Source organism: Callospermophilus lateralis, chromosome 17, assembly GCF_048772815.1.
Source record: "Callospermophilus lateralis isolate mCalLat2 chromosome 17, mCalLat2.hap1, whole genome shotgun sequence".
NCBI classification, from domain to species: Eukaryota; Metazoa; Chordata; class Mammalia; order Rodentia; family Sciuridae; genus Callospermophilus; species Callospermophilus lateralis.
This window is the reverse complement of record NC_135321.1, coordinates 77549984-77622072: the sequence shown is the minus strand read 5'-3', so window position 1 is coordinate 77622072 and position 72089 is coordinate 77549984. Positions and strand designations below refer to the sequence as shown.

At 44.3% G+C, this 72089-nt stretch overlaps 1 long non-coding RNA gene and 1 pseudogene across 1 annotated transcript; one reads left to right on the top strand and one right to left on the bottom strand.

The window, feature by feature from the left end:
• Window positions 1-24594: 24594 nt before the first annotated feature.
• LOC143382799 (uncharacterized) lies at window positions 24595-38462 on the bottom strand. The gene is made up of 4 exons (XR_013089040.1): window positions 38403-38462; window positions 38203-38290; window positions 37575-37707; window positions 24595-24634 (listed from the first exon to the last, which is right to left on the bottom strand). It is a non-coding gene; the product is annotated as an uncharacterized LOC143382799 (long non-coding RNA).
• A 5685-nt stretch (window positions 38463-44147) lies between these two features.
• On the top strand, window positions 44148-44835 carry LOC143382727 (uncharacterized; annotated as a pseudogene).
• The last annotated feature ends 27254 nt before the right edge of the window (window positions 44836-72089 follow it).

The following is a 72089-nucleotide window of genomic DNA, read 5'->3' as shown; positions in this document are numbered from 1 at the left end:
GGGAGTCGTTGCTGAGGTCCTTTTGATCGTTGTTGGAGCCCCTGAACCAGTTCTCTTATATTGATTGCTGTCAAGGAACAGTACAGAAACAGCCCCTTGGTTGAGAGCCTGTCTGGATGGACGTTCCAAGCTGATGATAGCCAGGAGCATGGTGGTCTCTAAGACCCAGCGGAAAGCAGCTAAACAGGGAACCTGACTAGGAAAGACAGGAAGGGAACAGTTTTCCCCATGAGCCAGAAGAGGACCCAGCAGACTCTCCCCTAGCCCCCTTGTCCTCAGAGGCAACAAATGATGGCCCCCAATACTGGCCATTCCTTCCTCTTGATGTTCTCAGAGCCAAAGGCTTCCTAGGACCAAAGACTCCTTCACCCCCCAAGATGAAGGTGGGAGATTTGTCCCCAGACCAGAGCCACAACCCAGAGGAGAGCTCTCCAGATGGACCTGCCCATGCTGACCAGAGGGAGACAGGCGGCTCTGTGTGCCAGCCTTTCACCACCACTGAGCTCATAAGCTGGAAAGTCATACTCCCTCCTACACGGAGGAACCCTGGGCCATGACTGGTCAGATGCAGCCCATTATCCAGACCTAGGATGGGGCCCCAACAAAGAAGGCCCAAAGATAGAGAGATGTCAAGCAGCCCTCAGAGAAAGCCTAAAAAGGAAAGAAAAGAGAGAGAGAGAGAGAGAGAGAGAGAGAATAAAACACACTGTCTGTGCCCAAGAGTTAGAAGGAATCAGAGCCAGCCCTGAGCCCTAGCCTAAGCCGAGCACATCTGCAGACAAACAGAGCCGAGATCAGCCTCGGCTGCTCCAGCATCTCCCTCGCACACCCTCCATAGCCCTGAACATTTCTCTGGGCCCCACATCTGTCTAAGGCCCCTCTGCTGTATGAAACTGGCAGCAATAATCAAAAGAGAGGTGTCCAACTGACTCAGAGTTAAATGTCCAGGCCACCGCCGCTGCCGCCCCTCTCCCCGCCCCGAGGTGCAAATATTGCAGCCGCAATGCAAGCTTGTCAGTGAAGAAATGCACAGGCGCAAGCAACAGGTGATCAATACAGCCTTTGTGGGACAGGCTCAGAGAGCCATTTACCAAAAATTACAATCCTAGAGGGCTTTACTAAGAAGTGTGCCAGTGAGCTGATTGAGGTGGCCACCACAGTTTTCATCAGTCAACACCCAAAGACTCAAAGACAGGCAGACCAGAAAGATGAAGAGGAGGATGGATCTCCTTATAACCCAGCGTTCACTCAAAGAGGGGTCTCACCTGTACAAAGACCATGGTCCAAATGTTTATGAGGAAAAAAGCGTGGCCAGATAAAACAGCCCCTCCTTTCCGTTTCTTCTCACTTGCTCGGAAGTTGATGATTCACGAATATGGCAGGGTCCCATAGACACACACAACCGCATCTGTTGCACGGGACCCAGCACCTCAGAGGGCTCAGCTGCTGCAAGCCTCCAAATGAACCAGGAATATGTTCATGTTAACAGCTGATAGTGGGCCACAGGGTGCTCACTCCAAAAGGTCATGCCACCTGGCTCCAAGCCACACGCTGTGAGCCGACAGCAGGAAGGGCCACAGAGCCCCATGCATCCAGGCATACTGAACAAAACAGAAGCGAGGCAGCCACTCTATACAATTAGAACAGGCTCCCACCTGGCAGGAGGAGAAAGCCACACAGTCAAGGAGCAACACCTAGGAGGGCACCATGTGGCTGCCACACTAGGACCCGCATGGAACCGCACCACTGCCCTCCCACCTTGGCAGACGGCCCTCGGTGAGATTGACACAGGTGCCTTTTACACAAAAGATGTCCCAGGTCATCAGTCGCTGCTAAGACTTACATTAGATTTAAGAGTTGTAGAATCCTAGCAGCCAAGATCCTGCACGGGATATAACAAAAAAATTCCTGTATCTTAAAGCGCCAGAGGCTCTATGTACGCCTCCCTTCCCTAAATGACAGTTCCTCCCAGCTTGAGTACACCATCCCTGGGACAGCACTGGACTCTGACTTAGAAGTCCACATCTATCAACAGAAAGTCAAATACCTTGGTTACCATCTGACTCAGCAACAGAACAGAACAACCACTGGGCCTCAAAGAAACAGGAGATCTGCTCAATTCCAGTCCCTTCAACCTGCCATCAGACTAGAGGATTCTTGGGGGCTACTGGGTTCAGCCATATATGGATTCCTAACTTTTCAGTCATGGCAAAACCCCTCTATGAAGCCACAAAGGGGGGAAACGAGATCCTCTGAGGTGGGGGCCAACTAAGCAAAGGCCTTTGAGGACATTAAACCAGCACTCACCAGTGCACCTGGATTAGGGCTCCTTGACCTCACGAAGCCTTTCTTTCTCTATGTCCATGATCAGTCTGGAGCGGCTGTGGGAGTTTTGACTCAGATGCTGGGGACATGGCACCATCCAGTGGTCTATTTGTCCAAACAGCTGGACTCTGTAGCCCAGGGCTGGCCACCTTTTTTGGGGGCCCTTGCAGCCACAATTCTCCTGGTGTTGGAAGCTGATAAACTGGCCATGGGACAAGAACTGGTTGTCAGAGTTCCTCATTCAATTTTGACATTGTTAAAATATAAAGGACAGAATGGTCAAACATCAGGGCATGTTATGTGAAAACCCACGTCTCCGCGTCGAGGTCGTCAGAACTCTAACCCAGCAACTGTGCTGCCCATGGACCTGGAAAACCTGACCACAATGTGTTGAGGTCATGGGTGAAGGGTTCTCCAGCAGACCAGACCTGGCAGACCAGTCTCTCGAGGACGCTGACGCAGAGAACGTCACAGATGGAAGCAGTTTTATAAAAGACGGGGTATGTTTTGCTGGATATGCAGTGGTCACTCTGGATTCCACTGTCAGGGCAGAACCTCTGCCTCAGGGAACTTCAGCACAAAAAGTAAAACCTATTGTTCTGACTCAAGCACCTCAATTGACATTGTGTGGATATTTACAGACTCAAAATATGCGTTCACTACCCTTCATGTTCATAGGGCCTTATGTAGGCTAATTAACTCAGGAGGAAAAAAGGGGGGGGCATGATGTATGGGCAAGAAATTCTTAAACTTTTGGATGCACTGTGGGCTCCCAGGAAGGTTGTGATTATTTCAATGCCAAGGTCATTGAAAGGGAAACCCTGTGGTTTCTCAGGGCAACCGGAGAGCTGACAGAGAGGCCAGGTTAGCTGTCTGCAAAAAATGGAAAGAAAATCCAGTCCCAGGTTTAAATGCTGCCCTTCTGCCTGGCCGACTAGCTAACAGAATGGGAGCCAACATACTCCCAACATGAAAGTAAGTGATTTAAGACTGAAAAAAAATTTTTTTCTCCCAGGTGCTTGGTGGAGATTTTCTGATGGCAGGCATAGCCATCTTGGAGAATCTAGCCCCAGCCTTTATCAAACAGTTTCGCAGGAAAATATGTTGGACATAAAGCACTTGAGACAGTTCTGAGTTGACATTCTATGTCCCCCAGCTCACAAGCAACACCTGGATGATCTGCAACAACAATCCTAGTCAGGGGCCAGAGCTCCCAGCAGGAATCCAGACCACAGGAGGAGAACCTTTTGAAGACTTGGAAGTGAACTCCACTGACCTACCATGCTCGTGGGGCTTGAATGACTTTTGGTTTTTATGTGTTCATACTCGGACTGGGTGGAAGCCTTTCCCACCCACACTGAAAAGGCTAGGGAAATACTAGGATGCTTCTCTGGGAAATTATTTCCAGATTCGGTGTCCCAATAATTACTGGATCAGCCAATGGGCAAACTTTTGGGCAGAGGTGATATGATTACTGATCAAGAACATAAATATCAGATGAAAGTTACATACTGTCTATAGGCTGCAGAGTTCTGGTGAAGTTAAAAGGATGAACAGGACTTTAAGGCTCAATTAGGTAAGCTGGGTCAGGAGACTCACTACATTGTGATGAACTTCTCCCTATTACACTGCTGAGGATTAGATCCACTCCCACTAGGAGGAATGGATTCTTTTCTTTTGAGATAATATATGGGACTCCCCCACCCTTTATTAGGGGACTACAGGGAGACTTAAGAGAGGTAGGAAAATTAACCCTGAGTCGACAGCTTCAGGTCTTAGGGAAAACTTTACAGGTTCTCAACCAATGGATTACAGAAAGACTGTCAGTAAATCACCCAGGTGCACACTCCTTCAAGCCTGGAGATTGAGTCTGGGTCAAAGAATGAAATATTTAACCTCTGAACTTCTTTGGAAGGGTCCTTTCACTGTTATTTTATCCACCCCAACTGAACAGTCGAGTTTGCAGAGATAGGTCCCTGGATTAACTACACCAGACTCAATGCCGCAGTCCGGCTGCAGCAAACTAGCCGGGGGGAGACGAACAACTTGTGTACATTGATACAGCAGGAGTGGGAGCCGTTTATTGTAGGGCAGGAGCAGTATTTATACATTCCACACAGCTTATCTAATTAACATAAACTAGATACAGCAGTCAACCAATCAGGAATCTCCACACTTAATGGCTGGCTGGCCTTACTTCACAAACCACTCCCTCTGGCAATTTGCCAGGCGCCATCCAGACTTGTTTACAGACTCTAACAACTCAAGCCTGCAGCTGCAGACTGGGAGTGCTCTCCAGATGCTGCTTCGCCCTTAAGAAGAAAAAGGAGCACGGGAGAAGCTTGAGGGTCAGAAGGACAGCAGCCCTGCTCCACTCACACCGGAAGCTGACTGGTCTACGCACGGCCGAAGCTCGAGGAGACTACGGCCCTGTTTCAGCCACACAGGAGGGACTGGCTGATCAATGCCCGGTGAAAGATAAACTTCCCACCAGGACTAATGCACTCTTTCAACCTCTGAGATGGTTCCTGTGCTGTAAGGCATTGCCATTCCTTGCTTCTAGATATATACACAGTTCTCTGACTGGCTTTTGCTACTGGTTTGATAACAGTAACTCTTACTGACTGGACTCTGGGTAACAAAATTTCACTTATAGTTTTTTATCTTGCAAGGATTTGTTTGGTGTTATTAGTTTGGCTTTGTTAATTTATGATGTTTAACTTATGCTAACCAACATGTGAGTCTATTATTTAGTTTGGTCTCCTTTGATAACCATAAGGGATTCTGCCCTTCTCCTATTCCAACCTTGGAGATCATGTGAACCATATGTCAAGACAATCCACTATAACTAAGAGGTGGTAAGACATATAGGACCTGTCCCACCAGAGGAATGCTATGGATGGATGACTGTTTAAAAAGAAAAAAGAGGTCCATTGGAAATCAACTTGGTTTAGGAAGTGACCAATCTTGGGGTAAAGGTAACTGGTACCCCAAAGGATTATTGCCACTTATGGTCCCGCTACCTGGGCACAAAATGGCAGTTGGAGCTATAGAACTCCTATTTACATGTTAAATAAAATTATTCACCTACAAGCTGTACTAGAAATCATTTTTAATCATACTGCCACAGCCTTTGACCTCCTAGCCACACAACAGACCAGATGCAAGTGGCTAATATCAAAACCGCTTGGCATTAAATTACCTACTGGCTGAGGAAAAGAAATATGTGGAGAGTTCAACAGCTCAGATTGTCACATCCAAATGGATGACAACAGACAAACAGTTAAAAATACAGCCATCAACACAAGAGAACTAGCACATGTGTTAGTCCATACCTAAAAGGACATTAAAGTCTGGGTACCAACATGCTTTTGAAAGGTGGTTTTCAACTCTTGGTAGATTTAAAAGCTTAACTGGTGTAGTGGGTATTCTGCTGTTAACTTGTTTATTACTCCCATGTTTGGCTCCACTGTACATTAAAACTATTGGGTCCACTGTAGAAGCTGCTGTTGAAAAGATAACAACAATTATAAGGCTTTAAGCCAAGATAATGGTAATGATGCTCTTAAATTTTAAGAATTAAGTTATGGGAAGCATCATTAAAGGGGGAAATTGAAGTGGGCACCCCTTTTCTCCACAGAAAAGCCCTCTTCACCATGGCTGATTTTGGGACTGTCAGCAAAAGAGTCTCTGCAAAAGAGTCCAATGTAGATAAACTTCCTATTTTTGTGTCACCTTGTTTACTTGGCCATTGGCTGGGAAGACACCAGCACTCCAGGTGCTGGACACTCCCTTACTAGTTTTCACAAACACATATCCTGTATAGTAGTTTGAAGAACTGTGCAAACAAGGCCTCTGGCCTTGAGCTGGGCTTCACAGAGATGTCTACATTTTTAAGATAAGTTACAACTGGGCTCCAGGGTAACAGCTGGCAGGGGAGGAAAGAGAGGGGAGAAGAAGCTCTCCCCTTCTCAGGTGTGGTCCTTGAAGAGTTAACTTGCCCAGAACAGTGAGAGAAAAAGCTGCTTTATGTGAACTTCTGCAGACTGGGAACTTCTGAGCCCCTCCCCTGACACACTGGGTATAAAACTCTGAAACTTCATGAACTCAGGGTTCAGGGGATTGATTGATTACAGCAAAGGCTGTGTCCTCTGAGCCTGGCTGCAGTCAAATAAAACTGTTTCCTGCTGTCTCCAGTGCCTTGCCTCATTTGTCCCTACTACACAACCTCCTAAAGTCTCCACCACCTCCCAACAGTGCCACCAACATGGGACCTAGCAATCAACATTTGAGTCTTTGGGAAGCAATTCAGAACCAAACTATAATATTTTCCTAAAAGGAAATACTAAAAGTAAGAGGCAGCTCTCATATTTTAAAAATTTAAGAGTCCTTTAAAATTTCATGTCAAATTCACATCTTAAAATCTGGCTCCGATTTAGCAAACTGCATGTTCCCAAGTTTCAAAGTAAACCCCATTGTACAATATCAAGCAATGCATCAACATTAACTTTGCATAATTGTACAAATATATTTAAAATCTTTAACTCTTCGCACTTTTTCTTCTGACTATACTTAGATTGGTTTTTTAAAAAGTCACCAGACACAGTGGCACTCACCTTTAAAATCCCAGCAGCTCAGGAGGCTAAGAGACGAGACTTGCAAGTTCAAAGCCAGCCTCAGCAACTTAGTGAGGTCCTAAGCAGTTTAGCGAGAACCTTTCTTAAAATAAAAATAAAGAATAAACAGACAGATAAAAAGGGATGGGGCTCAGTGGTTAAGTACCCTTCGTTCAATCTTTAAAAAATAAAAAATAAAAGAAGTTATTTGCCAATGGGTACTCAAATAGATAACGTAATTAGTTTGAGTACTCTACAGGAGAGGGAAGGGACTATAGTTCAAAATAGCCTACATATATTTTACAAATCAATAGAAGAAAGGAGCTTCAAGGCTCCAAACAGGAAGCAATGATAAAGGATGGAAGTATTAATTACCTTGATTGGGTCAGTAAGCTTTGTATGCATGTTTTGCAATATCACACTTGTTGGGAGTCTCCCTGAGAACTCCCCAGGGCCTTTCAGACATGGCTTCTGAAAGGGCAAATTGCCAGTGGGCAGCCAGAACTCCCTGAGCCTTTCAGATAAGGAGCCCCTAATGCAACATGGTGGTGGGCAAGTTGCCAGTGGGCAGATAACAAGTTATTTTGAAAATTTTCTAATTGGCCCTCCCGTCTTCCGCACTCATGAAGTGTTTGTGATCCCCATGAATCTTATGCAGGGCGGACATTCGTGCACCGTAGGTGATGACCTGACCTTTACTATGATTGGCCCTGGGAGCTTCCTGGTTCAAGATAACTGACTCTCACTTTCTATATAAACTAGCACCAGCTTGCAGTAAAGTGTTTCATCTTTGTCACTGCTATCTATGTGTGTGCACTTTAATCTCCGACGACGAACCTTGGCCTTTCAACACTGAACACTGTAAAATGATGCAGGCTAATTTTAAACCATTTAAATTAACTTTTATTGGCACATTATAATTACATGTACTAGTGGGACTCACCACAACATATTTGTACATGCACATAATTTGGTCAATTTTTTTCCTTGCACCTCCCCTTTCTGCCCTTCCTCTCCCTGGTTCCCTTCCCATGTCCTCTACTAGTTTCCATTTTTTTTTTAACTGAGGCTCAAACACAGGAGTGCTTTACCACAGAGCTACATCCCCAGCCCTTTTTCAAATTTTTCATTTTGATATAAGGTCTTCTTAAGTCACTTAAAGCCTCATAAATTACTGAGGTTGATCTTGAACTTGTAAGCTTTCTGACTCGCTGGAATTGGTGTGTGCCCCTGTGTCTGACCTGTTCTTCCAAGAGGCAGCTGCTACATGTGAGAAACAGCTTGTGTGTACAGAGATGAGCTGAATTACTAAAACATATAAATTTATTAAATAGTCCAGGACCCTCAAAGCTTTCCATCTGGAAGAAAACTCAGACATTTACAAAGACAACCAGGCATGTTGAGAGCCACAGCCGAAGGGGCCCCAGCAAACTTTCAGACTGCCAGCTGATGATTGGCTCACAGCGGCCCCAGCAACATCTAGCTGATTGGCTCCTCTGCGGTGATGCTCATTGGGCTGTTTCCCTGCCCTTTCAGGCCACGGAGCTGCTCATTGGGGGTCTTTTTTGGCTCCGCCCACGCGACCCAGCCAATCGGCCTCAAGAGCAGGAGGATTGTGGGAGGTGGAGAGGCTGTTGGTTGGGGGAGTGGCTTGTGGGAAGCCGGTGGTGGCAGATGGGCTCTGAGGGTTTTTCCTGAGGAGCTGTTTTGTTTGGCGTGTGTGGTTCTAAAAATAAAGTTAGTATCTTTTGACAAGTGGCTCCTGAATTGTGCCCAGCCAGACAGTTAATGCTATAGTATCCCTTGAAGATGCTGGTAGGATTTCCCCTTCCTCTACTGTTTTCTTTTTGCTTTCCACTATACAAAGTCTAATCTGGGACAGAAAAGATCCATTCTTTATAGGACATATCAGGGCACATACAGGATTGCCTGGAGCCCTTAGTTTAGGCAATCATTTAGCAGATAAAACTACACATGACATACATATTTTCTCTACACTAGAAGAAGCTATAAATTTTCATAAAAAGTTCCATGTCAATGCTAATACTTTACAAAAGCGTTTTAAAATAACTAAGGAACAAGCTAGACAAATAATAAAACAATGTCAAAATAGTGTGACCTTTTTACCACAAGTTAATCTTGGAGTCAATCCTAGAGGACTGATACCTAACCATATTTGGCAGATGGACGTCACACACTTGCCAGAATTTGGAAAATTGAAATATTTGCATGTTACAGTTGATACTTCTTCCAGAATTTTGATGGCCTCCCTTCATGCCGGAGAAAAAACTAAAGATGTTATAGCTCATTGCTTACAAAATTTTGCCACTGTGGGTGTTCCAAAACAGTTAAAAACAGATAATGCCCCTGGTTATACTTCTACCTCTTTTAAACAATTTTGCTCATCATTTGGCATTACTCATATAACAGGAATCCCATACAATCCACAGGGACAAGGCATAGTTGAAAGAGCTCATCAAACTATTAAAATGTACTTATTAAAGCAAAAAGAAGGAATTGGGAAGGGGTATATATTCCCCAAAGATAAACTTAAAATAACCCTTTTACTCTAAACTTTTTAAATTTGAATTCATCAGGGCTTAGTGCTGTGGAAAGGCATGTGTGTCCAAAAAATGTACATAAGCCCAAGGTACTTTGGAAGGATATTCTAACAGGACAATGGAAAGGTCCTGACCCAGTAATTGTCTGGAGTCGGGGGTCTGTTTGTGTGTTTCCACAGGGAGAACAGCAGCCGATTTGGATTCCAGAGATTAACTAAAGCGATTTCTACAGACCAAAAAGAAGATGATTTGGCTCAAATCCATAACAGCTGATATCCAGAACTCCAGTTTGGTTATTCGTACTACTGCGACAGAACCAGAATGCTTTTTTCAATATCTATTTTATTATTGCCCTTTCCCATATCATGAAGTTCTATTTTGTTTTTTGAGCTCATACAGACCTAGGTTAATGTTTTGTTGATCAGTTCTATTTTTTTGACTAAAAGAGTTTTTAAACATTGCAATGGATATTTCACCTGTAAAAAGTTATAAGGCCTTTACTATTATGTTATGTGTTGTATGTATTATGTGTGCACACTTGTATTTTGTGTTATATGTTTGAATGTACGTATGTCCATATATCATATATGATGAGCACTCATGAAAAAATGGATCCAAATAATTTTTTTATTCACGTGATTTAAATGGTTTAATTTAAATTAGGTAAACAACTGTTGAAGATTGTTTTAATATGTGAACAAAAAGGAGGTTAACAGATCTGTTTGTTTACTTTCACCTTTCCTTTTCATTATATTTAATAATTCTCTTCAAGATAATGTAAATTGTTAAGAAAATTGTTTTCTTTTAGTGCCTTCTGGAATGTTACATAATTTTTTCTTTAGCCATTATTGCCAGAATTCCTATCTTCATCCCAGTGCCGGTGAAGACAAAGAAAAAACCAATCTACAGCTTCTGCAACAGCCATCACTGAACTGCTTGCAGAACTTGCCTGGACTATGTATCACTTGTATGCATTGTGAACTCACTTGTATGCATTGTGAAATCACTTGTATGCCGTCAATTGGCTTGGTGTATCTTCCTCCCTTCTGCTTGTCATGATTGTTCAGCTAAAATTTGGGGGCCAACAGAGGTGAGGCAAAGAACCTCACCCCACCCCCACTGGTACAAAGACCTCTACACAGGTGTGGCTGTATACTGGACCGGTAGTCAGTGACGGGTAAGATCCAATTGCAATGGTACCAACCTAAGATAATGGGTAAGGACCATATGTAGTATTGGACAACCTAAGGCAGGCACGGTCCCTAAGCCACATGCTTGTTGTTTAAACAGAGAGGGGGAGATGTTGAGAGCCACAGCCAAAGGGGCCCCAGCAAACTTTCAGACTGCCAGCTGATGATTGGCTCACAGCGGCCCCAGCAACATCTAGCTGATTGGCTCCTCTGTGGTTATGCTCATTGGAGATGCTCATTGAGCTGTTTCCCCGCCCTTTCAGACTACCAGCTGATGATTGGCTCACAGCGGCCCCGGCAACATCTAGCTGATTGGCTCCTCTGTGGTGATGCTCATTGGGCTTTCAGGCCATGGAGCTGCTCATTGGGGGACTCTTTTGGCTCCGCCCACGCGACCCAGCCAATCGGCCTCAAGAGCAGGAGGATTGTGGGAGGTGGAGAGGCTTGTGGTGGGGGGAGTGGCTTGTGGGAAGCCGGTGGTGGCAGTTGGGCTCTGAGGGTTTTTCCTGAGGAGCTGTTTTGTTTGGCGTGTGTGGTTCTAAAAATAAAGTTAGTTTCTTTTGACAAGTGGCTCCTGAATTGTGCCCAGCCAGACTGCGGCACAGGCAAATGATCCTGAGTGACTTAAAAGAAGTGCAGGAGGTCGTGGAACTAGAAATAGGAGAGACTGCTTTTCGGGGCTCCCAGAAAGCGTCTTAAAACACTACTTCCTATGGAATTTGCACCATGATTGAGACACTAAACAGATGATTAGATAAGTGAACAAGGCACAGGAATGACTGGACACATGATGGTGTCAAATAAGTGGCTCTTTTACAGACACGGGAACCACAGATAATGTATTGGTGGAAGTTATAAAACAGGAACTGAGCGTAAAATGGCAACCTAGAGACGCCAAGATGGCGGAGTGGAGGAGAACCTATTATTGGTGACTCCGAGTGAGTGGTCAGACGTTTTTCCTCACAGGGGCTCTCATTCAGGAATTTAAGCTTCATGGAGCGTGTGACAGGATTTTAAACAGTGGTTTGTTGCAAGCCCAGCCCAGGACATGGGGAAACCGGAGTCACTCTTTGCTGTGGAAGCCAGCCAGCATTGCGAAGCTGGGACCCGCCGCAGACCCGCAGAGTTCTGGCAGCTTGGAGACGCAGGGTTACTGATCCTTCAGGGCTGGAGTGGGTCAGACTGTGACCCGCGCCACCACAGGGCACCGGACTGAGGCCCAAATTCTGGACGTAGCTAGGAACAGAACAGCCCAGCTCCCTCCACCTCACTGGACACCCTGGCATGGAAATGGGCGGTCGCCATCTTGGAAAATCTACCTCATCAACTTTTGGCAGGTGTAGCAGACAATGCAATGGGCATCTGAACAGGTGTGTGAGTCCCAGCCCCCCCTCTACCCAACTGTGATAACTCAAAACCTTTCTCACCAGCTCTCGGTGGGTGTGGCTATCAGAGGGAATACAGCAGAACAGGTTGCCAGTTTCCAACTCCCCCTCTCCACACTGTGGTGACTTGGTGACTACCCAACACAGAGGTAGTGCTCAGCTGATCAGGAGCACGGGGCAGCCAGGGCTCCCCAAGCCCAGAGTGAACCCAGGGCTGCGGACAAGAGATCCATCAATTGGGGCCTGGTGGGCAGGAGAGGGGAGGGGGATAGAGACCAGGAGCAACCCAAAGAGACTGGGATTGGAGAGGGAGAGCCACCCCACACCAATTGATTCCCCCACCCTGAGGGCAGAGACTCAACCTGGAATGTGCAGTGCCACCTACTGGAAGAGAAGAAAACACAATTCTAAGGGTACTTTTTTTTTCTTTTTCCTTCTTTCCTTTTTTCTTTTTATTTTTCTCTTCTCTCTTTTTTCATTTTGTTCTATCTCCTTTCACCCCTTTTTTCTTCTTCTTTTCTTTCTACTTTTATTCCTCCTTCTCTTCCTCTCTCAACCTCCCAAGTGTTACTATTTCTACTACGTGTAATTTACTAAATGCAAATAGGCATTTGTTTCTATGCTTCTTATTGTCCTCCCACACACTTAACTATCCTAAAGTACCTCCTGTCTATTCTCCTGTTAATAACCCCCTTCATTAGAGTTCTCCTGCAAAGTAGCTCAGATATATTAACCCCATACCCTCACATCTTTCCCCCTAAACATAAAGTCCTATGACAGACCCTCAGTTCTCTATATGCCACCAGAAACTGTATGCCTTTTATGAAGCTAATGAATACATTTTAAATTATAATTGAATCCAACATCTGTAGACATAGAGACTTACTATAAATATATTAATAACGAAAACTGGCTCATAAAGTGTATAGTTGTTATTGGGAACTGTTAACATTGTCTCCCATCACAAAGGAGAGATCTCAAACTATACAAGAGCAATACAAATCTGTAGGAGACAAACAATAACACTACAGTCACACAGAGCTGGAAGGAAACGTGAAAAACATGAAAAGACAGGGAAAGAGAGGACCACAAACAATGCGGGATAATTCAACATTAGAGGAGGTAACAACTACAGCAGAAAAAATGTCAGATAAAGATTTCAGGGTATACATGGTTCAGATGATCTGGAATCTCAAGGAAGACTTTAGATAGCAAATGCAGACAATGAAAGATAACTTTGACAATGAATTACATAAACAAATCCAAGAAGCAAAAATATCAACTCTACAGGGAGATAGAGGTCATACAAAAAAAAAAATCCTGGAAATGAAGGAAATAATAAACCAAATTAAAACTCAATTGAGAATATCACCAGCAGAACAGAACACAAAGTAAATCATCTCGAAAAAAGTGTAGACAGCACAGAGAGACTGATAAGAAACCCCGAGCAGAACATCCAAGAAATTTGGGATAGCAAAAAAAGACCAAATTTAAGAGTTATTGGGATAGAAGAAGGCATAGATGTTCAAACCAAAGGAATGAGCAATGTGTTCAATGAAATAATTTTAGAAAACTTTCCAGACATGAAGAATGAAACGGAAATCCAAATCCTAGAAGCCTACAGGACGCCGAATGTACAAAACTACAAGAGATACACACCAAGACACATTATAATGAAAATGCCCAACATACAGAATAAGGAGAGAATTTTAAAAGCAACAAGAGAAAGGAAGCAGATTACATTTAGGGGAAACCAATTAGGTTAATGACTGATCTTTCAACCCAGACTCTGAAAGCTAAAAGATCCTGGAACAACACATTTCAAACACTGAAAGATAATGGGTTCCAACCAAGAATCTTGTATCCAGCAAAATTAAGCTTCAGGTTTGAAGATGAAATAAAATCCTTCCACTTTAAACAAAAGTTAAAAGAATTTGCAGCTAGAAACCGGTGCTTCAAAATGTCCTTGGCAAAACATTACATGAAGAGGAAATGAAAAATAACAATGAAAACCAACAGTGGGAGGTAGTACAGAAAAGGAAAAACTAATCAAAGAGGAAGAACAAATCAACTTAAGTAACAAAAATAAACAAATATGGCTAGAAATACAAACCATATCTCGATAGTAACCCTAAATGTTAATGGCTTAAACTCATGAATCAAAAGACATAGGCTAGTAGGCTGGATTAAAAAAAAAAAATCCAGCAATATGCTGCCTCCAGGAGACTCATCTGATAGGAAAAGACATACACAGACTGAATGTGAAAGGTTGGGAAAAATCATACCACTCACATGGACCTCAGAAACAAGAAGGGGTGTCCATTCTCATATCAAATAAAATAGACTTCAAGCCAAAGTTAATCAAAAGGGATAAAGAAGGACACTACATACTGCTCAAGGGAACCATACACCAACAAGACATAACAATTATTAATATATATGCCCCAAACAACGGTGCAGCTATGTTCATCAAACAAACTCCTCTCAAGTTCAAGAGTCAAATAGACCACAAAACAATAATCATGGGTGATTTTAACACACCTCTTTCACCACTGGACAGGTCTTCCAAACAAAAGTTGAATAAAGAAACTATATAACACAATTAATAACTTAGACTTAATTGACATATATAGAATATACCACCCAACATCAAGCAGATACACTTTTTTTTTCAGCAACACATGAATCCTTCTCAAAAATAGACCATATATTATGTCACAGGGTAACTCTTAGCAAATATAAAGAAGTAGAGATATTACCATTCATTTTATCTGATCATAATGGAATGAAATTGGAAATCAACAAAAAAGAAAGGAAGAAAAATTCCTACATCACATGGAAAATTAACAATATGCTACTGAATGAACAATAGGTTACAGAAGACATCAAGGAGGAAATTAAAAAATTCTTAGAGGTAAATGAAAACACAGACACAATATATCGAAATCTCTGGGACACTATGAAAGCAGTACTAAGAGGAAAATTCATTGCATGGAGTTCATTCCTTAAAAGAAGAAAAAGCCAACAAATAAATGACCTCACACTACATCTCAAAGCTCTAGAAAAAGAAGAACAAATCAGCAGCAAATGCAGTAGAAAGCAAGAAATAATTAAAATCAGAGCTGAAATCAATGAAATTAAAACAGAAGAAACAATTGAAAAAATTGACAAAACTAAAAGTTGGTTCTTTGAAAATTAAATAAGATCGACAGACCCTTAGCCATGCTAACGAAGAAGAGAGAGAACCCAAATTACTAGCATGCAGGATGAAAAATTCAATATCACAACAGACACTACAGAAATACAGAAGATAATTAGAAATTATTTTGAAACCTTATACTCTAATAAAGTAGAAGATAGTGAAGGTATCGATAAATTCCTTAAGTCATATTATCTGCCACGACCAATATCAAGTAAGGAAATAGAAGAAGCCATCAAGATTACCAACCAAGAAAATCCCAGGACTGGACGAATATACAGCAGAGTTTTACAAGACCTTTAAAGAAGAACTAATACCAATACTCTGCAATCTATTTCAGGAAATAGAAAAAGAGGGAGAACTTCCAAATTCATTCTACAAGGCCAATATCACCCTGATTCCAAAATCAGACAAATACACCTCAAAGAAAGAAAACTTCAGACCAATATCTCTAATGAATAGATGCAAAAATCCTCAATAAAATTCTGGCAAATCGGATACAAAAACATATCAAAAAGATCGTGCACCATGATCAAGTGGGATTCATCCCCGGGATGCAAGGTTGGTTCAACATATGGAAATCAATAAATGTAATTCACCACATCAATAGACTTAAAGATAAGAACCATATTATCATCTTGATAGATGCAGAAAAAGCATTTGACAAAATACAGCATCCCTTTATGTTCAAAACACTAGAAAAACTAGGGATAACAGGAACTTACCTCAATATTGTAAAAGCTATATATGCTAAGCTTCAGGCCAGCATCATTCTAAATGGAGAAAAACTAAAGGCATCCCCTCTAAAATCTGGAACAAGACAGGGATGCCCTATCTCACTACTTCTATTCAACATAGTTCTTGAAACATTGGCCAAAGCAATTAGATGAAAGAAATCAGAGGAATAACTATAGGAAAAGAACTTAAACTAGCACTATTTGTTGATGATATGATTCTATACCTAGAAGACCCAAAAAACTCTACCAAGAAACTTCTAGATCTAGTAAATGAATTCAGCAAAGTGGCAGGATATAAAATCAACACCCATAAATCAAAGGCATTCCTGTATATCAGTGACAAATTCTCTGAAAAGGAAATGAGGAAAACTATCCCGTTCACAATATCCTCAAAAAAAATAAATAAATAAAATACTTGGGAATCCACTTAACAAAAGGGGTGAAAGATCTATACAATGAAAACTGTAGAACCCTAAAGAGAGAAATAGAAGAAGACCTTAGAAGATGGAAAGATCTACCTTGCTCATGGATAGGCAGAATTAATACTATTAAAATGACCATATTACCAAAAGCACTATTCAGATTTACTGCAATTCCAATCAAAGGCATTCCTCATAGAAATAGAGAAAACAATCATGAAATTCATCTGGAAAAATAAGAGACCCAGAATAGCTAAAGCAATTCTAAGCAGGAAGAGTCAAACATGTGGTATGGCTATACCATATCTTAAACTATACTACAGAGCAATAGTAACAAAAACAGCATTGTACTGGCACCAAAACAGGCTGGTATACCAATGGTACAGAATAGAGGACATAGAGACTAACCTACAAAATTATAAGTATCTTATATTAGACAAAGATGCCAAAAGCATGCACTGGAGAATGGATAGCCTCTTCAACAAATGGTGCTGGGAAAAATGGAAATCCATATGCAACAAAATGAAATTGAATCCCTATCTCTCACCATGCACAAAAGTTAATTCAAAATGGATCAAGGATCTAGGGATTAAACCAGAGACTCTGCGCATAATAGAAGAAAAAGTAGGCCCTAATCTCCATCACATGGGCTAGGCCCCAACATCCTTAATAAGACACCTATAGCACAAGAATTAAAACCAAGAATCAACAAATGGGATGGATTCAAACTAAAAAGCTTTTTCTCAGCAAGAGAAATAATCTGTGAGGTGAATAGGGAGCCTACATCCTGGGAACAAAATTTTAACCCTCACACATCAGATAGAGCTCTAATCTCTAGGGTATATAAAGAGCTCAACAAGATAAGCACCAAAAAACCAAATAATCCAATCAATAAATGGGCCAAGGACCTGAACAGACACTTCACAGAAGAGGATATACAATCAATAAATAGATACACGAAAAAATGTTCATCATCTCTAGCAATCAGAGAAATGCAAATTAAAACCACTCTAAGATAACATCTCACTAAAGTAAGAATGGCAGCCATTATGAAGACAAACAACAACAAGTGCTGGCGACGATGCAGGGAAAAAGGCACACTCATACTCTGCTGGTGGAACTGCAAATTGGTGCAGCCAATATGGAAAGCAGTATAGAGACTCCTTGGAAAGCTGGGCATGGAACCACCATTTGACCCAGCTATTCCTCTTCTTGGACTATACCCAAAGGACTTAAAAACAGCATACTACAGGGACAGAGCCACATCAATGTTTAGAGCAGCACAATTCACAATAGCTAAACTGTGGAGCCAACCTAGATGTCCTTCAGTGGCTGAATGGATAAAAAAAAAATGTGGCATTTATACACAATGGAATATTACTCAGCACTAAAAATAACAAGATCATGGCATTTCAGGGAAATGGATGGCACTAGAGCAGATTATGCTAAGTGAAGTTGGCCAATCCCTAAAAAAAATGCCAAATGTCTTCTCTGATATAAGGGGGGTGACTAAAAATGGGGTAAGGAGGAAGAGCACTGGAAGCTCTCCTCTAGATAGGGAAGAGGGGTGGGAGGGAAAGGGAGGGAGAAAGGAAATTGCATAGATGGTGGAAGGAGACCCTCATCATTGTACAAAATACAGCATGAAGATGTGAGTTTGGTGTCCACATACCTTGTATACAGAGATATGATAGACTGTGGTATAAAGGTGTATTAATAATTGTAATGCAAAATAATAATAATAATAATAAAGCTCATGTAAAAAAATAAATAAATAAAAATTTAAAAAAAAATAAAACAGGAACCCACTAGTGAGAACTCCCCCATAAGAATGCATGGTTTCCACAGCTCTAGCAGTGAAAGCAGGAGAGTTGGAGAAACAGAAACAAAGATAAAGTGAGAAAGAGACAGACAGGTGTGCATGTGCACACACACACACACACACACACACACACACAGGACGGAACATCTCAAAGCACCCAGAATACAGCTACCCCCAACTCAAAACAGGACAGTGAAGAGCCTCGTGCTCTGGGGAAAAGGCACCACAGAACACGGACATCTGAGGGTAGACAGTGTGGAGGTGATTGAGAAGCATCTATTTGACTTTTTAAATTCAACATATTAAGTCATAAAACTCTACAAATTACACATCATGCACATTCACATGCTCACAGTCTATAGGATTGTTTCCTACAACCACTCACTCTCCACTAGACTTAGCTTCCATAGATGACAGCTGTTTTCTATAGGAACAAGCCCAGTGTGAAGTTCAACACTAGTCTCTGTTACATTACAAATAATCATGCAGCACATAGGATTTCCTATGTATGTACTAATTTCTAATTACCTTTGATCACCTTTCCCCTACTAAAACATGAAGGCAGCACTTGATATCTTAGCAGCTAGATCTAACTACCCATCAGTGCAGCAGAAGTGGGGCTTCTCCTCCTCCTGTGGTGGCCCTCATGTGCCCAAGAGGCACCTTCCTTCACTCTCTATACTGTGTCCCTCATTATTCCACAATAGGGTAAAACCATGAAAGACATTTTAAAAAGAGACACTAACTAAACCAAAATGTTAATTTAAGATTAAAAACAATCTTCCTAATATACAATAAAATCTAAAATTTAGAAATAACAGACAATGCAAATAATGTAAAGAATTTTTTTATCTTAGCACAAGCCTTTAAGTAGGGTAAAATCTAACATGAGATTATCTGAGCCATTGTGAAGTATTTTAATACTAAAGTTGACTTTATTTTAAATTCTATTCAAATTATCAAATGTTGAAAAGCCATACAGAACCCAGCATCATAGTTCAGTCAGCCATTGCTTCATAATAAACCATCTCAGAACAGTGATTTCAAACACTGTAATTTTAGTCCTCATGATTATATAGTTTGGTTGTAGTTTTTCAGCTAGTTTTGCCTAGAACATTTATGAAGTTACAGTCATTTTTTAGTTGGCTGAACCTACATGGTATAAAATAACTTCACCTTCATATCTGCTGGGGTCTTGGAAAGGTGGCTGAAATGCTGAGACCTCTGTTTCCTACAACCACTCACTCTCCACTAGACTCAGCTTCCACAGATGCCAGCTGTTTTCTATAGGAACAAGCCCAGTGTGAAGGTTCAACACTAGTCTCTGTTACATCACATTTGACCAAAAAGCATTTGCCAAAGCAAATCATACGGTCAAGTCTAAAGTCAGGGCTTGCAGGGAATGAACCCTTGGAGGGGTGATTCGTTCGGGATCACCAGTGCAGCAGTCCACAATCCCCTCATCTGTCCAGATACTCAAAGAGGGTCAAGGTCATTCCCGGTCCAGCCTCTGGGCTATCTGCAAGGCTGCTCAGGACCTGCTCTGTCCTTACCCCCGACTGATATCAGGTCCCAGTACACTGATGATACCCTGTGACTAGAGAAAATCATACTCTGTTCTACCTATAAGCACATGATCATTATCTGTCAATTAAGAATAAAATAAACCAATATAATCATGAGCCTCTAGGTGGGCAAACAAAGGGAAAAAAGAAGACACAAATCACCAATACCAGAAATTAAAGAGGTAGCATCAATACAGATCACATGGACATCCAAAGGACAAATAAAGGAATACCATGAACAAATCTATGCCCACAAACTCAATAAGCTACATAAAATGGAATGATTTCTTGAAAGGCAAATATGACAAATCTATCACCAAAAAAATGAACAAATTGAATAGGACTGCATCTAAGATGCCAAATAAATAATGAATAATAAACAACCTTTCCAAATAGAAAGCACCAGACCTAGAGTAGTTCCAAATTAATCCTAACATACATTTGAGGAAGAAAGTATGTCAGCTGCAAGATTCAAGATGGCAGACTAGAGGAAGCTGGCCTTCCTCGTTGCTCTGTGACCTGGGACTCAAGCAGCAGGAGTACTGCTTCTTTGTGAGGTGGGTGAAAGAGGGATTTCATTAAAACTCCATATTGGTTGGCCAAGGTGTCTTAGAGACTCAGAAATTTGGGTCTATTAAACTAAGAAGAAAGACTACATTGGAGCCAAGCCAGTTACCAATTTAGTATGGAACATCCTGAGATCAGAAAAGGAGCCTGCCCTCAGCTGATCCAGAGGCTACACTGTGCACTGGTACATGAAAAGTGCCCACGTTTCCCAAATGCCACAGAGAGCTGAAGAAGGAGCCATCCTGAGGTTGCCACAAACATGGCTACAAGGTCCGAGCAAGTGCCTGCCATTTGACCTAGGCGATGCCTAGAACAACAAGAGCAAAACAGGTGGAGAGCAAACTTTACCAAGGGGAATTCTAGTCAGAAAAGTGAAGGGGAGCCCAATTCACTTCCCCCTTTGAATCTGGTAGATCATATGACCAGCTAGGCACATCAGGAATCTGAAGAGACAGGTGTGACTAAGCCCAGGGACTAAGCCCAGGAAGCCTGGACAGGCAGGTTCATGGGCAGCAGAAGGACTGAATAATTGGCTCCCCGACCCAACAAGTGAAATCCTAGGGAGACTCCCAAGTGCCACAGCACGGCTGGCTGGGCAAAATAGCCGAGGGGTGACGAGCAACTTGTGTAGATTGATACAGCAGGAGTGGGAGCCGTTTATCAGGACAGTGGGATATGGAGAAAGAACAGAAAACAGTCAGTGGAACAGAATGGACAGCCCAGAAACCGACCCTCATCAGTACAGCCCACCTGCAGCAGAGGGCACACAGCAGCGCGGAGCAGAGATCCTTCCAGCAGTGGTGCTGCCTGACCTGGACGTCCCCATCACCACGGCTACACCACATGTGGAAGGAGAGACCAGAGAGAAAGGAGGGAAGCCTGGTGCAGTGAATCAGGCCTGGATCCCAGCAACTTGGGAGGCTGAGGCAGGAGGATCACAAGTTCAAAGCCGGCCTCGCAACTTAGTGACACCCTCAGCATCTGAGACCCTGTCTCAAAATAAAAAGGACTGGGGATGTGGCTCAGTGGTTAAGAAAGAAAAAAAGGAAGAAAAGAAAGGAAGGAAGGAGGGAGGGAGGGAGGGCGGAAACGAAGGAAGGAGAAGGGGGAAGAAAAATACTTGTAGAAATAAGGACTGGAAATTTCCTGAATCTAGGTTCAATGTTTCCCCTCTTTAAAAATAAAAACGAACATATCCATTCCTAGACACACCACAGTGAAACTGGGAAAAGGCAAAGAGAGAATCTTAAAGGGGGCAGAGAAAAATTCTCCAGATTCATCCCTTTCTAGCAGATAAATGTCAAGATATACTCTGTCACGTATAACTAAGAACAACAAATTTAAAAACAAAAACAGCTGCCCAGTGCACAAGGAGACCACAGTGAGATTATCAGTCGACTTCCAATCAGAAACAACTGAAGGAGGCTGTGGGTGGTGTGTTCAAGACAGTGGGGGGGGGTGAGGGGAGAGAGTCACCCAGAGTCCGTGTCTAGTAGACGTATCCTTTAATGATGAAGAGAAATATGCTGCCAGATAAACTCAACCTGAGAAAATTTGCTGCCAGCAGTACAAGAAACACTGAGGAAGGCTTTTGGGTGGCAAGAAATTCTTCATTCTTAGATGTGAAAGCATGGGGTTGATTTGTCAAAGGGTGTGTGAGTGTGTGGGTGTGCACGTGTGTATGTACACAAGTCTCCAAAATTTCTTCTACATTTTAAGTGTTACTTACTATGGAATCAGCATACAAAAAAATAGCTTTTGATCACTTATTTCAAATTCATGAATTTTTATAAGTATTTCTTTAAGACCCTTTAGCTGAAGACAGTAAAATTATTGGAAAATTCTAAAAACTTTTTATTCAAAATTCACAAAGCTGGGGCTGGGGATGTGGCTCAAGTGGTAGCGCGCTCACCTGGCATGCGTGCGGCCCGGGTTCGATCCTCAGCACCACATACAAACTAAGATGTTGTGTACACCAATAACTAAAAAAAAAAAATAAATATATATTAAAAAAAATTCTCTCTCTCTCTCTCTCTCTCTCTCTCTCAAAAAAAAAAAAATTCACAAAGCTAAATAAGTACAAAATAAATTCCAGTTCCATGATGCAAGACAAGAACATATAAAGTGGGTGAGTTTAAGTCGCTGAGAGAAGAAACAGAGAAAGAAATAATCACTTTGAAATTATAATTCCAGAGACAACTCCCATTTTCACAAACTATGAAAAAGGATGTTCAAGCAGAGATCTGCAAGCAAATAGGTAATTTCTGGGTTCCATGGTGAACAACAGAAAATGCACTAAAGTCTACATCTGACAAGCTGAGCAGGTGGAATTGGAAGGAAGGATCTAGAAGGCCCAGGAGGGTGGAGGAGGGGTGTAGTGCAGCCTCTTCTGGCCACCCCTCCCCCCACTCTCAAGAGCCCTTTGTGATGAGGGGTCACAGCTCTTGTGACGCTGGCCTGAGCCCTGCTCCCTGCTCTCAAAGGGCGCTCCCAGGACGCAGCTACCTGAGAGTGGCTTTACGATTCAGATAATGAGTCCTCTCTTTCCTCTGAAAAGAATTCATGCCATTTAGCTGAGCCCCAGCTCCACCACCTGGTGATGGAAATAACCCTTGCCTTTGTGGGGGGGCTGGTGCTCTTCATCCTCTTAGGCCCTTACTTCCACAATAATGTATTCTCGCTGCCGCCTTTGAAAAATAGGAATGTCAAAAAGGTAAGGAACCTTTGATCAAAACACAACAGACAATGATTCTCTTTTCCCTACTCTTCTTTCCTCTTGTCAAAGGTAGGAGAGGTGGGACATCTCAGGAAAGAACAGAGCGTCGTTCTTCTGGGTCAGGTGGGGCAGGGCAGGGAGAGGGTATGCCCTAAGACTTGTCCTGTCTGAAGCTCTCAGACCATCTGGGTGGTGAGCTTCAGGCCCCTCAGCAAGACATGCACTGTGGTTGAGGACTGCACCCCTGAGAGGAACCCTGGTCATCAGCAACCTTCTCCTGGCAGGTGCCTCTGAACCCATGTACCCCTGGGTGTTGGGCTGAGGCGGGGGCTGTGCTGAGCCATGAGGGCCCCTGTCACGGGCTGGAGTCCCCTCTGGCCTCAGGCAGCTGGGATGAACCTATGGAAAGAGTCTGCCAGACATCAGAGGCTGAGGAACACCCATGAGGGAGCTTACACAGAAAATCCCCTTTTGGGTTTTCCCAAGAAGAAAAACAAAGTCTAGTATTTTTATCTACTTGAAAAGTGAGTAAAAGAGAAGGACGCAGACTTCCATGATTTAAATGTAGGAGCCTGTGATTCAGAAACATGAGCTGGCAGCTGTTCTAGGAAGAGAACGAGGCTTGGGCACCAGCCCCTTTTCTTTCTTGTCTCCCAGTATCAGATAGAGAAGAGGTGCAGGAAGAAAAGCAAGAGGAGGAGAAGCATTCTGAAAGGTAAGGCTCCACCCCTCCTCCAGAGGTGACTCCATCTCTCTTCCTGTCTCGGAGGGACCAGAATCCTGTCTCTGAGGACATCAGTTAGAGAGCCTCAGAGGGAGGGTCCTGAGAAGAAAATCAGAACTCAGGATGCCTCGAGCTCTGTGCTCTGAATGAAGCCGTGGCGGGCCAGAGGTGAGCAAGGCGGCCACGTCCGGGTCCTCCTGTGGAGAAGTCTTGTATTTTGCTAAGGTGGTTCCTCTGTGAGATGACAACCCACAGTGTGGCTGTGAGGACCAGGGGATTGTGGATGTAGCAGCAACCTGTTTACAATCAAATGTGGCCCCCTCCCTGTACTTTGCTGTCACTCACTGGTTGCATGGCTTTGGACACTGAGGCTTGGGCTCCAGAGTCCAATCGCCCACAATCCTCCTAAAGGATATTCATCTCAGCTTCCTGAAAAGTCCCAGGCCCCTTCCTTCTCCACCATAATTCACTCTCCCATTCCAGCTTGTAGAGACTGCCGGAAGAAAGTGGAGGAAACACAACAACTGGCTTTGATTCTGCAAAGGTAAGGAACTTTCCACTTCTCTCGGTATCCTTCCTCCCACCAAGTCCTGTAACGTGACCCCGGGGCCCAGGGCTCACCTAGAAAAGAGATTCCCGGTTGGAGTGGGCTGTAACTCAAGCCCTGGGAAGAGGGAGAGCCAGGACTTTGTGAAGCTAGGATGTGGGGCAGTGGACGGTCCATGGGCCACAGGTGCCCATCCCTGGACAGCCTCTTGGTCCCTCCTACTCGTCACTGCAGCTTGTGCCTTCTGTTCCCCGCAGCCACCTACGAAAGTTCCATGAAAACGTTACATTTCTTCAGCTGTTACATGAAGATGCCCCGGGTGAGGTATTCAAACCCAGGCCTGCTGGAGCCCACCAGCCACCTCTGCAGAATGTGGAACATTCTTCTTCTACTTCCATGTCCCTGTTGACCTCCCTGCTTCCCCTGACCCAGCACCCTCTACCTCTGGCCTCACCCCTATCAGATGAAGCTAGAGACCACCAGCCTGGCTTGAGCAGAGTCCCACTGGGCCCTCTCCCACAGGGCTCCCTCTCAGGTAACTCCTACTGGGCATCCCTGGTCACAGCCATCTCAGGACTTGACTGCATAAGCTACTGCATTCTGTTTTTCTCCTGGTGGTGGACAACTACCAAGGCCTTATTCTTCTCCACCTGGACCCACGCCAGATCCCAGAAAGACAAACATCTTTCACGCCATCCTCGAGACTCCACACTCTGGGGAGACCCCACACACCAGCAAGTAGAGGTTGGGGGCCTCTCTTTTGTCAACCCTGATGTCCAGAAACTGCTGGAGATGCTCATCAGCAAAAGAGCAGAACTAAAAATGTGGAAGGAGAACAACAAGAACGGGTCCTCTTTCAAACCCATGAGCCCAGACCACTGCCTGGATTCTCTGGGGAAGATGCTGAAGTCACTGGGGGGCAAGAGGGGCACCACTGCACGCCCCTTCTGGGGCACAAAAGGGAGACCAGAGCAGCTTCCCGACTCCCAGCTCTGCCCTTACCACCAGGCCTCGGGGGACTCCTTAGAGCACAAACGCAGCCAGCTGTTCTGGGGCCTGCCCTCCCTGCACAGCGAGTCCCTGGTGGCCACGGCCTGGGTACCTAAGAGGTCCTCCTCTGCACAATGTAAAGACGTTACATTTAACAAAGTCTCTGACTCTTCCCCAGTTCAATCTCTGGCTGAAGAACCTCCGCAGCTTCCCCAGGACCAGTCCTTGCCCACCTCTGTGGCCCAATCTCAATTTTTAACACAAACACTGCCCCCATCTGTGGCTCAGGTCCAGAACCACACCCACCTCACATCCTTTCCCCCAAACCCACCACCTTCTTCTCCACCCCAGAAGAGGACCCAGAGAACAATTCGCCCTACATCCCAGGAGGAGGTATGGCCTCTCAGCCCAACTGAAAATCACCATGTGGAACGGCACCTGCAGAAGCAACATAAACGGAGGAAGGTTTTACCCTCTTCACTCCAAAAATCTCAGGAAGCTGACAGCCAATCAGCTCTCGACCATCGTCAGGGCTGTCACCCCTCCCTGACCCCCAAGTCAACCTCCATCCTTCCCAGGGATCCTAACAGCACCCAGCTCCAAGAGCGACCAGAGCAACACAGCCTAGGGAGGCTCACCACAGATGCACACCAGCATGGCCCTCCCTGCAGATTTCAAGCATCCCAGGACTTCACACAGCCTCAGGGCAAATTCCCAAGGAAGTGTTCTGGGTGCCAGGCTAAAGATAAGCATGGTCCCTTCCTGGCTGCCCGGCCCTCGGAACTTGCTTGTGAAAAAAGCAAAGGTGTGCAGAAGGTGAGGTTCAGAAAGAGTTCTGAAAGAGTCCTCAAGGGCCCAGAGCAAGACCTAAAGAGGGACCCACAAGGTCTACCCTGGAATTCAAGAGGCACCTCAATAAAGGTTCTGGAAAATGAAAAGGAGGATTCAGGAAGTGACGTATCTATGGATTCAAATAAGAAACTTCTGGAAAAAATCCTGCAAGACCATCTGAGCAGAAAGTTGGTACAGATCAATGAGGGCATAATCCCCGTGTACGTGCGTGGATCCTGGCTTGCTTCCAATTACACTTTTCCCAAGTACGGCACCAACAAAAATAGTATCAATCCAGCACCCTCCAAGGACCAGCTATCTCGGGTGAACACCTCCCAGAATCTTCCCTTCCTGGATCCAGGGACTCACCTGATGCTAGAAACAGATATCATGAGGTCTCGAGTGCGGCACAGGTGGAGTCCAGACCTCCAGACCCTAGATCCCGTGGGTCGAGACTTTGACGAGAAACCAACCTCACCCGCTTCACAGTCAGACCCTCCCTTGGTCCCCTGTGACTCCACAGACGACTCAATTGCCAAGGTGGCCAGGTTCCCAGAAGGACTTCCTTGGAAAGGTCCAGGAGAGAAGGCAATTAGAAAAAAGGCAGTTCCCACCCTGCAGAGTCCCCTCCCTGACCCCTCACCTGCAGAGAGGCAGAGGGCCTGGAGAGGGACCCCACTGGGTAGCAGCCCTGAGCCCTCAGAGGTCCCTCCAGCTACACAGGAGGACCCCCTGCCTTCTCAGCCTTACACTCACAGTCTCTCAGGCAGAACCCAGCACAGCAGGATTGTCACAGGAATGGCTAGAGGCAGCCTCAAGCCCAGTCCAGGCTTGAGAGAGGCCAGGTATGAGCCACGGGAGGAGAGTGGAGTCGTGGCCTCAGGAGATCTCTGCTCTGGTATGGCAATGCCGGAAATCAAACAACGGTCCCAGTCTTCAAGATCTGAAGAGACCAGAAAGACAGAGGTGGAGGAGGGGGAGCCTCCTGAGAGGGAAGTCCCTCCCCTCCCTGCCAGAGAGACGTCAGACCCTCCAGAAAGCTATACCGAGAGAAGGAAGAACCACGTTTTGCAGTCTCTGCACCCCAACAAAAAAGGCAGAGGGCAGGAAGATTCCTGGCAAAAAGTCAAAGCCCTGTCAGCCACTACCAAGATCCAGAGATCAGTCTCCAGCAGAGTGCTAATGGATGATGAAACGGCTGAAGCCCAGAACATCGTGACAGCTGTTGGGCAGATCCTGGTGGACAAGCTGGCACATCAGCATGGAGGTAGTCCACCAGAGTTACACTGACATGAGGAGGAGCCCCAGGCCCCTCGTGGTGGGTGATCTTGTCACCACGGGGTCCCTCCTACATACAGCAAAGGATGAATAATGAGTGATACGGCCTGTGATCACCATGCCAGCCCCAAGGGCCACAGGACAGCAATCAGGCCTTGCTGCTCAGGGAGCCTGTACCACCAGCCAGTCCCTGCCAGCTTAGGCCAAGGGGGCAGGCATCACCGTCACCTCCATCATTACCCAACACGCTGTCTTCAAAAAGGTTTATCTCGTCAAACATACCATGTTTTTCCGTTTTCCTGGTAAGAAAAGTTTTCTTTCTGAAAAAAATATATATATCAGTCCATACAGAGAATGACGATTTTGCCTCATGTACATTCTTGGTGAGCTGATGGCTTCTTCCTATGGAGCTGTCCACTGCTTTCTAATTCACTTTTTTTTCTCATTAGAGGTAGTGGCTTTTGTCTATGCCATCTTGAGGCACAGGGAAGGGGTCAACAGCTCGGTGCCCTCTTCTGGGTAGAACTATTTGCGCAGTAACTGTCCAATGATTTGTCATGGTGGGTCCAAGGTGAAATATTTGAGAAAAATTTCATGTTTGAGCCAAGGAAGAAGGCAGAGTGGCATGCGGTCGTCATAAGTGGTGCCGTGCTCTCACAGTGCCAGCCATCAGCTTGGAGGAAGGAGACATCATGGGCTGAGTCGTTCACCCCATTCTACCCTAGGCTCCCCGAGGCTCCCCCCGGCTCCCCCCCCACAGGCCTGGAGAAGCTCTGACCCAAACCTAAAAGGAAGCCAATCCTTCAAGCAGAGATGATGGATTTCTGAAGGGTATATTAACAGGTCTGTACCACACTGACTCTTGAAGTCCAGAAAGGATGAGTTGACAATTGGTGGAAGGTCCAGGACCAGGCACTGGTTGTGACTTGAGCCTTGTGACCTTTACACACACACAGCTCTCGTAACACTCCCTGGAAGAACAGCACTTAAAAGGGCCAAGGAGGCAGCCTGGGGTCGCGGAGAAAGTCTCCTGGCTTCAGTCCTTGTTTGTCCTATAGATTTCCAGGGGGAAAGGCAATCAGACAGGATCTGTACCCACAAGGGAAAGCGACCTGTTCAAAATGTGGAGTTTCCTGGGGAGGGGGACAGGTCAGGACAGGTCCCTCCTGGGCCTTGCTCTGCTTGCAGTCCAGATTTCCTCTTCTCAGGGCCTGTCCCTATGGGAAAGCAGAAAATCACAAAGCAGCGAGAGGATCCATTTCTCTAGAGTGTTCCATGTTGTGCCCCATATACAGTGACACGTGGGCACTGCTCCATGGGCCTCATTCATCCCCTGGTGGGCAGTCCTGCTCCAGGAGGCACCACTGAGGCAGGAAACATGGCATGAGTTCTACCCCCAAGCCTGTCCAGACCGTCCCTGTGCATGGGACTGAGCGGCCCGCAGGGTGTGGGTACGATCACCACAGGCCTCTCCTGAGCCAGGTTCTGTCTCCTCGGTGTCTACGGCAGCTCCAGAGGGAAAGCAGAAATGGCCCCGGGCCAGGCACTGCCAGGTCCTCTCATGTACCCAAGGGGCAAGTTCTGGGTGGGAAGGAGTCAGACAGGCACAACATGGCTCCGGAGGGGACAAGTACCACAGCCAGCAATGCCAATGGGCCAGACAGAGGCAGGTGGAGGCAAGTTTCTGTCCCTTATCCTGCCACCAGCCCTGTCCTTCATGAGGGGCAAGAAGGCTACGGATGGGGCTGTTTCCACAGAGACCTCCTCAGAGACACATACTGTTAGATCTCCACAGAGATTTTCACAGAATCTTTGACAGACTCACTGGGATATCCCCAGAATCCGCCACGGACGCCTCCATAGAAACTTCCAGAGACCTACATGGAGACACCCCCATAGAGATCTCCACAGAATCCCTGAGAGACTCATACTGAGAGACCCCAGAGTCCTCCACAGACACTTGACAAACCCTCCACACAGAGCACAGTTCCCCACAGTGAGTTCCCCACGGAACCCTCACAGACGTACTGGCGGGTCCCCAGAGTCCTCCAAAGACACCTGACAAACCCTCCACACAGAGCACAGTCGGTTCCCCACAGTGAGTTCCCCACAGAACCCTCACAGACGTACTGACGGGTCTCAGAGTCCTCCACAGACACCCGACAACCCCCCACACAGAGCAGTCAGTTCCCCACAGTGAGCTCCCCAAAGAACCCTCACAGACGTACTGACTGGTCTCAGAGTCCTCCACAGACACCCGACAAACCCCCCACACAGAGCAGTCAGTTCCCCACAGTGAATTCCCCACAGAACCCTCACAGACGAACTGAAGGGTCCCAGAGTCCTCCACAGACACCTGACAAACCCCCCACACAGAGCACAGTTCCCCACAGTGAGTTCCCCACAGAACCCTCACAGACGTACTGACGGGTCCCAGACTCCTCCACAGACACCTGACAAACCGCCCACACAGAGCACACTCAGTTCCCCACAGTGAGTTCCCCACAGAACCCTCACAGACGTACTGACGGGTCCCCAGAGTCCTCCACAGATACCTGACAAACCCTCCACACAGAGCACACTCAGTTCCCTACAGTGAGTTCCCCAAAGAACCCTCACAGACGTACTGACGGGTCCCAGAGTCCTCCACAGACACCCGACAAACTCCCCACAAGAGCACACTCAGTTCCCCACAGTGAGTTCCCCACAGAACCCTCACAGACGTACTGACGGGTCCCCAGAGTCCTCCACAGACACCTGACAAACCCCCCACAAAGAATACAGTCAGTTCCCCACAGTGAGTTCCCCACAGAACCCTCACAGACGTACTGACGGGTCCCAGAGTCCTCCACAGACACCCGACAAACCCCCCACACAGAGCACAGTCAGTTCCCCACAGTGAGTTCCCCACAGAACCCTCAGAGACGTACTGGCGGGTCCCAGAGTCCTCCACAGACACGCCGACAAACCCCCCACACAGAGCACAGTCAGTTCCCCACAGTAAGTTCCCCACAGAACCCTCACAGACGTACTGACAGATCCCCAGAGTCCTCCACAGACAACAGACAAACCCCACACACAGAGAACAGTCGGTTCCCCACAGTGAGTTCCCCACAGAACCCTCACAGACGTACTGACAGATCCCCAGAGTCCTCCACAGACAACAGACAAACCCCACACACAGAGAACAGTCGGTTCCCCACAGTGAGTTCCCCACAGAACCCTCACAGACGTACTGACGGGTCCCAGAGTCCTCCACAGACACCCAACAAACCCTCCACACAGAGCACAGTTCCCCACAGTGAGTTCCCCACAGAACCCTCACAGACGTACTGACGGGTCCCAGAGTCCTCCACAGACACCCGACAAACCCTCCACACAGAGCACAGTCAGTTCCCCACAGTGAGTTCCGCAAAGAACCCTCACAGACGTACTGACGGGTCCCCAGAGTCCTCCACAGACACCTGACAAACCCCCCACACAGAGCACAGTCGGTTCCCCACAGTGAGTTCCCCACAGAACCCTCACAGACGTACTGACGGGTCCCAGAGTTCTCCACAGACACTTGACAAACCCTCCACACAGAGCACAGTTCCCCACAGTGAGTTCCCCACAGAACCCTCACAGACGTACTGACGGGTCCCCAGAGTCCTCCACAGACACCCGACAAACCCCCCACACAGAGCACAGTCAGTTCCCCACAGTGAGTTCCCCACAGAACCCTCACAGACGTACTGACGGGTCCCCAGAGTCCTCCACAGACACCTGACAAACCCCCCACACAGAGCACAGTCGGTTCCCCACAGTGAATTCCCCACAGATCCCTCACAGACGTACTGACGGGTCTCAGAGTCCTCCACAGACACCCGACAAACCCTCCACACAGAGCACACTCAGTTCCCCACAGTGAGTTCCCCACAGAACCCTCACAGACGTATTGACGGGTCCCAGAGTCCTCCACAGACACCCGACAAACCCTCCACACAGAGCACAGTTCCCCACAGTGAGTTCCCCACAGAACCCTCACAGACGTACTGACGGGTCCCCAGAGTCCTCCAAAGACACCTGACAAACCCTCCACACAGAGCACAGTCGGTTCCCCACAGTGAGTTCCCCACAGATCCCTCACAGACGTACTGACGGGTCCCAGAGTTCTCCACAGACACTTGACAAACCCTCCACACAGAGCACAGTTCCCCACAGTGAGTTCCCCACAGAACCCTCACAGACGTACTGACGGGTCCCCAGAGTCCTCCACAGACACCCGACAAACCCCCCACACAGAGCACAGTCAGTTCCCCACAGTGAGTTCCCCACAGATCCCTCACAGACGTACTGACGGGTCCCCAGAGTCCTCCACAGACACCTGACAAACCCCCCACACAGAGCACAGTCAGTTCCCCACAGTGAGTTCCCCACAGAACCCTCACAGACGTACTGACGGGTCCCCAGAGTCCTCCACAGACACCTGACAAACCCCCCACACAGAGCACAGTCGGTTCCCCACAGTGAATTCCCCACAGATCCCTCACAGACGTACTGACGGGTCTCAGAGTCCTCCACAGACACCCGACAAACCCTCCACACAGAGCACACTCAGTTCCCCACAGTGAGTTCCCCACAGAACCCTCACAGACGTATTGACGGGTCCCAGAGTCCTCCACAGACACCCGACAAACCCTCCACACAGAGCACAGTTCCCCACAGTGAGTTCCCCACAGAACCCTCACAGACGTACTGACGGGTCCCCAGAGTCCTCCAAAGACACCTGACAAACCCCCCACACAGAGCACAGTCAGTTCCCCACAGTGAGTTCCCCACAGAACCCTCACAGACGTACTGACGGGTCCCAGAGTTCTCCACAGACACCCGACAAACCCTCCACACAGAGCACAGTTCCCCACAGTGAGTTCCCCACAGAACCCTCACAGACGTACTGACGGGTCCCCAGAGTCCTCCACAGACACCCGACAAACCCCCCACACAGAGCACAGTCAGTTCCCCACAGTGAGTTCCCCACAGAATCCTCACAGACGTACTGACGGGTCCCCAGAGTCCTCCACAGACACCTGACAAACCCCCCACACAGAGCACAGTCGGTTCCCCACAGTGAGTTCCCCACAGAACCCTCACAGACGTACTGACGGGTCCCAGAGTCCTCCACAGACACCCCGACAAACCCTCCACACAGAGCACACTCAGTTCCCCACAGTGAGTTCCCCACAGAACCCTCACAGACGTACTGACGTGTCCCCAGAGTCCTCCACAGACACCCCGACAAACCCCACACACAGAGCACAGTCGGTTCCCCACAGTGAGTTCCCCACAGAACCCTCACAGACGTACTGACGGGTCCCAGAGTCCTCCACATACACCGGACAAACCCCCCACACAGAGCACAGTCAGTTCCCCACAGTGAGTTCCCCACAGAACCCTCACAGATGTACTGACGGGTCCCAGAGTCCTCCACAGACACTTGACAAACCCCCCACACAGAGCACAGTCAGTTCCCCACAGTGAGTTCCCCACAGAACCCTCACAGACGTACTGACGGGTCCCAGAGTCCTCCACAGACACTTGACAAACCCCCCACACAGAGCACACTCAGTTCCCCACAGTGAGTTCCCCACAGAACCCTCACAGACGTACTGACGTGTCCCCAGAGTCCTCCACAGACACCCCGACAAACCCCACACACAGAGCACAGTCGGTTCCCCACAGTGAGTTCCCCACAGAACCCTCACAGACGTACTGACGGGTCCCAGAGTCCTCCACATACACCGGACAAACCCCCCACACAGAGCACAGTCAGTTCCCCACAGTGAGTTCCCCACAGAACCCTCACAGATGTACTGACGGGTCCCAGAGTCCTCCACAGACACCCCGACAAACCCCCCACACAGAGCACAGTCAGTTCCCCACAGTGAGTTCCCCACAGAACCCTCACAGACGTACTGACGGGTCCCCAGAGTCCTCCACAGATACCTGACAAGGATCTCCCTTAAAATAAGGGAACAGGTCCTCACACAGACCTCTCAGAGACCTCCTATGAGACCTGAGGCAGAGACCTCCCACAGCAGCTTCTCAGGGCCAGAGGCCGCACGCCGCTCCCTCACAGAGACGCCAGGCAGCCTCCCAGGCCTATGGAAGCTTCGCAGAGTCTCGTAAAGAATTCTCAGACACGCCTGGCCATATAAGAACCATAGAGACAGTATAGGGACTCTCTGGCAACACCCAGACCCCACAGATTTCCAGGGACCTCACAAAGAGCACCCTCAAGAGCTCCTCCCAAAGAGACCCCCGACACAAACAGGCAGAGAGAGACCTCACGTAGAGACCTGTGCAGAAGCACCAAGGGTGACCTCCCACAATTACCCGGTGACGGCACAGGAACCTCTCAGGGAGACCTACAGTCCACAGGACCTCACGTTCCCCCACAGAGATTTCACACATTTTCTACATAGTTCTCCCACACAGACCTCATCCAGAGACAACACGCAAAGACCTCCCTGCCCCAGGGTCCTGATGGAGATCTCCCAGAGACTTCCACAGGCCTCGCAGTCTCACACAGGAACTCCTCCTAAACAGACACCCATGGAGACGCTGCATAGAGACCTCTCCCCACAACAGAGAATCCTCTACACCTAGCTCCAGAGACCTCACAAGGTTTTCAAGACACCCCACAGAGGCACTTCATAGAGGTCCCAAAGAAACCTTTCAGAGACCCGACGTCCATTCTTCCTTCCTAGTAATCCGAAACCACGTCGTAGCCAACTGGAAGCACAAGAGGGACACAACCAGCCTTGCCCTGCCCCTAGAGCCCTGAGACACTGAGACGCTCAATGTGGCCTCCTAAATGGGGGTCTCTGCCTCTGAACAGAACAACTGCAGATTCCAAGTGCAGATCTGCAAAATTCCTCCCTCTACAGGTTTACACTAGCCTCAGCTCTGACCCACAGTTAGAGAATCACAAATTTTAAACAAAGATAAATGCAGCCGACCTTCAGTGATATAAATTATCTTATTTGTCCAGCTTTAGTTATTAACAAGTCAAATGTATCAGTGTCGCATTTTATTTCATTGGAGATAAGAACTGAATTCAAGATGGTTGGCCACTTTGGAAACACGATAAAGACTTGTAACAAATAGATTCTAAAAATAAACCAGCAACCAGGCATCAGGACTGACTCCAACTCCCAGGGAGCGGTCCAACTAGCACATTTTTCTGCACATAACAGGTAGTGTCAAGTTTGGAGAATTTGCCTTATTTTCAAATGAAACAAGAATCATGGAAAGATTTTTTTACAAATAAGATTTCTGGCAATATTCTTATTTTATCCTCTGGGAAGGTTATATTTAATCCTTTGTAGTTATAATGTTTTGTTCCTTAAAATATGGTAAAACCCTCAAATGATATTACACGTTTCTAAAACAAAAGTATTAATGTTCAGTGAACATAGCTTAAACTGATGAACTAAATAGACAATTTCACTTTGAAAAGAATTCTAAGAGATGAACATTTTCTAAGACTCAGGCAGTCAAGTTCTGTTATATATTCATTATAGGGCTGAAAAGGACATATTGCTTCAGTTTAGAATCCTTCAAAATATATCAGTCTATGTTTGAGATACACATGGAACCTAATGAAACTACTACTGAGGAATATTTAAACACCCAAATTGAGAAAATTGTATATTTAATCATATTTATATTAGAATAACCATAATGAAAAGTCTCATTTATTTAAACCTCAGCTCCAAAAGATGCAATTGGTAAGACTGCAAACTTCTTATCACTCATGAGCAATCCACTGTTCTTGTCCCATTTATTTTAAAGACATCTGTCAAGCATGTCACTGGTCGGTCTCTCAGATTATCCATCATGATAAAAACATCACACTCCTTTCATTAAAAAGAGCAGAGCTGTCGCAAAGCTCTTTAAGTCTGTTTCAACAAGAAATCCCCTTCAACGTAATTACAAAGTTATACCTATTAATTTTCTACTGTACTCCCTTATAATGTCATCAAATCACAAAATGAAGCAATATGATCATGAATGTCCTCTAGTACTCTCTATTGGACTATTTGGTTTTTTATAGTGAAACTATACAGGGTAAGTTTAGGTTATCAGATCAACAGGAAACAAATTAGGAAAGATTCTATACAGAAAATATTTTACCAAGAATACTGAATGCTTTTCAATTTTATTTTTTTAGAGAAAGAGAGAGAGAGAGAGAGAGAGAGAGAGAGAGAGGATTTTAATATTTTTTTAGTTTTTTTTTTGGCAGACATAACATCTTTGTTTGTATGTGGTGCTGAGGATTGAACCCGGGCCGCATGCATGCCAGGCAAGCACACTACCTCTTGAGCCACATCCCTAGCCCCTCAAATTTATTTTTAACAGGGTTAAATTAAGTAATTACTCCTCAGTCTTTAGAGGCACTTGTAAAGCCTGAACACAGACAAACGTTCATAACAAATAGTTAATTACTATGACATTCTGAATGTGTTGTCCCTCAGTAGCAACTCATAGTTTAATTAGTTGTGCAAAACAACAAAGAAAACAGTTTGCAATAAAACAATATTCTCATCCATCACTGCATATGCATCTGTCACAAGTCATACGGATAATCTGTGTCCAATTTTCATGGCAGAAACCCAGAACTTTATTCAGAAGAAGTAAACCAGGGGATTCAATCCATTACAAAGACATTTACATTACAGACTTTATGGCCATCTATATTTTATTTTCATAAGATTTACCTACTGTAAACCTTATAAATATTTTAGCATTTTTATACATACCAAAAAAATAGATAAGCAAAAAATTAGGTATTGGAGAAAATAACAAGAATATATCTCATTTGTTTTCAAATTTTTTCACATCACAACATTTTGCTGCAAGTAATTTGTTTTATTTTGCAGTAACTAGAGAATGAATCCAGGGACTAGTACAAGCAAGTGCTCTACCACTAAGCTACAGCCCAAGCCCCTTTTTTATTTCATTTTGAGACAGGATCTTGCTAAATTGCATAGGTTGGCTTCCAACTTGCAATCATTCTCCCTCAGACTCCTAAGTAGCTGGGATTACAGGGGTGTACCACCATGTCCAGCTTGAAGTGACTTTTTAAATCCACAGATGAAAGACTCTCTAAATGACATTTAGAATCTATTGCAAATTCAGTTTTGAAATAGATGTTTATTTAACACAGGGTTCACACTGACTTCAACAAATCAGGCATTCCAGAATACAATCTGGAGTGGTAAAATATGTGATGCCTTCTTCATACTCCAAGAGAAAAAGCTCTTTTGCAAATAAGCAAAACCAAACCCAAACAAAAACAGGGAGGCATTCTACATTGTTATCTCTAGAAACAATTCCCCTTCATAGACTACAATGCTGTTGACAATGTCAAGCACTTTGACTTGTAAATAACTCCCACAGGAAGAAGTTTCTCCAAGTTTTCCCAGACACAACTACACTTTCTGTCCTTCTCACCACCTTAACAGTACGACACATCCAGCTCCAGATTGTAACACAATCAATTGCTATAATTATTTCTGGGCCCATGTGGATTGCTGCATTTTCCAAACAGATGCAGGTCTCTGTGATTACTCAGAGGTCTGCTAGGGTGCCTCCCTGGGCTGGGGTATCCTGATCAGAATACTCATCTCCCCATAAACATGTGGCCCATGCTTCTCACTCCCATGGAACCACAGTTACGCAAGCCACGCAGGTGAAACTAATGTCCAGAAAACTCTAAAATAATGCTGTGCCAGCCACAGTGAATGGGGATTAGAAAATGCTAAGCTCTCTCTGGGGAACATGGCTGGCACAACCCTGCAGTCTAAACATTTTTGTGCATTAGCTTTCCTCACTCTCATTATATCTGCAGCTCTTCTTTCCCCGCTTTGTCCAGTACTGGAAATTGCTGCCACCTGCTCCCTCATGTTGTCACAATCTCTACCATTTTATACCAACAACCACTTGATCACACAGATGTCTCTCAGCTCAGGAATCCTACTGAAACTTTGCAAGAAAGACTATCCAACCACCCTTTTATATTTCTGCCATAATCTGTTGCTAAGAACACTTTACATACCTATCTCCAACATCAAGAAAAACTTCATAAGGTGCATGAATTTCTTTTGTATGCTGTGGTCCCTGGAGTGAAACTTTCCACATTCTAGGTCTATGACTTAGGCAAGTCACTCAGTGTCTCCAAATATCACTTCCTAAAATGAGAAAGAAAGTTAATAATATTGAAGTGAAAAGGAAATGAGTTACAATATTAAAACACTTTTCATAATTCCTACTGGATGATTTTGATATCATCATTGTTTTTATTTTTTACTGCATAATTGCCAACTTAACATTTACTTGTTGAATAAAGTACACACAATTGTGGTATATTGTTTCCAGAATTAAGCAATTCATTTTCTAGCACAAAAGCTAACGTTTAATACACAGTAGAGATTTACAGTTCTGAGGAAAAATGGAATATTCTTTCAAGTAATTTTTCAAATCTCTTTTTTGAACATAGTATTTTGTGGGTTTCTATTAATTTACTTTGGTGTTAAAGGACTATTTTCTCTAATTCAAGTTACTGCTGCTTTGACTGTAAACAAGCTGCACTCGTGGACATCTTCAAAACTGACTTTGTTGTCTCCACACTGCGTAGGCACACCTGCTTCAGCCCTTGGTTGAAATCTAGGGACCCCATGGCTTACCTGCTCCACTGGTTCTCTCCAGGGGCAGAATGAGGTCTGGTTGCAGTAATTACTCTGTCAGTCTCAGGTTCATAGTCAAAACAGGACACTGCATGGAACATGAAATTTCTCTCTCAGAAACAGCCAGGCTTGCTGGAATCCTGAATTGCCAGGCCAGTAAGCCGCAGGTAGACTTCTCCCTTTGCATTTGGTACACCTACCTCTTCCACCAGATGGGCCTAGTGATCTTGTCTCTGACCACTTCAAGTCCAGCAGCTACCCTGGAGTAAAAGAGCAAGAAAACATCACTTGATGGGTATTGCTCTTCCCTGTGCCCACAAGGATTCTATGTGGATTAGACGTGAGTTCAGAGGAGACTCCTTCATGGGCATTCCCTGGGGGTTCCTGGGCCTGGCTCCTGCACTTCCCCTGGCTGGTCCTCACAGTTTTCCCCTGGACCACCTCATCAATCAGTACCCTTGCTGTCACCCTCTCTCTACCTACCCAGGGCTCTCAAGCTGTGGTCTAACTTTTGCCCTGTGGGGGGAAAGCAGTTACTCACAAGGCAGCTTCCTCTGTGTTTCTGGGTGCACCTAGATGGCTCAAAGACGGTCAGAAAACAGTGCAGGAGTTCCCCCACATGCCAGAAGGAACACAGGCAGGTTCTGATGGCTGGTTCCTAGATGGGAATTGTTTTAAAAAAAAAAAAACTGACAAAACTTGATTCAACAAAGCTTGCGTAAAGAAAGAAAGGAAAAAGGTGCTAGCACCAGGGTGCGCTTGACATCACAGACGGCTAACCCCGCCACCTGCGCAGATCACACCCACGGCCAGAGAAAAGGAAGCGCCATGCTGAAACCACCTGCGCATGGTCAGATCAGTCCGCAGCACGTGATTGCCTGCGCCGCCCTGCTGTGATTGGCAGAGACTTAGTTGCTTGGTTACAAGCGAATGCCTACCGTTAATTGGGTTTCAGTTTATTTGCATAGCAAGCTATGGTACGGAGGCCCCTTTGGGACAGCCTTCATGCAAGTATGGAGACAGGTTTAGGACAAAATTATTTTATTTAACAATTAGTCCCATTTTGTTCATATTTTCAGATCTCGCCTGAGACACCAAAACCATGAATGTGGATGGTGACACTATCTTCTACAATCTTCAAAATGGATCTGCTTATTTCTGTACAGACCACAGTTTCACAATGTCTAGCTAGTTAGACGAGCCCGGCATAGTGGTGCAGGCCAATAATCCTAGCCAGTCAGGAATCTGAGGCAGGAGGATGGCAGGTTCGAGGCCAGCCTCAGCAACTTAGAGACTGGAAGCGACCTCCTGAGACCCTAATAAAAAAATTAAAAATAAATAGACTGGGGATGTGGCACCCCCCTGGGTTCCATCTCCAGAACCCCGAGCCCCCACAAAAATGTTAGTTTGCTTGTAGGTTTTATGCCTACTGTATACAACAAGCCCATGGATGTCCCCGCACGGCAGTGTGTGAGCACCTCAACCCGAGTACACCACACAGGGTCCTCGCAGCCTGGGGACCGAGGCGCCTGAGTCTCATCCTTAGGAGAAAAGATGTGACACCGCCCATCACACTTGGCCCCGGCCTCCTCTCCTATAATCATCGTGTGGAATACAGCCTTTTACAACGAGGAATTATTTTCTAAATCTCTGTCATATGCCTATGATTTTAAATGAAAAAAAAAAAAATAAAAATAAAACTAATAAATAAAATCGAATTTGTATTTTAAAAATCTCATTAATTTGCTTGATACAAATTGACTTTTAGCTTTTAATTCAGTAAAAACAGGTAATAAATGGCACAGACATTAATGTGAGAAAATAATTGTTTGGGCAAAAACAGTGGAATAATTGTTATTAGAAATGCTCTGGACAAGTATTGTTTCAGATTTCAGAATTTTCAGATTGTGGAATATTTCCACAGATTTTACCAGTTGAACATCCCTAATTCAAAAATCTGATAGTTAAAAAGTTCCATAATCTAAAATTTTTTGAGATACTATAATGTTCACAAAATATCACATTTTGGATCATTTTCTATTTTTGTTTTCAAATTGGGGATGCTTAACCTGTATGTAAATTAGGGCATATGAGCACTTGATTAATTTTGTCTTAATTTTTATGGATTTGAACTCCAAAGAGCTCTTGGCTCTGTTTGTCTCTCTAGTTTGTTCATAAAATAGAATGTGAAATATCCACCAGACTGCGATGTACATTATTGTTAGCAAATCCCAAACTTTGATCCTAGAGGAACATGTGCAGGTGGAAACCTAGTGAAGAGCAGGAGAAGGGAGGTAGCTAAGCGAACCCCTGGGGTCATCTGCTCACTGTGGTTTTAAAAGACAGTAAGAGCAAACAGGAGGGGCCAGGTAACCCGTGTACAGTCAGCAATGCTGCAACAGTAGCTCCCCCAGAAGGTGAGTCTCAGTGGTGGCACTTGGCAGAAAATACATTTGAGGGACATTTTCTCTGTACTGGGTTTTAGAATGGAGCCAGAGATTTCACCCTTGTTGAAGTGTTTCCTTTTTCTTTCCAGGGAGGGACATTTCACACACACACCCGTCCCCTTTGTGAAGCAGCAGCTTCTCTTTTGGGTCCCCTCTGTCTGTCATCAAATACATCAAGGGCACCTGCAGAGTGCTGGCATCTTGCTGGGTGTGAAGGTCACTCAACATCTCCCAAAGGGCAGGGAGGAGAGTCTTTGCACAGCTCTCATTGGCTTGAGGGACTTTTGTGTTAAGGTGTTAACAACCAGCTCATGAGAGTGCTCTTGGGTATCTGGACTCTAGAGACTTGGTCTGTTTCTCTTTGTCCATTAATATAATTCACAAGGATGCATATTGTAGAAATGATACTTTAGCTCCTCCCCGAGCTGAGATTTTATTTTATTATTTTTGGAGGAGCCAGATTTTAAATATTTATTTTTACTATAATTATTATCACATAATAATTGTACAAAGAAATAGAATCACTGTGATATTTTCACACATGCATGCATTGCCCTCAAACCACCTCCCCCAGCATCTTTTCCAATCCCTAGCAATTCCTTTTCTACTTTCAATACTTTTTTTTTAATTTCCACATTTGAGAAAAAACATGCAAGACTTGTCTTCTTGTCTTTCTGTGTCATTTTGTTTAACACAGTATCCCCAGTTCCATCCATTTTGCTGCAAATGACAGAATTTAATTCTTCTTTATGATTAAATAATAGTCCATCATATGTATATATTATATGCATACATACACTATATAAAATGTGTATGTATATACAATTATACATACACATACACCTATACATGTGTACATGTATACATAAGTACCTGCACATATACACACACATATATGTAGCCAATTTTTAATCCATTTCCCTGATGATGGACACCTAGGTTGATTCTTTATCATAGCTATTGTGCACAGTGCCACAATAATCATAGATATCCAGATATCTTTATATACGGACTTAATTTCCTTTAGATAAATACTCAATTTTGGGATAGCTGAGTCATATGAAAGTTCTATTTTCAAGTTTTTAAAAAGCCTCCAAGCTGTTTCCAAAGTGGGTATATAAATTACATTCCCACAAAAGGTATATAAACATTACTTTTTCTCCATATTTTAGTCAGTATTTGTTAATTTTGTTATAATAATCTAGCCTGGATAAAATGAAATCTCATAATTTAGATTTGCATTTTCCTGATGGTGAAAGATACTGAGCATTTATTTTCTCATATATTTATTGGCCATTTGTATTGCTTCAAAGAAGTGTCTATTCAGACCATTTACCATTTTTACTGGTTTATTTGTTTTTTGTTAAGTTGTTTTGAGTTCTTGATATATTCTGAATGTCATTCGCTGGCAAAGATTTTCTCCCTCTCTGATGGTTGTCTTCACTCTGTTGATTGCCTCCTTTGCTGTGCAGTTTCTCAGTGTAAAGTAATCCCATTTGTCATTTTTTTTTGTCTTTTTTATTGTGTTGTTGTTGTTGCCTATGCTTTTGAGGGTCCTAACCAGGAAATTGCTGACTGTGGCAAAATTTTAGACTTTCCGCAACATTTTCCCCTAGCAGTTTCAGAGTTTTAGGTCTTACATAAAGTCTTTGATGAATTTTGAGTTTATTTTTGTACAGGGTAAGAAATAGAGGTCAAACTTCAAACTTCTGCATGTGATTATCCAGGGTTTTTTTTAGCACTGTTTGTTGAAGAGACTGTCCTTTCTCCAGGGTATGTGTTTGGCACCTTTGTTGAGAAGCAGTTGGCTACAGATATGTGGGTTTATTTCTGGTTTCTCTATTCCGTCTCATGGGTCTGTGTGTCTGTGTTAAGGCCAATACCATGCTCTTGGCCCCTATGGCTCTTGTAATATGTCTTGGGATATCTCCGTCTTAGGGCAAGGTGCATTGTCCCTGGTGGGATTATAAATCTGTATTTCAGACGTCTTGTCAGCAATGTCTGATTTCTTGTGGGTGTGATTAGTTTGCTATTGGTTTTACCAGCCAACTGGCAGATGAAGTGCTAGGCAAGGTCAAGACTGTGGGTACCACCACGTCCTCCTTACTCCCTGGCCGTGCATTGTGATTCTAGCACCTTAAGGCTGCAGGTCCTTGATAAGTACCTTCTGAAGCCACATGCCCACTCTGTGAGAGTTTCTTGGCTTTAACTAGGCAATGTCATTGGCAAGTCCCCATAGAGGGCACCCATAGCCAGGATTCATCACCATGGTCTGAGAGGGGATGATTGACAGAAAGTCTACCCACAGCCCCTCTGTGTGGGAGACATCTCTTTTCTGGAGACCCCCAGGTTCCACAGGGACTTGGTCTTCCAGCTTCTGTGTGAAGAACCAAGTCCGCTCATCCTCTCAAACTCACTTGGCTCATGTCCCATCAACCTGCTAACCAGCTCCTTCTCATGTTAACCAGTGGACATGAGGAAACTCTCCCTACCTCTCAGCTTCTAGCAGCCTTTCCACTGCCTGGGGACGCTGTTCTCCAAGAAGCACCCACCTGGGGTTACACAACCCGCCAGGATGCAGCCCTTCCTTGCCCTCCCCTGGACACAGACTTGGACACTACAGTGCCCTGTCTGCAGCCAGAATATTCTACAACTGAACCCTCACCCTACTCCAAGAGCCTATTGGTTTATTTTATTCAATCTTCATATCACTAATTTCTTACATGCAGAGGAAAAAATATTTGTCAATAGTTACTGTTAAACTAAAATTCCTGAGATAAAGGATATATTAAGGAAAAGGGCCATTAGAGAGCCATTACAGAGGCTATCAAGAAAAAGGACCAGATCCTGGGACAAGGTCCACATCAGCAAGGCCATATTGCAATTTCAACAATGTCCACTGGAGCCAAGGGCCAAGTGTTTGTTTATCATGCAACTTTGGGGAAGGAAAACCAATTGTCCACCTTGAACCTCCATTGGCTGTAGATTAGGAAGTGGGGATAATGCAAATCACAGAAAGCTTTGGGATAAGAGGACAGAGCAGAAGGAGAAGTGCTAACTGCTTCTGGATTGGTTGGTATTAATAGTCCAGAGAATTTTCACATAAACAGGGCATGCTATGCCTGCTGGTCAGCCATAGGATTTAAGTCAGGATTTCAACCTACATGCAGGAATGTGCAAACCCAAAGCTGTGCTGATTAACTTCCTGTTTTAGTCAGCTTTCTTCACTGTGGTGGCTGAAAGACCTGACAAGAGCAACTTTAGAGAAGGAAAATCTTGAGTTGAGGCTTCACAGTTTCAGATGTCCCAACCCAAAGACAGCTGGCTGCATTCCTTGGGGCTTGAGCTCAGGGAGAACATCATGGTGGAAGAGTGTAGCAGAGGGAAGCAGCTCACCTGATGAACAGAAAGCGGAGGTGGCGGCTGTTTGGTTTAATTAAAGAAGTGAGTTTAGAGGAGTGAGGCTGTCGTTGCCGCTTTGAGCATCTCAAGGGGAGAATGGATTTATCAGGAGTGAAAAAGAAGAGCTTGCGAGGAGTCAAAGAAAACAGCAGAAAGTCCAGTGCTAGGGCTCCTTCTCCTACCAGATGCATGGACCCTCTGACGGGAAGTCCAGGAGGACCAGGGCAGGGATGCGGCTCGGGAGAGGCGCAGGGCTGGCCGCGGAAGCAGCAGTACCAGGTCTGGTCCGCTCCACCCTCAGCCCGGACCCAGCGCCCGCCCCGGCTCCAGCAGGGCCCCAGCTGCTCGGCGGCGGACCCCGCGAAGCTCCAGGACCTGCCGCGCTCCAGGCCCCGCCCTCGGGGTCGCCCGGCCCTTCTCGTCGCAGACGGGACAGCAGGCGGCGCTCCCGCTCCAGATCCAGACCCAGGCGGAGCCCTTCCCCCGAGCCCCCCGAAGTGCACAGCGAAAGGCTCCTCGGGAAGGTGGCCGGGATCCCCTCATGGAGGTCTTTTCCACTTACGGAAAAATCAAAATGATGGACGTGAAAGGCTGCGTCTGTGGAGCCGAGGATCCCGGGGAGCCGAGAGGGCACTGGGCGCGTGGACGCGGGACACATCGATGGCCAGGAGACCACTCTGCCGCTGTGCTGGCCCCTGGCCCAGGCACTCCACCCCCAAGGGTTCCGCCCTCCCGGAGAAGGCTGCAGCTACCTCCGCGGAAGCGGCCGGGGTCAGGTCCCTAGGCGCAGGTGGTCCCGCTCTCCCGGCCGCCACCGCCACCGAAGCCGCTCCAGCTCCGACTCCTCCCGATCCCCAGAGCCTCGGGAGCTCGTCTGCACCTGTTCCACGCAGCTCAGTTGTGTCACTTCTCTAGCCACAGGAGGGTCAGCAGGGAAGCCCCCCTGCCTGGGGCAGGCGTCAAAGGCAGCAGTTGAGGCCTTTCCCCTGCAGACAGGCTCTGGCTGCAAAGCGCTGATGGATCAGGGCTGAGCCCATCCAGGGGCCCTGCAGCTTTCTGGATAAAAATCTCACCATGCCTGTTCCAAAGTCTGTTCAGTGGCAGAGCCTGCAGGGACCAGCAGGCTTCCAGGCGGCAGTGTGGCCCCATCTCTTCACAGATGACCTGGGCCAGTCTGGAAAACCTGGTTGTGCCCTGGCTGTTGCTATGCTGCCTCCGCAGGAAAGGGGACCAAGCTGCTGCTCCTATGAGGCCTGGCCTTTTCCACCTGCTTGAGCTCTCTTCCAGCCTCTAGGTCCCCCACCCGTTAGTTGCTATAAGTGGTTCTGTCTTTCCATGTCCTCCCACCACACTGCCCCTTACTCTCTGGAATTGCTGAGCAAGTTGAGAGCCAGCTCTGTGAGGTTATTACAGAGCCCCCGGTTCTGACTGCCATTCAGGTGGTCCTGCAGGATACCTTGGCCACGTGTACATTGCTTTTTTTCTCTCTCTTATTATACAGTCAGTACTATAAAATTTATTTTGAGTTTTGTGACTTTGTTGCATTTTAGATAAGATTGGGTTTATACTTCCTTGAGTAGAGTGGTAAAAATGTATTGAATAAACCTAGGATTAGAATGCAAAAAAAAAAAAAAAAAAAAAAGACTCCTAGGAAAGTACAAGAAAGCCAATAACCAGGAGAAACATTTCACAATACAGATATCTGACAATGAGCTCATATCTACATGAACAAAGCAAACTTACCATTTTGTAGTAACAAATCTAATTAAAAATTAGGTAGATTATTTAAACATTATTTACATAAATAAATTTTGGGAAAGGGAAACCAGGTTTGAACTCAGGGGCACTTGACCTCTGAGCCATATCCTCAGCCCTATTTTGTGTTTTATTTAGAAACAGGGTCTCACTGAGTTACTTTTGCTGAGGCTGGCTTTGAACTCAAAATTCCCCTGCCTCCCGAGCCACTGGGATCATAGGCGAGCACCACTGTGCCCAGCCAAATAGACATACAAATTTTAAAAGATGATATATGGGTGGCCATTAAGCACATAAAAACACACTTAAGTCAATAAGCAAATGCAGATTAATGCTACAGTAAGATACGTCCACATGGTACTTATTAAAATAGGTCAAATTAAAAAGGCAATACCAACTCATGGTAAAAATACGGAGTGACCAGAATTCTCACATTAGATTAAAATGATATGACTTCTTTGGAAAACAGTTTGGCAATTTCTCTCAAAAACATAAACATGGAACTACCATATTATTCACTATCCTACACCTAGATATTTACCCAGGAGAAATGAAAGCATGCATTCATAAAAAGATGTGTGTGGGTAACAGAGTTAGAAGCCACTTTTGATAAAAGCACTGACTCTTCACGCTTTGGACTTTCAATGTCCAAAGAGTAACTATAAGTAGGATAAAGCTTGGCATCTCTGCTTTCTTTTAATATTTATTTTTTAGTTTTAGGCAGACACAATATCTTTATTTTATTTTATGTGATACTGAGGATTGAACCCAGTGCCCCGCACATGCCAGGTGAGCGCGCTACCACTTGAGCCACATCTCCAGCCCACATCTCCATCTCTGCTTTCAATTTGCATTTATTATCTTGAACTTCGGACCAGGTCCCCATTCCGTTCTGCACAAAGTCTAGTTAATCACTCCAGGAGTAGAATGCAAGTTAGATTCAGCAACCAAAAGCCCTGACTTTATCTAACTATCTTGTCTCCCTTCAAGACTGAGGACACCAAGAGAAGAGTAAGGTATTTTCAGGGACGTTCAACTTTGAGCTTTTACAACTCCTGTTCCAGATGCCATGAGTGGCTCCTATATGGATTCTGCCACTTCCCTAAACTTGCAGTCAATTTGGGTTCTAGGGGCAGCAGAGCCTCACAGACAGACCATGTGTGATGAGATCATTCCAATAAATGGGAGCAATTACCCCCTCCATGGGAACTGAGGCTGCCCTGTGAAGCAGGAGCAACCACCCCATGTGTACTGAGTGCCCCCTCAATGAGGACCACCTCCTGGAACCAGTTCTGAGATAATGATCAATCAGGACAGGACCTGAGCTGGAGGAACTACTACTCTGCCATCTCTGAGAACCCCATTCAAACCCCCAATACTTGATTTTGTTGCCTTTGTTATCAAACCTCCAGGTTTCTGTCAATGCCTTGAAGAAGACCTGTGGTCACTGTACCCCTACACCTGTTCTTCCTGGGGTGGCCACACTGACTAAAACTGCTTTCCTGCCCTTCACCACTGCCTGTGTCTTTGATTGGCATATTGGTGGCCCAGTCTGATCTGTTGGGACACCCTGGGGCTAGGGTCTTCAAGAACTCCAGTAACACATTCATAACAGCTTTATAAAGAGTCAAAATCAGGACATGAGGCAAATATCCATCAAAGAAGACATATTCACAACAATGAAATTAGATTCAGCGACCAAAAGGAGCAAACTACTGATGGATGCAATAGAATGGATATTTCTCAAAAAAAGCAGGAAGCACACAAGAGAATATAAGCTGTGGGACTGCATTTATGCAATCACGAAATATATGTAAATTGCTGAAAAAGGCAAATCTAACTCACCGTATCAGAAAGCAAATCAGTGGTTACCAAAGACTGTGGGAAAGGTGGGGCTGTCTGCAGATGAGGCAGAAGGGAACCTTTTTGGGGTGATAAAAAGTTTTTCATCCTGATTCATGTGGTGTTTACATGGCTTTATGTATTTATCATTATTCAGTGGTGCATTTTGTTGTATGTGAATTTACCTCAAAGTAGTTGGTTTTTCAAGTGAAAGCAAGTTGAACCAGTGTCTGCACACTTCTGTGAGTTCTTTCAAGAATTCGAAGACAGTCTAGTTGGTGAACTAGCTGTGTTTAAATGAGTGCGCCCTTGAAATACCTCAACAACCAATATGTTTATAAGCGCCCATGCCCTTCCCCGGCTGCTCTCAGCCTCCCTGAGGGTACAGAGACAAAGGCTGGGACCTTTGTATTGTGGTCCCTGCTGCTCCCAGGGCCTGGAGCAAGGCAGCACCTATTGTGATCCCCAAGTGATTGGTTGATTAAGATAGTCAGCTTATTAATGTAAGGTGCAATCTCTGACCACAGTCAGAAGTCAGTAAACCTGGAGAAAGCCTTTTACTTCAGGAAAGAAAGCATCACTCTAAAGAATGGGGTGTTGGGCTGGGGTGGTGGCTCAGTGGTGGAGCGCTGCCTAGCACATGTGAGGCCCTGGGTTTGATCCTCAGCACCGCATAGAAATAAAGAAAATAAAGGTATTGTGTCCACCTACAATTTAAAAAATGTTTGGGAAAAGAATGGGTATTGTTGGTAAAAATCAACTGAGGTTAAAAGAAAAGAGAACAACCTGGCTGAGATAGTCCTAGAGGAAAAGTTGGAGCTAATGGATCTTTTTTTTTTTTTTCACTCAAAGAGACATTATTTATTTAGTTAAAATCAAGCAAGATGATCTGTTGATAGAAAGTGTCCAGCATGAAATCTGCACACATTTGCCACTGTGGACTGCTGGACACAAGCCACAGACAATACCCCTCACCAAAAGAAAGCTTGCTACACAGAGCGTCCCACAGCTGTGCTATGACAGAGGGTGAGAATGAGCTAATGGATCTTTAAAAGGAAAAGTCTAGGATTGGGGAAGGGTCAGGACCTTCCTGCCAAAGCTGAGGGAAGATTGAAGAGGCAAACAGTGGTTCTGCAGAGGAGGTAAAATGTGGGGGACATGGAGGGAGAGGAGGGGAAGCCGGGGCCCAACCCTGAAGTGCCTGAAGGCCAGGCTGGGAAGGACTGGCTCAGGAGGGCACTGGATATCAGTCCCTGGGAAGACAGAGGCTTCCTGCACACTGAAAATCCCTCCAGGAAACCCCTGCTCTGCTTTAATCAGCCCACTCTTTCAAAACGCGGACTGCTCTCTATTGTGTGCAAGGTTCTGGGCCAGGCAGGGTGGCAGAAGAGTCGCATCCTCTGGAGAGAGAGCCACACAGCCAAGCCTGGGTCATGGCTGGGGCAGAGCTGGAATGTGCAGAATGTGGAAGGGAGAGGACAGGGTAGAACAGGGCTGCTGGGTGCAGGCTGGGAAGGCTTCCTGGAGGAGGGGGTATCTGTCCTGAGCCAGGAAGGAGGATAGCAGTTTTTCAGAATCGAAAAAAGGAGAAGGTTTCAGAAAAGGACAGACTACAATTTATAAAGAAAAAGGTCTGAGGTGTTTGGAGGAATTACAAGCAATTTCCAGAAGAGGAGACCTTCAATATGACTTCATAATAGAAACCTACTTCATAAAATAAAACAATTCAAGATGAGTTGAACATTTTGTATAGGCCCAAGATTAAATTTCCATCCAGTGGTCCTCCTTTATCCTTGGTTTTTGTAGTTTCAACTACAGTCCAAATACAGCATATGGATACAAATACAGAAAAAAAACTACTCATACACTTTGCATAATTCTTAAAACTGTGTATTATTATAATTGTTCTATATTATTACTATTATTATCATATTTGTTTTATTATTCTATTTTATTAATATTGTTATTTTCTTACTGTGCCTCATTCATAAATTAGACTTAATCCTAGGTATGTACTTGGAGGAAAAAACACGGTATATGTGGGGTTTGGTGGTACCTGTGATTTCAGACATCACAAATGGTCTTGGAGTGCATCACTGCAGATGCGGGATCACTGTGTACCTCCTGAAACAAAGCTGGCATCTTTATATTAATCTGAAAACAAGTACATGAGGGAGAAGCAACCTGAAATATAATGAGAAGCAGGAAAAAAATGAAGAGCAAACCTTTGTTTATCAGGTAAATGACCCCAGGGAGGTGGAAGAGAAGGGATTGAAGCCAGGGCTTGCAAAAATGTCCTTGTCCACTCTGCAGTGGAGGGACAAACACAAACCCTGCCCGACAGGGTGCCAGGCCAAGCTACTCTGCTATAAAGTCATCAGCTTGGTTGTTGTGCTGAGTAAGGACAGCTATGCCCGAGCAGAGCTGGCATCAAAACCCAACACTCAAACCCTGAGAGCTTGTGGGCAGCTCAGTGGACACGAAGCCCTGCTGCATTTCTGGGCAGACATCTGCTGGGAGCCCACCTTCCTGCTCTGGCCGAGGCTCTGCTAGGGGGCTCTATCCACTTAACCACGGTCTCACCAGCTCCCTGCTCAGAGCATGCACCTGCACCAGCCTGCAGAGCTGGGGCCAAGCCATGGTCATGGAGCTGCCAGGAGCACTAGCACCACCGCATCCCCCTGCTGGATGCTTCTCAGTTGTCTCAACCACCTTGAACCTGAGTGTTGCCATGGGATGTGTGACACAGCCTGAGGATCTGTCAGAACTGAGCAGCAGCCTGCACTTCTCTGATGGTTGGAGGCAACCTCTTGCCACTCCAGGATGAAGACGGGAGGACCCTGACTCTCCTGCCTCAGACACCTCCACCCAAGGCCTGCAGGGGAGACAGCTCCTCCATTCTCTAGCTGGAGTAGCAGATTCCTGAGGAGGACTGGCCACCCCAGGTCTGCCCTCCAGGGGAGGTGCCCCCTTAGTCCACCTATTTTCCCTTCATGCCTCTGGAGGGAACAGCATGACGACCTCCCAGAACAAATGAGGCTGGGCATGGTGACTGGAGATTTTCTTCTCACCAGACTCCCTGCCATCCCCTGTTGGGGACAGGCACCAAAATGTCTAGCTTGCTTTTAGAACAGGGACCAGGTTTCCAGAAATGGGTGCTATGGCAGTTTGTTAGGGCTGCCTGCCACAAAGCACCAGAGACCCAGTGACTTAAAAAACAGAAGCTTATTGTCTTAGAGCTCTAGAAGTTGCAAATCAGAAATCCAGGTGTCAGCGTCATTGGCTTCTCCTGAGACCTCTCTCCATGGCTTGTAGGTGCCATCTGTGCACTGCATGGTGACCTGCCTGTGAGTGTCCGTGTCCTGATCTGTTCTTAAAAAGATACCCACCAGACTGGATTAGGGCCCACCTGAAGGGCTTCAGTCTCCCTCTTTAAAAACCCTGTCTCCAAATACCATTGCATTCTGAGGGGCTGGGGGCTAGGGCTGCAACATGGGAATGCGAGGAGACACCCAGCGGGTGGACCAGCTCTGGCAGTCCTTTAGTTATTGTTATAACCGTCTAAGGACAGAACCATGGTTCAGAGATGTTAACGGCCATGATTTCAAAGCACATGTTTCTTTTCCACTCATCAAAAATAAAAGTCATTTATAATTCATCCATTATTCTGGTGGGTCCAATGTCATTGCAAGAGTCTTTAAATGAAGAAGAAATGGGACGTCGGGTCCCTGAGGAACTGACTCCCAGAGAGCTTCGCATAGGGCAGATGCAGCCAGGCCAGGTGCCGGAGGAAGGCACAGCACCAGGGATTTGCACTGGCTTATGGATTCCTGAGGACTCTTGGCCTCTGGAGCCTTCCTAAACCAGTGGGTCCCGATACTTGTGAAAGTCTGCGGCCTCCTCCGTCTCTGGAAATCTTCCAGGGAAGCAACTGCTTGTGTCTCACAGGCGTGGGAGCTCCCGGTAGCAGAGTGCAGGCGGTTTCTTGAGCTTCCACCTTTATCTCCATGAAGGTTCAGAGAGTTTTCCAACTTGTCAGCGGATGCTTTTAAAACATTTCACGTGTGTTTTTCTAGTACAATCGTGCTATGAAGCTACATCCCAGAATGTGCAGCCCCATCCCTGTGTTTTCTCTTTGGTTCAGTAGAAGCCACGGATGCACACAATTGGTGAGAGTTGCTGCTCTGTGGGTTTTTATTTCTTGTACTGTCTTAGGTTTGGGGTCAGGGCAATCCTGTCCATGAGGAGGTGAGTTGGGACATGATTCTTCTTATCCAAAGAGACAAAGTGCAACTGATGTTATTTCTTCTTGAGATGTTTAGTAAAAATAACTTGAACTTATCTGGGATTGGAGATTTTTTCTCCCATGAGTTGTAACTACAAAGTCACTTTCTTTGATGGTTACAGGCCTACTCCAGGCTCTTTGTTCATCCTCACAAAGAGCTTTGTCAGTCTGAGGCGTTTGAGGAATGGTCCGTTTCCCCCGTGTTGTTATCTGGAGTGAGCAGAGTTGCCCAGAATGCCTTCCTCCTCCTTTCCAGGTCTCACTGGCTTAGCGGGGAGAGCTCCTGTTGGGGTCAGCTTTTTCAGTGCTGTGACAAAAAGACCTGACAAGAACAATTTTAGAGGAAGAAAAGTTCATTTGGCCTTCATGGGTTCAGAGGTCTCGATCCACAGCCAGTTTCATTGCCCTACGCCCAAGGTGAGGCACAACATCGTGGTGGAGGAGAGCAGCTCAGAACATGACAGCCAGGAAGCAGAGAGAGAGTTCTGAGGACTAAGGACAAGATATAAACTCAAAGGCATGCCCTCAGTGACCCACCTCCTTCAGCCACACCCTGCCTGTCTGCACTGGCCACCAAGTTCATCCCTACCAGGGGTAATTCACTAATTAGGTTGATGCTCTCCTAACCCAATACTCACCTCTAAACTTTCTTGCATTGTCTCACATATGAGCTTTTGGGGGCCACCTCAGATCTATATCATGATAGCTTCTCTTTCACAATATTCTTAAATTATATCTTCTTTCTATTATATTTTCCTGTCATTCTAGAGATTTATCAATATCTTGATTTTTTTAAGGAACTAGCTTTTTGTGTCATTGATCTTCCTTTGCTGTTTCCAGCTTTATTGCTCTGTCCTTATCTCTTTTTTTTTACACAATATCTTTATTTTATTTTTATGTGGTGCTGAGGATCGAACCCAGTGCCTTGTGCATGCCAGGCTGGTGCGTTACCACTTGAGCCACATCCCCAGCCCCCTGTCCTTATCTTTATTGCTTCCTTTCTTTTACTTGTTTTGGCTTTAATTTTTTGGTCTTTGTTGTCGAATTTCTTGAAGTGAACGCTTAGTTAATTAAATTATCTTTTTGAGTTTTTTTAATTAGTTAATAAAGTTATCTTTTTCATAATGTGGGCATTATTCGGCTATAAATTTCCTTCTAAGCACTGCCTTCATCTGTAACCCAGAGTTTAATATTTTGCTCCGTTCAAACTATGTTCTAAATTTCCAGGAGAATTCCTCTTAGGGCCATGGACCATTTAGAACTAAACTGGTCAATATGTGTTCTCTTTCTCTTAGGGATTTATACATTACTATCAGGTCATATAAAGTGCTTTACATGATCTCATTCCTTTAAATCTGCTAAGGTTTGGTCTAAGATGCAAGATGCCATCTGTCCTGGTTCACTTGGCAAGAACGTGTACCCTCTGTGTTGGGTGGAGGGTCTATGAAAGTCCACTCTGTGCACTGGGCTCCTGGTGTTGTTCTGGTCACTGCCCTTGACGATTTTCTATCAGTTTGATTGATGACTTAGAGCACAGTGTTGAAATCTTCATTTCCTCTTGCGCATTTGTCACGTTCTCCTCCAAGTTCTTTCAGTTTTTTCTTCCTGATTTTCAAGCTCTGAAGTTGCACCTTCAGGATGATTGTGTCTTCTCATAAAGTGACCCTTACATCGTCATGGAATGCCCTCCTCCTCCCTGGTGGTGTTTTTTCTCCTAAAGTTTAGGCTGTGTAACTTTCATACAGAGGCTCAGGTTTTTTTCATTAGTGTTATCATAGCATATTGTCTTCCGTTCTTTTGCTTTTAACCTACGCGTATCATTGCATTTAAAGGGAGCTTCTTCTTCAGCCTTTAAAATTGATATTTTTAAAAGTAATTCTGACACTGTTTGCACATGGATATTCTCTATGTGTAGAGATAAGTTATCACTATTATTATTGTAAAACAACAATATATAGTTTCTGTTGGGTTTTGGGGTATGTTTTATTTTTTGTTTCAGCAGATTTTGTTATTTTTTAATTTTTATTTGTGTTTTGCTTTGGTCAACATTCTACTTCTGGGAAATTTATTTTTATTGTGTGTTATAATTATGCACAATAATGGATTTCATTGCTACTTATTGGTGCATGCACATGGCATAATGTGGTCACTTCATTCCCCTGCATCTCCCCTTTCCATCCCCTCCTCCTGCTCCCTTTCCTCTACTGTACTGGTCTCCCTTCTCCTAGAGTCTTTAAAAGCAATCTCTCAATCTGTGTTTTGATTAATGTGCTTAGGCCATTTGCATTTAATAAAATACTTGATCTATTTGGATTTAGCGACATTATTATTTCCCATTTGTGCCATCTGTTTCCAGTTTCTCTAGTTCCCTCTTCTGCCTTTCTTCGGGTTATGGAATTGGTTTGGGTGTTACATTAATTGTGCTTTCTGTGATGTCTCCTCATGCAAATATTTTAGTGGTGGACTCAGTACTTAACACTTTGCATCTCTACTTCAGGCCACATCTACAGAATTCAAATCTAGGTGAGTTAAAATCCTAACTGTACAAATTGCACTGTGAAAAAATTCAGAAGAAAAAGTTCTATGTTTTTTGGTAGAGAAAGATTTCCTTAAAAAGACCAATACAACATGCCAGAAGTAGGAACAGGAACCTCCCCCAAAATGCGAGTGATCGATAAACATATGAAAATATATACTATCTCAAGGGAGAAATGCCGATTAGAACTATAATCAGATACAATTGACAAATCTTAGGCCCAGCTGGGGGAGGCTGAATTTTTACCTGACTTAAGGGACAGATTACTCCCAGTATGACCCAGCAAGACATCTACTTTGGTGCCCAAGTACACAAAGAGACATACAATGTATCTGCAGCAGCACTACTTCAAACAGCAAGAAAACTCAGATGCAACTTGAACATGACTAAATTATGTGTTGGAATATCCATTCAACGGAATACTCTATAGCAGTTAAAAAGAATAAGCCACATTGTCTCAACAGGGGCAAATGTAACCTATAATTTTATTGACTAGAATGAGCAATTTGCAGAAGCATGCGCACTGTGCACCTGCACCATCCTTTAAGAAATGGAGGGTGGTAAAGCACCACATCCTTGGAATGCTCCCTCAAGTTCCCAGGAACCAGGCTAAGTCAAGGGAACGCAGAGAGCAGGCCTGGGTCAGAACGTCCAGACAGTGCTCTCCTGAAGGACACTGACATTCCCTCATGTATGCTGGGGACTGGGACATGTTAGTGTAATCTGTAGAAAGCTGCTCCTTGGGATGTTGATCATATAAAGAACAAAGCAAGCTAATACTGATGTCACTGCTTCTGCAGCCTAACCTACAAAACCTCCCTCCACACAGTGACTGGTGCTGAACTGAGGGCTCTGCAGAAAGTATAGGTGTCTTTCATTCAGCTGCCACCACCGGACAAACACCAGGAGGAATGGGAGACATTGTCTCCTGGGGTGGCATTATGACGGCAGGAGGTGCTACTTGGCAAAGCACTATGAGGGGAGAAGGTCCAGCCTTCACCACTGGACTCTAGTAAACCCTCCCATCCAGCCTGGCACCGCTGGACCTTCCCCCAAAGCATTTCCCCTCTATCTCACCCACCGTGGTGGCAACCTATTCCACTGCCCTGGCACAACTGGGCTTTGGACATTACCCCATTTATGAATTGTTCATAATACACAAAATAAGTCTCTGTGATGTTTAGGAAAGCACACATACATCATGGAGCCTAAATGTTTTGTCACAAACAGACCTACAGGAAATTCATGAATAATGAAGATTAAATTCAGGTTAGTGGTTATATTCTGGGAGAAAATGTCAGGATGGATTAGACAGGGAAATTCAAGGGGTCCTGGTCAGGAAACCAGTCAAGGTGTTCTTTATTTTTGAAAAAACAAATCGTATGTTTTAAATATCAAATAAGAAAAACCCTATGTTTATTTATCATGTACGCATGAAGAAACACACCCAAAATCTCAGAAATTGTATTATTGAGCCATAAGAACATGAGGCATATTAATTTTTCTTATTATTACTTTTTAAAGATTTCTTTTAGAATTGATATCATTCCTATTATCAGAAAAAAAAAAGTTGCAAGAATAATCTTTGATAAAAGAATGTTTTATCACAAACAGACATACAGGGACAGACCATGCAATACAGAGATCCGGATGTGCCTGGCTTTCTGAGATGGATTGTTTCCATTTCTCCAACATTTTGTGCTCCTACTGTGAGATGTCAGTCTCAAACATCACTCGGGTGATCACTCAGCAATAGTTAAACCAGATCTTAAATGGTTCACTTTCCTCCACACACCCTTAGGCTGTTGGACTGCGTATCATCTTACTGTGGCTTCTGCAGATTCTGAGGTCACATGAACTTGGGAACTATTCCCACGTATCTAAGTAGCTGAGTGAGGGTCTGCGGGAGGTTGGTTGGACACAGAAGTACCACCCACCTGCCTGCCCCTGTCCCCCGTTTCTCCACAGAGACTTCTCTCCCTCTAACTTCTTTCTTATATTTCCTCCAGCACCATCAGCCTGTGTCTGGAAAAGTGCACAGGAGACTCCAGCCCAGCTGGGCCAGCTGTGTGCAGCACTCAGGTCTCGGGGAATCAGGTGTGGCACTGTGATGCTGTCAGTGAGCCCCACAGCCCAGAGGGAGGACAGCACCCACCAACTCATTCTCTATTCAGGGGGTTGGCACCACAGACCCTGATCCTGGATGGTTATTCTAAAAATTATAGATGAAATAACTGCATTGAACATCCTCAGGCACATTATGACAGGTGGCAACTACATTTGTTTAAAAACACTACAAAAATGCATTTGATTTCTTTAGGAAAAATATAGGCAAATCAATTCAGATTGAAGGGTTCCCCCCCACCGTATTTATATTGTTAAATTATAATTACACCGATTAGTGGGATTTGTTGTTACATATTCACTCATGTACGTGATATAACAATATAACATGATCAATATCATTGCTCCGGGTATTTCCCCTTTTTAGTTTTACATGACGGCAGGAAAATTATAGCAACTTTCCAAAGCCTCTTCATGCCAGCTTCTGAGTAGCTGAGGAAAAGACAGAAACACATATGGAAAAATCCGTTATTTTATTATGTCAAAAGAGGTCATCATTGACTCTATAATTAAAATGGCAAGACTTACGTGCCCGTGTTCACATATACATACAGGTACAGTCTTCGATTTTAGGCAGACTGATTTCTTTTTTGAGTACACTCTGTATATAGCATACATATAATATACATGGGATTTGAATTGGAAAATTTGAACATTAATAAGGACAATGGTAATGAAAAACTCCTACTGGAATTATTTAGAATAACTTTTTATGTTTTCTGTCTAGATTGTTTAAGTCACGTTCATCAACTGCTCAAGAATTTTAACACAGACCAAAGTGCCCACTTCCAAAGAATTCCAGTTTGATTTCCCATTTAAGGAACCTCACTTGGCAGAGAAAAGTACCATATGTAGCCTTCCTCCTAGGCCCATAACCCAATCTGCTTTCTCAGACTATGTGTTTAATGGGACCTATGTCAGAGATAAGGCGCTCACCTGAACTGTTTGGGAAAGGGCTTACTCAATTTCTTATTTTTGTATGATTTTATGAGACATTTGAAGGTTCATATGTATGTTCAGCATTAATCTCATTGGTCTCAAACACCCATTCATCAATCCATAATAAATAAACCATCCCAAATGAAAGATGGCCCTCTGCAGAAACCAGCCTTGCTCCATGTTGTGTGCCACTGCCATCTCGTGGTCAGATCACTTCATTACACAGGAACCCAAAATAATGGTTTCAGTGTATTAAAAATACACTTTTTTAAAAAACTGATAACCGTTAAAGCAATTCGAAATACACAACCAAGCACAAAAGTACTATAATATTTACATACTTATCACACATCAAATCCATTTTAATATATTGTGATGTACAAATCTTACATTCCTGGACAATCTAAAAAGTCCCATTTCCTGAAGTTAAACTCAAGTCTTGAAAAGAGTATTAACCAGATCACAAAGACCCGTGTGAAATTCCTATTAATCTCCCCAAGGGTGACTTTCCCAAGACTCATGAAGTGTTTTTTAAAATTTATTCTAATTTGTTATATATGACAGCAGAATACAGTACAATTCACATTTCATATATAGAACACAATTTTTCATATCTCTGGTTGTACACAAGGTAGAGTTACACCATTCGTTGTTTCATACATGTACTTAGGGTAATGACGTCCATCTCATTTCACTGTCTTTCCTACTCCCATACCCTCTCCCTTTCCTCCTCTCCCAACTTTGCCGTATCTAGTGTCCATCTGATACTCCAATGCTCCCCCACCCAACCCCGTCATGAATTAACATCCTTATATCAGCATTTGGCATTTGTGTTTTGGGATTGGCAACTTCACTTAGCATTATATTATCCAACTCCATCCATTTACCTGCACACTTCATGATTTTATTCTCTTTTAATGCTGAATAATATTCCATTGTGTATATATACCACACTTTCTTTATCTATTCATCTACTGAAGGGCACCTAGGTTGCTTCCACAGTTAAGCTATTATTAATTGAGCTGCTATAAACATTGATGTGGCTGTGTCCCTGTAGTATGCTGTTTTTAAGTCCTTTGGGTATAGACTGAGGAGTGGGATAGCTGGGTCAAATGGTGGTTCCATTCCCAGTTTTCCTAGAAATCTCCATACTGCTTTCCATATTGGCTACACCAATTTGCAGTCCCACCAGCAACGTATTAGTGTGCCTTTCCCCACATCCTGGCCAACACTTATTGTTGTTTGTATTCTTAATGGCTATCATTCTGACTGGAGTGAGATGGAATCTCAGAGTAGTTTTGGTTTGCATTTCTCTAATTGCTAGAGATGTTGAACATTTTTTCATATATTTGTCGATTGATTGTATATCGTCTTCGGAGAAGTGTCTTTTTAGTTCTTTGGCCCATTTATTGATTAGGTTACTCATGGAGTGTGTCACAAGATCTGTGTCACTCATGTGGGTCACAAGGTCTGGCAGGGTAACAGGAACTTGGAAGGTTTGAACCTTTGGTCCCAGCAGCACCCTTCTCTGGGGCCTGCACTTGGCTTTTCACAACTGAGGGACAAGGGTGACTTCTGCCATAGAGGAAATGGGCTGTGTCACCATCAAGGCTCTGACTTACTCAATATAACAAAGCTTGTCTTATATTTAAATTTTAATGTTTGATACATTTTAAGTTGCTATTTGTACCTGCTGTGAGAAGGGATCCAATCTGTATTTGTGCACATGGATAACCAATTTCACAGCACCATCTGTGGAAAGGATTCTTCTTTCCCCAAGTGAATTGACTTGTGCCCTTGTTAAACGTTAACACTCCATAAAGGGTTCCTTCTGGACTCTCAATCCCATTCCATTGATCTGCACCAGCAATGATCCTACGGCAAAGCACTGCCTTCAGTTCTTACTGATTGCCCTGGGGGATGGGTCTCTAGGAAGCCCACGTGTTTCTCTGGCTGCTGTTCTTGCTGGGGTCATGAACTCACAGAAAGGGTCTTTGACCCCCAGGCTTTGTGCTTGACAGTATCATAAAACTGTGAAAAGGAACTTAATAATCTCAGATACCCATAGTTCCTTGTCCCAAGGACTCTCTTCAGTATTTCTTCTAGTGTAAGAATGCTAGCAACCAATCTAATCCTGGGTCTCTGTCTGCAATAATTTATTTCACCTTTGCTTTTGGAGGAATTTTGGTGGATATAAAACCACTTAAAATCATTCCATTGATTCCTGAATCTGTTTCCGTGCAGCTGCCATTTGTCCCTGTGTTCTTTCAGCGCACTGAGCCTTCCCTCAATGGCTGCTCTCAATATTTCCCTTAAAGCTTTGGTTGTGAGCACTTCCACTGGTAAGTGCTTAGGCACTGATTTTGCAGAATTTGTTGAATCTCTGGGTTAATGCCCTTCATCAGTTTAGTAAAAATTTTGATCCTTCTCTTTTAATGTTTTTTTTTTTTTTGCCATTTCTATTTCACATTTTTTAGGAGGTCAGATTTTGCATGTTAACTTTTGAATGTATGTCACAGATTTCTCCTGTGCAGCTATGTGTGTTGTCTATCTTCTCTTTACTTCAGTTTGGATGTTTGCTATTGGTTTGACTTCTAGGTCAGTAATTCTCAGCTGTGCTATATCAAATAAGCTATTAAATCCATTTTCTGAATTCTTGATTTCATACATATGTCCGTTCCATAACATTCACTTGATTTTTAATATAGAATTACATTCCCTAACGACAGTCTGGGTCCTTCTAACTACTCTGACCATGTTTTCCTCTATGGTTTTCAACACATTAACCAAGGGTCATCTTAAAAACCAATTCCAACATCAGGGCCACCTGGAGATCTGCCTATATTTCTTTCCCTCTTGCCTATCCACCATTGTTTCTTGTCTCATCCACATATGGTTCTTGTTTTGTTAGACATTGTGTGTAAAAAGCCTTCCAATGATCCAGACAATATCATAGTCTACAAGAGATGCCTCCCCCATTCCTGCCTTCAGTAAATCAATAAAAAAGGGTATTATTTCAGTCCCATTGAGAAATCAAAATTGGGCTAAGCTGAGATTTTAGTTGGATTCAGTGCACCTTTGCTGCCTTCATCCTCAGATGTGTGCTCCCTGTCTTCTGAATGACAGTCCTGCCCTCAGCCCCGACTTGCTACCTAAGACCAATTCTGTACTCAGGATTCCCACTCCAAGTTTCTCCAGCCTCCTAACTCGCACAGTTTCAATATAAGGCAAAATTATAAGGGAAAGCCTGGTATTGTGGTTGAACCAGGGTCTCCTCCCAAGTGGTTCCTTGGAGCCAAAGCAGTGCAGAATCGTAGGAACATTTGCTCAGACTTTGAGGCTGAAAGCCAGGCTTCTGAACCTCCTTCATAGCTCTGAAATTAGCACACATCCCTTGGGTCAAACAGCCCCTGTAGAAGACAAACTGTACAATGAAAACCTCTTGATTTCTGATATGTTGTCAGTCTGGCCCCACCTGATATTTAGAAGCTTCTATATGAACTAAGGAGAGATCAGAAAGAAAGGATGCAACAAATATTTAAATATCTAATACTGCCTCCTGTTGTTATAAATAATGACGAAGAAAGGTGATGTGTGAGACGCAATCTTACTTCTGGCTTTCCGCCATATTGAGAATGAAGAAGCTGTTACAATAGAGGATTACAGTGCAATTGAGCCAAAGTTCCATGAGATTATTTTGGTAGACTGCTACATCAATGGCCCTCAGTTATCCACAGCTTCCAAGATCTGCAACCTGGGGTTGGCCCCGCATATACTGATTCTGACCTAGCCAAGGGGCTTCTGTTATGGTTTGGATATGCTGTGTCCCCCCAAAACTCATGTGTGAGACAATGAAAGAGAGTTTAGAGGTGAAATGACTGGGTTGTGAGAGCCTTAACCTAATCAGTGCATTAATCCACCCGAATGTGTTAACTGGGTGGTAACTGTAGGCAGGGAAGGTGTGGCTGGAGAAGGTAGGTCAGAGTGGGCATGACTTTAGGGTATATATTTTGTTCCTGGTGAGCAGGGCTCTCTCCTTCTGCTTCCTGATTTTCATGTCCTGAGCTGCTTTTCTGTTCTACACCTTCCACCATGATGTTCTGCCTCAGAGTTGGCCATTTATGGACGGAAACCTCTGAAACTGTGAGTCCCAAAATAAACTTTTCCTCCTCTAATTGTTGTTCTTGTCAAGCCTTTTGGTTACAGTAGAAAAAAAAAGAAAGAAAGAAAGGAAGGAAGGAAGGAAGGAAGGAAGAAAGAAAGAAAGAAAGAAAGAAAGAAAGAAAGAAAGAAAGAAAAGAAAGACTAAAATAGCATGCTTTGGCAAATATGGCAGAAGCAGAAGCTTCATAAACACATTGATGCACATTAGTGCTTACCTTTTGCAAACGTGAAAACACCATGCTATGACGAGGTCAGGAATGAAAAGCCTGACACAGGCCAAGACCCTCTGTCCCAGCGGGGCCAAGTGTGAGGCCAGCTTAGATGGCTGTGTTTCAGGTTGAGTCCCCAGAGTCACCACACTGTCTGAGACACCAGAAGAACCATCAAGCAAAGCCAAATCCAAAAGCCTCAATCTACCAGAGATCATGACCAGAACACTAACTCTGTCTGGGTACACCCCACCTATTCATCCTCCCGCATTTCCTCCCAACCCCAGATGAGCCTCCATCCAGATGTGGAGCTCATAATTCTCTTGATTTTAAATATGCCTGTCCTGGGAGGATATGGATGTGTACCCATATCCATATCAAACATATGCAAACACATGTGTGTGCATGTACAGTTTACACAGTTGTGACATGTTGGCCACAGGAATTTTTTTTTTGTTTTTTAAAATTTTTCTTGTTTCTATGCATTATTAGTATGGTTTCATTCTAATTTATAGATTTCTACGGTTGCTTTTTCACTCTGTATCAGAGGTTCTCAACCAGAGGTGACTTTGCCTCCCCAGAGACATTTGGCAACATCTAGAGACATTTTTGATTGTCTTCATGTGGGAATGCTGCTGCTGTTTACTTGAGAAGATGAAGATGCTGATAAACATCCTCTGGTACACAGGACAGCCCCCTACAACAAGAGATCAGCCAGCCCAAAATATCAATGTCAAAATTGAGCAATTGCATCAATCCCTGTTGTTGCAAGCACTTGGTCAGATAGACCACTGTATGACTGTACTATAATTTATTTTTTTATTTACCTACTTTGCTTTTACAAATGATACCACCATATATAATCTTCATTTTGAAGAGTTTATGAGCTGGGGAGTGGAGTTGCTTAGTCACCTCTGACAGAAACATGCACCTCTGACAGCAAGAATAATGCCAAACTGCTCCCCAAGGCACAGTGCCAGCTAACTCTGCCGCCTGTCTTTCACAGGAGGCCCCTGATGGTATATTTTCATTCAAATACATTTTAAGGGGAGTGAACATGGACGACCACACTAAAGGGATACCTAATAACTCAGCTTTTTCTGTTTATCAAGGATGGTCATTTGTGGGTTGTACTTGTTGAAGTATTAAATTCCACATTTCAGCTCTTTGGCTCCTGAAAACGTGTGTGCCATTCTCTGGTCTTTCAGATTCATCATCATCTTCCTCTACGGTTAGAGATACTTTCCCCTCCCCCTACCACACCCTCCACGTCACAGAGATGCTCTCCCACATGAGTTTCTTTTTCTTCCCCCCCCTCCCCTTGGCAAGCAGGTCTTTAGCCCATCCGAAAGTGACCGGTGCTGTGGCGCGCACCCACACCTCTTGTCCCATTGAGACGGTCCAGGAGCCCCTCCTGCTCTGCAGCGCCACCTAGAGCTCAACATCGGCCAAGCACGTCTTTGCTCCCGGACTGGACTCTGTTTCCCTGACCTGTCCACTCGTCATCCCAGGGGGACTGCTCCTGCTCTGCAGCGCCACCTAGGCTCAACATCGGCCAAGCACGTCTTTGCTCCTGGACTGGACTCTGTTTCCCTGACCTGTCCACTCCTCATCCCAGTGGGGACTGCTCCTGCTCTGCAGCGCCACCTAGAGCTCAACATTGGCCAAGCACGTCTTTGCTCCTGGACTGGACTCTGTTTCCCTGACCTGTCCACTCGTCATCCCAGTGGGGACTGCTCCTACTCTGCAGCGCCACCTAGAGCTCAACATCGGCCAAGCACGTCTTTGCTCCTGGACTGGACTCTGTTTCCCTGACCTGTCCACTCGTCAGCCCAGGGGGACTGCTCCTGCTCTGCAGCGCCACCTAGAGCTCAACATCGGCCAAGCACGCCTTTGCTCCTGGACTGGACTCGGTTTCCCTGACCTGACCACTCGTCATCCCAGGGGGACTGCTCCTGCTCTGCAGCGCCACCTAGAGCTCAACATCGGCCAAGCACGCCTTTGCTCCTGGACTGGACTCGGTTTCCCTGACCTGACCACTCGCTATCCCAGGGGGACTGCTCCTGCTCTGCAGCGCCACCTAGAGCTCAACATCGGCCAAGCACGCCTTTGCTCCCGGACTGGACTCGGTTTCCCTGACCTGTCCACTCCTCATCCCAGGGGGAACTGCTCCTGCTCTGCAGCGCCACCTAGAGCTCAACATCGGCCAAGCACGCCTTTGCTCCTGGACTGGACTCTGTTTCCCTGAACTGACCACTCGCTATCCCAGTGCGGACACCATAATGTATTATTACCAGGGCTTGATGTCTGCGCTGCTAGCTTCCTCGGCAGCGGAAACTGGCATTTTGAGCCGTGTGGTCCCCTGTCGGCAGCTGTCGAGAAGCAGTCTGCCCTCTCTCTACAGATGAAGCTGGCGTCAAGCGCAGACCCGGGGAATGACCACAGGAGTCTCTCTCTAGCCCGGAGGGGCTCTGGGGTGGAGCCAGCCTCCCGACTTCTTCTCCCAGAGTGAGACCGAGTTCGGAGACCCAGTGAACCTGCACTTCTACCTGGGAAGAGGGGCATCATTCTAGATAATGAGACTTCTGATTCATATGCGTGTGTGGTATTTCACTCCCATTTTTTGTTTTTCATTTCTGTTGTCATATTTCAGCTCTCTTAATGAAGTTTTTATAAGTTTCTGCCTGTATTTACATTCTTATGAACATTTATTACCCATTTTCCTTGTATTTATGAGTAAATGTGAGTTCTAGTGTATTGGTGGGGAGAAGTGCATCCAGGGTAAGTTCTTACCTGGGTACTGTCTTTCTTTTGCTTGGTTATATCAGCTAAGATGTGTCCATTTCATTTTTCACTATTGTAAGAAACATTTTTTTGTGATTTCTTGTTTTGTATGTTCGTCTGTTCATAACTTATTAAAGTTATCCCATTTCCCAATAATATAGTTGATTAGTTTTTATTTTTATCTTTATTAAATTATTTCTTCTACTCTTCAGGGCCTATTTTTGCCATTGTTCTTTCATTCACTTAATGAAGATAATCTATAATTCCTTCTAATCATCATTTTATTGATAGCCTACAATTCTGACACTCATATAATGCTAATTTTGTATTTATTAGAATTTCTGCATTTTTAATCTTATTTCCTTTTTCATATGAATTATCAAGATATATATATATTTTTCAATATCTTGATGAAAAGAGCTTTTCTGCTTCCTGTTTTCCCACTAATTACTAATATTACCAAACTGTGGTCACAGAATATTATAGGCAATAATCCTGACTCATAAAATCTACTGAGGTTCTCTGGTGACCTAACAAACATCTTTTCATTTTTTTTAATGAATATTCCACGGAGCATTAAAGGAGGTTTTTTCCTTTGTTTTTACTAGTGTTATATCTATTTCTCATTTAGCCTCACTTGCTTTTTCTGTCCACTAAATTTGTTATTAAATCAGATCAGAACAATGCAGTCTCCCCTTTCTGGTGTGCAAACACTTCTTCTGCCCGTGTGCCTTGTTTTTTGAATCCTGATGTTATTAGACACACAGATTTTTAAATGTTCATGTCTTCATTTTAAACCTTGCTATTCAGATTATTAAAGTGATTTTTTTCCACTTACTGATTGTATTCCTTAAACTCTGATTGATGTTGAGATTTTTTCTGTTGGCCTCACCACCATTTTTTGTGATCTTTCAACATCAGTTATTTGGTGTACTTGGTATAGTACATATAGATGTGCTGGGGTTTTGTTTTGTTTTGTTTTGTCTAATGTATTCACAACCTAATAGTTTGTACTTACTGATTGGCAGATTACGTTTTGTCTGAACTTCATCCTACTGTATTGCGCATTTGTTGGCTCTCTTTGAAAAACAAGCTTTCAATAAGCATAGTCTCCTTCTAATAAATAGACTGTTTTTCTACTGCGGCAATTATAATTTATGACATTCTTTTAACTATTTTTCTAGTAATTTCATATTAGAAATAATAGAAGTTGTATGTTTGCCCTCCTTTATTCTACTTAACTGTCAATTTGAGTGGATTTCCTGATCTTTGGCAGTTTTTATCTTAGTACATATTATATATGTGCACATATATATACACACACATACATACACACATCTATGTGTGTATATATAATTCTATTTATGTATGTTGATTTTTTTAAAAAAAGATCATCATTCTTTTTTGCCCCCTCCTTTCAAGTGTCGTTGGGTAAATCCCGGGCTCCTAAGGAGCTTGTCCTTGCCCTGGATTCTCCTGCCGCACTGCCAACTCACCTGCTGTCCCACCTGATCATTCCTGTGACAGCCAGGGATCTTCTCCTTGTTGGCTTTGAGATGGCCTCTGATTTGAGGTGGAGGCCTAGGCCTGCTGCCTGTGCTTAGGGTAAAGGAGGGCAGGACTTCAAGGGCAGCACAGAGCAGGTGGTCACAGGGGAAGTGAGAGACGATGCTATTTCTGGTGTCCCAAGAAATCTAATCATCTTAGACTCCTGAATGGATTCCTAGATGGCATTAAACCCTACACAGGGTCCGCGTGCGGGGCCATTATAAAATCAATGCACCAGGGCAGTCACTTGGTGAGCCTGCTCGCTCACTGGACCACATGGCTGCATAAAGTCAAGGAAGAGGAGCCAGGTCCAGAGAAGACTCATGGCCCTTGATGGATTAAAAATAAAATAAAATAAAATGTTGTTTTAATGATTATTTAGGCTTGGTAATACCAAGAGGCTAGGAGATGACTCACCTTGAAATGAATCTGATAGTCTCCATTCCCAGAAGGAGGGGACCCATACACTACGCAGGGTCCCATGGGAAATACCAGTGTGTCGGGGCAGAGGGAGTAAGGAATCAAGGCAAGGGCCTTGATGGTAGCTTCTCAAAACGACAGCATACTTTTGCTTCTAATTTCTAATTTTAAATGGCAAAATTAAGTGGGTGCTGAAGGTGAGGACCTATTCTAAAAGTGGGGTGTCAATGACTGAGGGTGAGATCGGGTTCGCTTCTTCTGGGGACCAACCCACCAATCATTGCTTCTAATAAACGTAAGACATGAATTTAGCATCTGATATGTACTCTGCGTAAGAGTCATACCTGGGATGAGGTCGCTCTCCGACTTCACAAATCTTTCTGATAAAACTTCAATAAGACCTACGGATTTGGACCCATCTCCAGGCTTCCTCTCCTCTGTTCAAGAGGTTCAGGTTGCCCAGTTGCACAGACGTTAGAAGATCTGCAGGGAGATGCCAGGCATCCCGAGAGCCAGGAAACCAGGTGCACTACCACTCAGCTATATCCCCCAACCTGTTTTAGATTTTACTTTGAGACAGGGTCTCACTAAGTTGCCCAGGCTTGCCTATAATCCTATAATCGTCCTGCCTCAGCCTCCCAAGTAGCTGGTATTACAGGTTCTGGCTGAGTTTCCCAGGCTCTCCTCAAACTTGGATCCTCTAGCCTCAGCCTCCTGAGTCACTGGGTCTACAGGGAATGATTCACTTCCCACTTGCTTTGCTTTTTGTAATTTTAAGCACAGGAATACAGCTTCAGAACAAGTCGATCCTTTTGGAGAATGGAATAAGGAAGCCATACTGTCATAGCAGATTTCCAAGAGGGAATCCATACAGCTATTCAGCACCAGAAAATTGAGTCTACAAAGCTGAGAAAGCAGAAAGGCTCTTTCACTTGAAAAAGGCCATCAGAGCTCTGAGATCAGGAGCCTTTCTGTCACAGGTGGGGAAGGGGACTGAAACCAATTAAATTCAGACCAACTCTGCGTATGACGTGAGTCATCTCTTCCAAGCCGAGAGAGGGCTGCAGGATAGGCTGATGCATTCCACTCTCCTCCCCCAGCACATAGCCTGAAACTCTCAGAAAGAGCATCAAAGTCATCTCACCAAGAAAGGAATGAAACTCTCCCAAACAAGACTTGACCAAGCCTGGCCACTTTGGGTCAGAGCTGAGAAGAAACAAACCACACAATAAATGAAGTTCTAGAAAGAAAACACCCCACTGCAAAAATCTGGCCAAGAAAAACAGATGAGTGGGTTACTGAAGAACACTGTCAATAGGTTCTCCTTAAAGATGTATGAATATAAGGCATTGGTATAAAGTGATTGTAATTAAGGGGATTAGTACCTCCTCTCAATGTGGTAGAAGAGACTAGTCTTAGTAGCAAGTTCAAATTGAGTGAAAATATTGATCCAGAAATATTTGCCCAACCCAGGACACACAGTAGAGAGAAAACAATTCACTAAAAAGTCCCTCACAAAAAAAGTAGTAGATAAAACTATCTCAGAAGATGGGTACAAGTATGGAAAATTAAGGGAACAACCCACCCCAAATAGCTCACAAGACAATTGACCCCATGGACACCACAGAGGAGAAAATGCCAGAAAAAGAATTTGGAAAGTAGACAATTAAAATGTTCAATGAACTTAAAGATCTAAGGAATGAACAGAAGAACAAATATACCGGAAGTGAAAGAACATTTCAATAAAGGGACAGAGATTCTGAAAAAAAAAATAGAAATCCTGGAAATGACTCAATAAATCAAACTAAGAATTCAGTTGAAAGCATCACCAATAGATTAGACCACAGAGAAGACGTATCCTCAGACCTCAGAAATGAAGTATATAAACTAGAAAACGAAGTCAACAATGAAGAAAATATGTTAAAAGATCATGACCAGAATATTCAAGAAATCTTGGGTAACATTAAGAGATGAAAAATAAGAATTATTGGCATACATGAAGGCACTGAAATACAAACTAAAGAAATGCACAAAATTATATATGTGTGTGTGTATATATATGCATATATACTATATATGTGTTTTATATATATGTGTGTGTGTGTGTGTGTGTGTGTGTGTGTTATATGAGAGAGAGAGAGAGAGTAGGTGGACACAATACCTTTATTTTATTTTTTTGTGGTGCTGAGGATCAAACCCAGTGCCCCACATGTGGTAGGCAAGTACTCCAAACCTAAAGAATGAGACAGAAATCCAAATAAAAGTTGTATTTAGAACTCTAAATTGATAAGATCAAAAAAGATCCTCCCCAAGACACATTATAATTAAAATGACTAATAAACAGAATAAGGATAGATTATAAAAGCTGCAAGTGAAAAATAGCAAGTCACATTTAGAGGTAAGTCAATTAGAATTTGTATTGATTTCTCACCCCCAAACCCTAAAAGACAGGAGGTCTTGGAATAATATACACTAAACTCTGGAAGATAACAGATTCTAACCAAGATTTTTATATATGACAAACTCCAAACCAACATCATACTAAATGGAGTAAAACTGAAATCATTCCCTCTAAAATCAGAAACGAGACAAGGATGTTCACTCTTGCAACTCTTATTCAACATAGTTCTTCAAACTTTAACCAGAGAATCAAGCAAGAGAAGGAAATTAAAGGGATATAAATAGGAAAAGAATACACCAAATTATTTGTTTGCCGATGATATCATCCTATATCTAAAAAGACCCCACAAAAATTACACCAGAATATTTCTAGAGCTTATAAACAAATTTAAGCAAAGTAGCAAGATACAATATCAACATACAAAAATTGAGAGCTTTTCTAAACACTTCTGAGAAATAAATCAGAAAAATCATCCCATTCCCAATAACATCACAAAATAAAATAAAATACTTGGGAATAAATCCAACCATGGAGGTGAAAGACCTCTGCTATTGGAACTGTAGAACACTTAAGAAAGAAATTGAAGATCTTAGAAGAGGAAGAGCTCTCCCATGTTCTTGGATAGACAGAATTAATGTTGTCAAAATTAATTATCACCAAAGCATTATACAGATTCAATGAAATCCCCATCAAAATACCAATGACATTCTTCACAGAACTAGAAAAAACAGTCCTAAAATTCATTTGAAACAATAGAAGACCCAGAAGAGCCAAAGAAATCCCGAGCAAGAAGAATGATGCTGGATGCATCCCGATTCCCAATCTCATATTGTGCTACCCAGCTAGAGGGCCACAAAGAGCATCATACTGGCTCCAAAACAGACATGCACAGAGGCCAGTGGGAGAGAATGGAAGACTCAAAGACAAGCCCACATGGATACAGTCAACTGATACTTCACTAAGGTGACAAAAACGTGTGTTGGAGAAAAGGTAGCCTTTTAAACAAATGATGCTAGGAAAACTGGATATCCATTTGCAGAAGAATGAAACTTGACTCCTATCTGTCACCCTGCATAAAAGTCAACTCAAGGATGATCAAAGACCTGGGGATTTGTTTCAGTTTTTTCCACTGCTATGACCAAAAATCCTGACAAGAACAACTTAGAGGAGGAAGAGTTTATTTTAGCTCCTGGTTTTAGAGATGCAGTCCACGGCTTGCCACCTTGTTAGTTCTGGTCCTTATTTGAAGCAGAACATCACGTCAGAAGTGTGTGGCAGAAGAAAGCAGCTCATGACGTGGCAACCAGGAAGCAGAGAAAGAGTCCTGCTCCAAGGGCAAAATATAAGCTCCAAAGTCATAGCCCCAGTGACACTCTTCCTCCGGCCACATGCTACCTGCCTGTGGTCCTGCCCAGTTAATCCATGAGCAGACTAATCCTCTGATTAGGTTTCACTTCTGACAATCTAATCATTTCACCTCTGAAAATACTTACATCATCTCACACATAAACGTTTTGGGGATCCCTTATATCTAAACCAGAACAGAATTAGAACAGAACTTTTCAACTGCTAGAAGAAAACCCAGTGTTGACACTCCAACATATCGCTGCAGGCATGCAGCTCCTTAACAAGACCTAACAAGTTCCCCTAAAGCTCAAGGAAGAAAATCAAGAATCAATAAGTGCAGTGGCATTAAATTTAAAAGTTTCTGCACAGCAAACAAAACAATTAAAAGTGTGAAGAGAGAGCCTACTCAATGGGAGAGAATCCTTTTCTGGCTACTCCTATAACAGGGTATTAACATCCAGAATATATTTAAAAACTCAAAAAACTTAATGCCAAAAAGATTATTACCCAATTAATAAATGGGCAAAAGAACTAAACAGAAGTTTTTATTTCAAAAAATAAATACAAATGTCAAACACATATTTGAAAAAAAGTTCAATGTCCCTTGAAATCAGAGAAATGCAAATCAAAACTACATTGAGGGAATGCCTTCAATTTTTCTCCATTTGGAATGATGTTGGCCTGGGACTAAGTAGATAGCCTTTGCGATGTTGAGATATGTTCCTGTTATCCCTAGTTTTTTTTTTTCTATATTTTGACTATGAAGGGGTGCTGTGTTTTGTCAAATGCTTTTTCTGTGTCTATTGAGATGATCGTATGATTCTAATCTTTGAGTTATTGATGTCAACCTAGATGCCCTTCAGTAGATGAATGGATTAAAATGTGTGGCATATATACACAATGGAATATCACTCAGCAATAGAAGAAAATAAAATCTTGGCATTTGCTGGTAAATGGATGCAGTTGGAGAAGATAATGCCAAGTGAAGCTAGCCAATCCCCAAAAAACAAAAGGCAAATGTTTTCTCTGATATAAGGTGACTGACTCATAGTGGGGTAGGGAGGAGGAACATGGGAGGAACTGACAAACTCTAGAGAGGGCAGAGGGGTGGGAGGGGAAGGGAGGGGCAGGGGTCAGCAATGATGGTGGAATGTGATGGACATCATTATCCAAAGTCCATGTATGAAAACACGAATTGGTGTGAACATACTTTATATACAAACAGAGATATGAAAAATTGTGTTTTATATGTGCAATAAGAATTATGATGTATTCTGCTGTCATGTATTTAAAAAATAAAAGCAATTTTTAAAAACTACATTGAGATTTAATTTCACTCCAGTTAGTAATTATCAAAATTATAAATAATAATAAATGCTGGTGAGGATGTGGGGAAAGAGGTACAGTTGTACATTTTTGGTGGGACTGCAAATTAATACTACTACTTTGGAAAGCCCTATGGAGATCCCTCAAATGACTAAGAATGGGAACCATGAACCAGCTGTCCACTCCTTGGTGTTTATCCTCAAGAACTACAGCCAGCATGCTATAGTGATATAGGTACATCAATGTTACAGCAGCACCATCCACAGTAGCAAGCTATGAAACCAGCCCAGGGGCTCACCAGCAGATAAGATAAGAACTACAGTCAGCATGCTATAGTGATATAGGTACATCCATGTTA